A 72089-nucleotide genomic window follows, 5' to 3' on the forward strand; every position below is an offset into this window, starting at 1 on the left:
GAGGGAAGGAGGGATGAGCGGGGTGGGGAACGCGAGCCTCTGCACCCCCAGGCTAGAGGACGGGCATGTTTAAAGTGAGGGACGGATCCTCTCCTCTCTCCCTTTTTCTTTCTATAGTCTAGACTGAGCTGTAGAACTCTGCTTTTTCATATCACACCCTAACCATAAGCCCTAATCTCAACCCCTAACCCTAACCCTAACCAACACCTAAACCCCTAACCCTAACCAACACCTCAACCCCTAAGCCCAACCAACACCTCAACCCCTAACCCCAACCAACACCTCAACCCCTAACCTTAACCAACACCTCAACCCCTAACCTTAACCAACACTTCAACACCTCAAGCCCTAACCTTAACCAACACCTCAACCCCTAACCCCAACCAACACCTCAACCCCTAACCTTAACCAACACCTCATCCCTAACCCCAACCCCAACCAACACCTCAAGCCTTAACCTTAACCAACACCTCAACCCCTAACCTTAACCAACACCTCAACCCCTAACCTTAACCAACACCCCAAGCCCTAACCTTAACCTTAACCAACACCTCAACCCCTAACCTTAACCAACACCTCAACCCCTAACCTTAACCAACACCTCAACCCCTAACCTTAACCAACACCCCAAGCCCTAACCTTAACCTAAACCAACACCTCAACCCCTAACCTTAACCAACACCTCAACCCCTAACCCCAACCAGCACCTCAAAACCCCTAACCTTAAGCAACACCTCAACCCTAACCTTAACCAATACCTCAAGCCCTAACCCCAACCAACACCTCAACCCCTAACCTTAACCAACACCTCAACCCCTAACCTTAACCAACACCTCAAGCCCTAACCTTAACCAACACCTCAACCCCTAACCTTAACCAACACCTCAACCCATAACCTTAACCAACACCTCAAGCCCTAACCCCAACCAACACCTCAACCCCTAACCTTAACCAACACCTCAACCCCTAACCTTAACCAACACCTCAAGCCCTAACCTTAACCAACACCTCAAGCCCTAACCTTAACCAACACCTCAAGCCCTAACCCCAGCCAATAGCTGAAACATCGACACCTAGCTAACTACCATACCGTCGTGTCCATTTCTCTACCCCACACACACATGTATGCACGTGCACACACACACACGAGGCATAGAATTGTGTCTATAGGATGCGAATCCTTTGTTTCCAAATCATATTTGGAATGGAATGGATTACATACTGAGCCTGGAGAATCTCACTATTTAATCCATTGCATGCTTCCCACCCCCCCCACACACACATTTGTACATTACAGTGCCCAGACCTGGCACCCCGAAGGTCGACTCTAGCACCTGATCCCCCATTCTATTACCTCATCAATCAGTCACTCAGGCAGAATACGGTACCAATACAGTACCAATACAGTACCAATACGGTACCAATACTTTACCAATACGGTACCAATATGGTACCAAGCATACACTAACAACACTAAAGTTATCTTCTTCAAAGTGTACAGTATCTACAGAAGTCAACAGGACTGGGCACTTCACTAGGCCACTATGCTGAAGTGCACACTAGGAAACACTAAGTTACACAACACACAACAATAGGACAATGCATTATGAAGAGATTATTATCTGTATGATGTGATGGGATACTTTTATGACACGCTATAGTGATACACAACAGAGCAATATATAGGAGGGTTGTTGATGCCCAGGTGCACTTCACGCCAGAAGTTTACCTCACAGGACAAAGGGGGTTTGAACAGTGTAAAGAAACCCCTGAACCCCTGTCAACCTTGATTCTCCACTACCCTTGTTCTTATGCTCCATTTATAGCTACTTAACATTGAGCTGTTTTTGATCTGATCTGACCTCTTAGATACTAAATCTAAAGTACACCAACGCTCCCCCCACTCAAACACCCTTATACACACACACACACACACACACACACACACACACACACACACACACACACACACACACACACAACACACACACGCACACACACACACACACACACACACACACACACACACACACACACACACACACGCACACACACACACACACACACACACACACACACACACACACACACACGCACACACGCACACACACACACACACACACACACACACACACACACACACTCTCTCTCTCTCTTATGCACACGCACACAATATAGTTTTGTTCTGTTTCTAATCTGTATATATGACCATACTTTTCACTCTTTAGTAATAAGGTACAAGCAATGATTTCCCAGAATGCAATTATCTGTGTCACTGGGCTGTTCCCGTGGGAAACGCTGGTGACTGACTGAGAACGTGTTGCACATTCCTTAAGCTCAGGACTTATGGGTATTGTAGTTTTGTGGATTTGGTGTAAGGTAGTCTTGTTCCCCAGAAGCCAGGAACATGAGGTTAGCTAGGTTACAAGGTAAAGGAAGTGCAGCCTGTTCCCCTTGTAGAGTTTAACATAGGGCAAGCCTGTCTAGGAGGGCCTCTTGGAAAATGGCCCACTACATGCTCTGTGCTCAGACAAGATGTATGGATGACTTTATCATCTACATGTTCAATCAGTCAACAGATCAATCATGGATCTGTCTCCCTCCTCTAGTTAGTCTGGGGGTGGGTTAAAGTGCTGTTTAAAGAGTAACCTCAGAAAAATAATACCTAAACATTCCCTTTACTTCACTCCTCCCTTTAGAAGCTAAAGCATGTCTGTATGGATATATCATGGGATATGTCTCATGTCTGTATGGATATATCATGGGATATGTCTCATGTCTGTATGGATATATCATGGGATATGTCTCATGTCTGTATGGATATATCATGGGATATGTCTCATGTCTGTATGGATATATCATGGGATATGTCTCATGTCTGTATGGATATATCATGGGATATGTCTCATGTCTGTATGGATATATCATGGGATATGTCTCATGTCTGTATGGATATATCATGGGATATGTCTCATGTCTGTATGGATATATCATGGGATATGTCTCATGTCTGTATGGATATATCATGGGATATGTCTCATGTCTGTATGGATATATCATGGGATATGTCTCATGTCTGTATGGATATATCATGGGATATGTCTCATGTCTGTATGGATATATCATGGGATATGTCTCATGTCTGTATGGATATATCATGGGATATGTCTCATGTCTGTATGGATATATCATGGGATATGTCTCATGTCTGTATGGATATATCATGGGATATTTGGATGTCTCATGTTTGTGAAATGGCTGCAGTTTGAGCAGACAGGAAAGGGCTGAGTCACATAGTATTTACTGATCAGTGATTGGGAAAACATAGGAAGTGACCTCATTGACTACCTTCTTGCAACCTATCAGCTACTTTTATCAGTTAGTTTTAACCCCAGTTTTAGAGCATTTACTCTCTGTTGTCTGCTGTGTTGTGAAGGCACCAGATGAACTAAGACCACTGGACCAAAACACACTGAGGCTGGAATTGAACTTAGATTGAATTCCCCCCCGAGGGTCCAAACACGACTGTTTCGTATGCAAGTGGTCAGGTTGTGTACAGGTCAGTGAGTTTGTGAGTGGGAGAGTGTGAGCAGGATGAAGTTGTTCCTATACTCTGATCTAGGGTCAGTACTATGTTATGTCTTTCCCCCCTAATGATTAAAGTCAGGATTTGGAGAGCATAAGCTGATCCTAGATCTGTACCTTAGTGGCAACTTCTACTCAGAGTGTGAGCGTATGTAGCATGTACATAGATGATCCGTCAGTCTGTATATAGGCAGTGTACAGGTTTGATACGGCAGCAGACTCAGTCAGGTAACCTTATTTTGAAAACCAGAGCAATATTTCTGTATTGATAATCGGGCCAAGGCTGTATGATAATATAGTACGTGTATCTATCAGGAGGGAATTAGAGGTCTGCTAAAAAACACAGATCAATGAGTTCCGGAGAGATTCATCCCTTTTTCAGTGATGTAATAAAGTTAGGAGAGTAAATGTTTTCTGTTTAGATTTGAGAGGTTTGATGGAGCATAACGCCAGTATAACTCCCTATCACTGTCTTACTGTGCTTTGGTGACACCTAGTGGTCACACAACATCGTCACAGTTTAACGGGAGTGGAGTGCGTGTGATGTGACGCGAGTGTGTGAGCTTACGAAGAGGTTCGGTGTGTGTGCATCACAGAGCTCGTGCAATGATGGGTGAAATAGTTGTGAACACTAAATAAAAATCCTTAGTTTGATGGAGTGTTTTTCTCATGAAATACTTTAAATATTTTGTCTTCCTTTGAAGCCTTCATGCAGTAAGTGTGTGTGGTTTATTACAACCTCCCAGCCTGTCTTTGTGGAGGAGTACAGGACAGGATCACACTCCTGTACCAATACTACTGACAGCATCACCGTGAAACACAAGGATTTCCAACATCACCCATGGAGTCCAGTGGAGGCTAATGAGAGGAGGACGGCTCATAGTAATGTCTGGAATGGAATCAATGGAATGGCACCAAACACATCAAAGACATGGTTTCTATGTGTTTGTTACCATTCCATTGACTCCATTCCAGCCATATTTATGAGCTGTCCTCCCCTCAGCAGCCTCCACTGATGGAGTCCTTGTTTGATGTAATTCTGCCTGCCAATGTCGCTGAACAGAAGGACATGTGGAGGTCACCAAGGGCCTGCTTCAGACTTGAGATAAAAAAGACTTAACATGGACTTAAGTCAATATATTGTTTTACTTAAGTGCATGTTCATTTAACTTACATTATCTTATAGGGCATTGTAAATGAGCCAGGGATACTTTTTTCAAATACTATTTTCAAATACCCGGGTTAAATGCATGGGAGTATATTTGACTATTGTCAACTACTTTCCAAGTGTATTTCCAAATACATTAAAATATTCAACTACTTGTCTTCTCAAATAAACAATATCTTAATACTTACTTCAAATGTATGTGAGAGTAACTGAGATATTTGAACTGGTATTTGTACCCAGGTCTGCAGGTATCCATGGTGATGCTGAACTGTACTATGTAATGCCTGTTGGACCAGTTACCCCATTCGTGTTTGTTACCCCTTGACACTGATCTAAGGTCAGTTTTGCAGTTTCCCCCAATGTTTAACGTTCTGGGGCTCAGGAAGCTACGCTTGCTGATCCTAGATCTGTGCATAAGGGGATCTGCTAGTCAACGCAATGTGTTACTCTTGACCTTACAGTGAAAAATAAAACCTGTTCTCTGAAGGAGTCTGAGTACTGGGACACTTCCCTGGTCTTTTCTTCTGAGTCTGTATATAAGGCCACAGCACTGGTCTGCCTGGACCAAATACACATCCTCATTCATATCCCATCTATTTTCCTCCATTACTTTACTCATCAACGGTGTCTGGAGCTAGTCCTCTGGACATCAACACCTGGCCACTACATTCGCCTGCACGCTTTGGTCATTGTATGATAGGACTGAATAGATATAAGCAATAGTGGCTTAGATCCTAGCAACAGGCTAAATGAAATCCATTCAGGTCGTCATAGGGTCACACACAGAAGGCTGCTGAGGGGAGAACGGCTCATACTAATGTCCAGAATGGGGTGGCCCAGGGTCAGAGACAAAACATTACATGTGATTCTCTTTTCAAATCAAAGTTTATTTGTCACGTGCGCCGAATACAACAATGAAATGCTTACTTACAGGCTCTAACCAACAGTGCAAAAAAGGTATTAGGTGAACAATGGGTAAGTAAAGAAATAAAAACAACAGTAAAAAGACAGTGAAAAAAACAGTAGCGAGGCTACATACAGGCTATAACAGTAGCGAGGCTATATACAGGCTAAAACAGTAGCGAGGCTATATACAGGCTAAAACAGTAGTGAGGCTACATACAGGCTATAACAGTAGCGAGGCTACATACAGGCTAAAACAGTAGCGAGGCTATATACAGGCTAAAACAGTAGCGAGGGTACATACAGGCTATAACAGTAGCGAGGTTATATACAGGCTATAACAGTAGCGAGGCTATATACAGGCTATAACAGTAGCGAGGCTATATACAGGCTATAACAGTAGCGAGGCTATATACAGGCTATAACAGTAGCGAGGCTATATATAGGCTATAACAGTAGCGAGGCTACATACAGGCTATAACAGTAGCGAGGCTACATACAGGCTATAACAGTAGCGAGGCTATATACAGGCTATAACAGTAGCGAGGCTACATACAGGCTATAACAGTAGCGAGGCTACATACAGGCTATAACAGTAGCGAGGCTATATACAGGCTATAACAGTAGCGAGGCTATATACAGGCTATAACAGTAGCGAGGCTATATACAGGCTATAACAGTAGCGAGGCTATATACAGGCTATAACAGTAGCGAGGCTATATACAGGCTATAACAGTAGCAAGGCTATATACAGGCTATAACAGTAGCGAGGCTATATGCAGGCTATAACAGTAGCAAGGCTATATACAGGCTAAAACAGTAGTGAGGCTACATACAGGCTATAACAGTAGCGAGGCTACATACAGGCTAAAACAGTAGTGAGGCTACATACAGGCTATAACAGTAGCGAGGCTACATACAGGCTATAACAGTAGCGAGGCTACATACAGGCTAAAACAGTAGTGAGGCTACATACAGGCTATAACAGTAGCGAGGCTACATACAGGCTATAACAGTAGCGAGGCTACATACATGCACCGGTTAGTCAGACTGATTGAGGTAGTATGTACATGTAGATATGGTTAAAGTGGCTATGCATATATGATGAACAGAGAGTAGCAGTAGCGTAAAAAGAGGGGTCTTCCTTTCATGTTCTCCTTACATTTGTACATTGCTGATACTAATAAACAAGTCTGAAAATTGATGTCATTCAGTTTGGTCTCCCTCATGTGGATAATTGACAGAACTGTGATGAAATAGAAGTAATGGTTTGTGGTTGATGAAGCTGGAAATGGGGATCATGGTGGTGAGATGTAAAGGAGGATGAAGATGGTGGTGAGATGTAAAGGAGGATGAAGATGGTGGTGAGATGTAAAGGAGGATGAAGATGATGGTGAGATGTAAAGGAGGATGAAGATGATGGTGAGATGTCAAGGAGGATGAAGATGAGGGTGAGATGTAAAGGAGGATGAAGATGATGGTGAGATGTAAAGGAGGATGAAGATGATGGTGAGATGTCAAGGAGGATGAAGATGAGGGTGAGATGTAAAGGAGGATGAAGATGATGGTGAGATGTAAAGGAGGATGAAGATGATGGTGAGATGTCAAGGAGGATGAAGATGGTGGTGAGATGTAAAGGAGGATGAAGATGAGGGTGAGATGTAAAGGAGGATGAAGATGAGGGTGAGATGTAAAGGAGGATGAAGATGATGGTGAGATGTCAAGGAGGATGAAGATGAGGGTGAGATGTAAAGGAGGATGAAGATGAGGGTGAGATGTAAAGGAGGATGAAGATGAGGGTGAGATGTAAAGGAGGATGAAGATGGTGGTGAGATGTAAAGGAGGATGAAGATGAGGGTGAGATGTAAAGGAGGATGAAGATGTAAAGGAGGATGAAGATGATGGTGAGATGTAAAGGAGGATGAAGATGAGGGTGAGATGTAAAGGAGGATGAAGATGATGGTGAGATGTAAAGGAGGATGAAGATGATGGTGAGATGTAAAGGAGGATGAAGATGGTGGTGAGATGTAAAGGAGGATGAAGATGATGGTGAGATGTAAAGGAGGATGAAGATGTAAAGGAGGATGAAGATGAGGGTGAGATGTAAAGGAGGATGAAGATGATGGTGAGATGTAAAGGAGGATGAAGATGATGGTGAGATGTAAAGGAGGATGAAGATGATGGTGAGATGTAAAGGAGGATGAAGATGGTGGTGAGATGTAAAGGAGGATGAAGATGATGGTGAGATGTAAAGGAGGATGAAGATGATGGTGAGATGTAAAGGAGGATGAAGATGATGGTGAGATGTCAAGGAGGATGAAGATGAGGGTGAGATGTAAAGGAGGATGAAGATGTAAAGGAGGATGAAGATGATGGTGAGATGTAAAGGAGGATGAAGATGAGGGTGAGATGTAAAGGAGGATGAAGATGATGGTGAGATGTAAAGGAGGATGAAGATGATGGTGAGATGTAAAGGAGGATGAAGATGATGGTGAGATGTAAAGGAGGATGAAGATGATGGTGAGATGCAAAGGAGGATGAAGATGTAAAGGAGGATGAAGATGATGGTGAGATGTAAAGGAGGATGAAGATGAGGGTGAGATGTAAAGGAGGATGAAGATGATGGTGAGATGTAAAGGAGGATGAAGATGATGGTGAGATGTCAAGGAGGATGAAGATGGTGGTGAGATGTAAAGGAGGATGAAGATGAGGGTGAGATGTAAAGGAGGATGAAGATGGTGGTGAGATGTAAAGGAGGATGAAGATGATGGTGAGATGTCAAGGAGGATGAAGATGATGGTGAGATGTAAAGGAGGATGAAGATGATGGTGAGATGCAAAGGAGGATGAAGATGTAAAGGAGGATGAAGATGATGGTGAGATGTAAAGGAGGATGAAGATGAGGGTGAGATGTAAAGGAGGATGAAGATGGTGGTGAGATGTAAAGGAGGATGAAGATGGTGGTGAGATGCAAAGGAGGATGAAGATGGTGGTGAGATGTAAAGGAGGATGAAGATGGTGGTGAGATGCAAAGGAGGATGAAGATGATGGTGAGATGTAAAGGAGGATGAAGATGGTGGTGAGATGCAAAGGCGGATGAAGATGATGGTGAGATGTAAAGGAGGATGAAGATGGTGGTCAGATGTAAAGGAGGATGAAGATGGTGGTGAGATGTAAAGGAGGATGAAGATGGTGGTGAGATGTAAAGGAGGATGAAGATGGTGGTCAGATGTAAAGGAGGATGAAGATGAGGGTGAGATGTAAAGGAGGATGAAGATGGTGGTGAGATGTAAAGGAGGATGAAGATGGTGGTGAGATGCAAAGGAGGATGAAGATGATGGTGAGATGTAAAGGAGGATGAAGATGGTGGTCAGATGTAAAGGAGGATGAAGATGGTGGTGAGATGTAAAGGAGGATGAAGATGGTGGTGAGATGTAAAGGAGGATGAAGATGGTGGTCAGATGTAAAGGAGGATGAAGATGGTGGTGAGATGTAAAGGAGGATGAAGATGGTGGTGAGATGTAAAGGAGGATGAAGATGGTGGTGAGATGTAAAGGAGGATGAAGATGGTGGTGAGATGCAAAGGAGGATGAAGATGATGGTGAGATGTAAAGGAGGATGAAGATGGTGGTCAGATGTAAAGGAGGATGAAGATGATGGTGAGATGTAAAGGAGGATGAAGATGACGGTGAGATGTCAAGGAGGATGAAGATGGTGGTGAGATGTAAAGGAGGATGAAGATGATGGTGAGATGTAAAGGAGGATGAAGATGTAAAGGAGGATGAAGATGATGGTGAGATGTAAAGGAGGATGAAGATGTCAAGGAGGATGAAGATGATGGTGAGATGTAAAGGAGGATGAAAATGTCAAGGAGGATGAAGATGATGGTGAGATGTAAAGGAGGATGAAGATGAGGGTGAGATGTAAAGGAGGATGAAGATGGTGGTGAGATGTAAAGGAGGATGAAGATGGTGGTGAGATGTCAAGGAGGATGAAGATGAGGGTGAGATGTAAAGGAGGATGAAGATGTAAAGGAGGATGAAGATGATGGTGAGATGTAAAGGAGGATGAAGATGAGGGTGAGATGTAAAGGAGGATGAAGATGTAAAGGAGGATGAAGATGATGGTGAGATGTAAAGGAGGATGAAGATGAGGGTGAGATGTAAAGGAGGATGAAGATGAGAGTGAGATGTAAAGGAGGATGAAGATGAGGGTGAGATGTAAAGGAGGATGAAGATGAGGGTGAGATGTAAAGGAGGATGAAGATGGTGGTGAGATGTAAAGGAGGATGAAGATGGTGGTGAGATGCAAAGGAGGATGAAGATGGTGGTGAGATGTAAAGGAGGATGAAGATGGTGGTGAGATGCAAAGGAGGATGAAGATGATGGTGAGATGTAAAGGAGGATGAAGATGGTGGTGAGATGCAAAGGCGGATGAAGATGATGGTGAGATGTAAAGGAGGATGAAGATGGTGGTCAGATGTAAAGGAGGATGAAGATAGTGGTGAGATGTAAAGGAGGATGAAGATGGTGGTGAGATGTAAAGGAGGATGAAGATGGTGGTCAGATGTAAAGGAGGATGAAGATGAGGGTGAGATGTAAAGGAGGATGAAGATGGTGGTGAGATGTAAAGGAGGATGAAGATGGTGGTGAGATGCAAAGGAGGATGAAGATGATGGTGAGATGTAAAGGAGGATGAAGATGGTGGTGAGATGTAAAGGAGGATGAAGATGGTGGTGAGATGCAAAGGAGGATGAAGATGATGGTGAGATGTAAAGGAGGATGAAGATGGTGGTCAGATGTAAAGGAGGATGAAGATGATGGTGAGATGTAAAGGAGGATGAAGATGAGGGTGAGATGTCAAGGAGGATGAAGATGGTGGTGAGATGTAAAGGAGGATGAAGATGATGGTGAGATGTAAAGGAGGATGAAGATGTAAAGGAGGATGAAGATGATGGTGAGATGTAAAGGAGGATGAAGATGTCAAGGAGGATGAAGATGATGGTGAGATGTAAAGGAGGATGAAGATGTCAAGGAGGATGAAGATGATGGTGAGATGTAAAGGAGGATGAAGATGAGGGTGAGATGTAAAGGAGGATGAAGATGGTGGTGAGATGTAAAGGAGGATGAAGATGGTGGTGAGATGTCAAGGAGGATGAAGATGAGGGTGAGATGTAAAGGAGGATGAAGATGTAAAGGAGGATGAAGATGATGGTGAGATGTAAAGGAGGATGAAGATGAGGGTCAGATGTAAAGGAGGATGAAGATGGTGGTGAGATGTAAAGGAGGATGAAGATGGTGGTGAGATGTAAAGGAGGATGAAGATGGTGGTCAGATGTAAAGGAGGATGAAGATGGTGGTGAGATGTAAAGGAGGATGAAGATGGTGGTGAGATGTAAAGGAGGATGAAGATGTAAAGGAGGATGAAGATGATGGTGAGATGTAAAGGAGGATGAAGATGGTGGTCAGATGTAAAGGAGGATGAAGCTGGTGGTGAGATGTAAAGGAGGATGAAGATGGTGGTGAGATGTAAAGGAGGATGAAGATGGTGGTCAGATGTAAAGGTTGATGAAGATGAGGGTGAGATGTAAAGGAGGATGAAGATGGTGGTGAGATGTAAAGGAGGATGAAGATGGTGGTGAGATGCAAAGGAGGATGAAGATGATGGTGAGATGTAAAGGAGGATGAAGATGGTGGTGAGATGTAAAGGAGGATGAAGATGGTGGTGAGATGCAAAGGAGGATGAAGATGATGGTGAGATGTAAAGGAGGATGAAGATGGTGGTCAGATGTAAAGGAGGATGAAGATGATGGTGAGATGTAAAGGAGGATGAAGATGAGGGTGAGATGTCAAGGAGGATGAAGATGGTGGTGAGATGTAAAGGAGGATGAAGATGATGGTGAGATGTAAAGGAGGATGAAGATGTAAAGGAGGATGAAGATGATGGTGAGATGTAAAGGAGGATGAAGATGTCAAGGAGGATGAAGATGATGGTGAGATGTAAAGGAGGATGAAGATGTCAAGGAGGATGAAGATGATGGTGAGATGTAAAGGAGGATGAAGATGAGGGTGAGATGTAAAGGAGGATGAAGATGGTGGTGAGATGTAAAGGAGGATGAAGATGGTGGTGAGATGTCAAGGAGGATGAAGATGAGGGTGAGATGTAAAGGAGGATGAAGATGTAAAGGAGGATGAAGATGATGGTGAGATGTAAAGGAGGATGAAGATGAGGGTGAGATGTAAAGGAGGATGAAGATGTAAAGGAGGATGAAGATGATGGTGAGATGTAAAGGAGGATGAAGATGAGGGTGAGATGTAAAGGAGGATGAAGATGAGAGTGAGATGTAAAGGAGGATGAAGATGAGGGTGAGATGTCAAGGAGGATGAAGATGATGGTGAGATGTAAAGGAGGATGAAGATGATGGTGAGATGTCAAGGAGGATGAAGATGATGGTGAGATGTAAAGGAGGATGAAGATGATGGTGAGATGTAAAGGAGGATGAAGATGAGGGTGAGATGTAAAGGAGGATGAAGATGTAAAGGAGGATGAAGATGATGGTGAGATGTAAAGGAGGATGAAGATGAGGGTGAGATGTAAAGGAGGATGAAGATGACAGTGAGATGTAAAGGAGGATGAAGATGAGGGTGAGATGTCAAGGAGGATGAAGATGATGGTGAGATGTAAAGGAGGATGAAGATGATGGTGAGATGTAAAGGAGGATGAAGATGTAAAGGAGGATGAAGATGATGGTGAGATGTAAAGGAGGATGAAGATGAGGGTGAGATGTAAAGGAGGATGAAGATGATGGTGAGATGTAAAGGAGGATGAAGATGATGGTGAGATGCAAAGGAGGATGAAGATGATGGTGAGATGTAAAGGAGGATGAAGATGAGGGTGAGATGTAAAGGAGGATGAAGATGTAAAGGAGGATGAAGATGAGGGTGAGATGTAAAGGAGGATGAAGATGAGGGTGAGATGTAAAGGAGGATGAAGATGATGGTGAGATGTAAAGGAGGATGAAGATGTAAAGGAGGATGAAGATGATGGTGAGATGTAAAGGAGGATGAAGATGAGGGTGAGATGTAAAGGAGGATGAAGATGGTGGTGAGATGTAAAGGAGGATGAAGATGATGGTGAGATGTAAAGGAGGATGAAGATGATGGTGAGATGTAAAGGAGGATGAAGATGATGGTGAGATGTAAAGGAGGATGAAGATGATGGTGAGATGTAAAGGAGGATGAAGATGTAAAGGAGGATGAAGATGATGGTGAGATGTAAAGGAGGATGAAGATGGTGGTGAGATGTAAAGGAGGATGTAGATGAGGGTGAGATGTAAAGGAGGATGAAGATGAGGGTGAGATGTAAAGGAGGATGAAGATGATGGTGAGATGTAAAGGAGGATGAAGATGGTGGTGAGATGTAAAGGAGGATGAAGATGGTGGTGAGATGTAAAGGAGGATGAAGATGGTGGTGAGATGTAAAGGAGGATGAAGATGATGGTGAGATGTAAAGGAGGATGAAGATGAGGGTGAGATGTAAAGGAGGATGAAGATGAGGGTGAGATGTAAAGGAGGATGAAGATGATGGTGAGATGTAAAGGAGGATGAAGATGGTGGTGAGATGCAAAGGAGGATGAAGATGATGGTGAGATGTAAAGGAGGATGAAGATGATGGTGAGATGTAAAGGAGGATGAAGATGAGGGTGAGATGTAAAGGAGGATGAAGATGAGGGTGAGATGTAAAGGAGGATGAAGATGGTGGTGAGATGTAAAGGAGGATGAAGATGTAAAGGAGGATGAAGATGTAAAGGAGGATGAAGATGGTGGTGAGATGTAAAGGAGGATGAAGATGTAAAGGAGGATGAAGATGGTGGTGAGATGTAAAGGAGGATGAAGATGAGGGTGAGATGTAAAGGAGGATGAAGATGGTGGTGAGATGTAAAGGAGGATGAAGATGAGGGTGAGATGTCAAGGAGGATGAAGATGGTGGTGAGATGTAAAGGAGGATGAAGATGAGGGTGAGATGTCAAGGAGGATGAAGATGGTGGTGAGATGTAAAGGAGGATGAAGATGGTGGTGAGATGTAAAGGAGGATGAAGATGATGGTGAGATGTAAAGGAGGATGAAGATGAGGGTGAGATGTAAAGGAGGATGAAGATGAGGGTGAGATGTAAAGGAGGATGAAGATGATGGTGAGATGCAAAGGAGGATGAAGATGGTGGTGAGATGTAAAGGAGGATGAAGATGATGGTGAGATGTCAAGGAGGATGAAGATGGTGGTGAGATGTCAAGGAGGATGAAGATGGTGGTGAGATGTAAAGGAGGATGAAGATGGTGGTGAGATGTAAAGGAGGATGAAGATGGTGGTGAGATGTAAAGGAGGATGAAGATGGTGGTGAGATGTAAAGGAGGATGAAGATGGTGGTGAGATGTAAAGGAGGATGAAGATGGTGGTGAGATGTAAAGGAGGATGAAGATGGTGGTGAGATGTAAAGGAGGATGAAGATGATGGTGAGATGTAAAGGAGGATGAAGATGAGGGTGAGATGTAAAGGAGGATGAAGATGATGGTGAGATGTAAAGGAGGATGAAGATGGTGGTGAGATGTAAAGGAGGATGAAGATGGTGGTGAGATGTCAAGGAGGATGAAGATGGTGGTGAGATGTAAAGGAGGATGAACATGGTGGTGAGATGTAAAGGAGGATGAAGATGGTGGTGAGATGTAAAGGAGGATGAAGATGATGGTGAGATGTAAAGGAGGATGAAGATGGTGGTGAGATGTCAAGGAGGATGAAGATGTAAAGGAGGATGAAGATGATGGTGAGATGTAAAGGAGGATGAAGATGGTGGTGAGATGTAAAGGAGGATGAAGATGAGGGTGAGATGTAAAGGAGGATGAAGATGTAAAGGAGGATGAAGATGGTGGTGAGATGTAAAGGAGGATGAAGATGAGGGTGAGATGTAAAGGAGGATGAAGATGGTGGTGAGATGTCAAGGAGGATGAAGATGGTGGTGAGATGTAAAGGAGGATGAAGATGAGGGTGAGATGTCAAGGAGGATGAAGATGGTGGTGAGATGTAAAGGAGGATGAAGATGGTGGTGAGATGTAAAGGAGGATGAAGATGAGGGTGAGATGTAAAGGAGGATGAAGATGAGGGTGAGATGTAAAGGAGGATGAAGATGATGGTGAGATGCAAAGGAGGATGAAGATGTAAAGGAGGATGAAGATGATGGTGAGATGTAAAGGAGGATGAAGATGAGGGTGAGATGTAAAGGAGGATGAAGATGATGGTGAGATGTAAAGGAGGATGAAGATGGTGGTGACTTCTGCTATCTGTCTCACCACGGATCCATCCTGGTTACAGACACTTTCCTCAAGAGAGAGCGCCATCCTAAGCTATAGTGCATCTGTTAATGTTCATATTCAAGCGTTATTTGCACAAGGAATTGTAGGTGAATATTCATGACTAGGGTTGATTTCCAGTAACCTGTACTGTTCTCTTTGAAGTAGAAAGAAGAATCAATAAAAGTTTAAATATTAGACATGTGTAAACTGAATGAAGGCTTAACCCATGTGAGTGTCCAAGCTAGATCCACATCAAATTGACCATTGGACATGTAAAAATCAGAACGTAAACAGAATCTGTGTTGATGAGGCAAGGCAAACCAACAAGACATGTTTGGTCTGGGCCACATCTGATCTTGTGAAGGCTACTGTACACACACATGGGTTAATCATACATAGACAACAATGGTCTAAACTTCAGAAGATCTTTGGACAGGAAAATGAGCTAATCAGTGATAGGCACCAGTGGGAGTATGCATGTCACGCTACCAATAGAATCTATGCCCCAATGTCTGAGCCAATAAGAGAATGGAAACTAAGTAAGACAACATGATTTGTAAAGTGGGATGATGACGTTATGTAAGGGTAAAACTGTATAAAAGCCAAGCAGTAAGAATGAGGAGGCTGTTTTTTTCCACAGAAAGGCTCCACTTCTGTTACTTTTGTAATAAAGTCTAATTGAATTTACAAGCTCCGGTGTCAAAGAAGAATTTGATTTAATATTTTCCACAACAGAAGGAGCTTTTTAGCCAAATCCTCCATTCCAAGGAAAACCGCCATAGATAAAGAAATATTAGACTTTATGGTAGGTTCATTCTAATCCAATGTTCTCGCATTGTTTAACATTAACACCCTTATCATACTTACACACCATTGTAAATACCGGTACAAGCCTTAGTACTCTGACACATGGACATAGGTCCAGATAAACCGTTTTTTGAAGGAAATAAAATACAGACAACTAAATCAAATCAAATGTATTTGTCACATACACATGGTTAGCAGATGTTAATGCGAGTGTAGCGAAAAGCTTGTGCTTCTAGTTCCGACAATGCAGTAATAACCAACCCAACAGTTCCAAAACTACTATCTTATACACACAAATGTAAAGGGATAAAGAATATGTACATAAAGATATATGAATGAGTGATGGTACAGAACGGCATAGGCAGATACAGTAGATGGTATCGAGTACAGTATATACATATGAGATGAGTAATGTAAGGTATGTAAACAAAGTGGCATAGTTTAAAGTGGCTAGTGATACATGTATTACATAAAGATGGCAAGATGCAGTAGATGATATAGAGTACAGTATATACATATACATATGAGATGAGTAATGTAGGGTATGTAAACATTATATTAAGTAGCATTGTTTAATTAAAGTGGCTAGTGATATATTTTACATCAATTTCCATCAATTCCCATTATTAAAGTGGCTGGAGTTGAGTCAGTGTGTTGGCAGCAGCCACTCAATGTTAGTGGTGGCTGTTTAACAGTCTGATGGCCTTGAGATAGAAGCTGTTTTTCAGTCTCTCGGTCCCTGCTTTGATGCACCTGTACTGACCTTGCCTTCTGGATGATAGCGGGGTGAACAGGCAGTGGCTCGGGTGGTTGTTGTCATTTTTATTTCACCTTTATTTAACCAGGTAGGCTAGTTGAGAACAAGTTCTCATTTGCAACTGCGACCTGGCCAAGATAAAGCATAGCAGTGTGAACAGACAACACAGAGTTACACATGGAGTAAACAATTAACAAGCCAATAACACAGTAGAAAAATAAGAGAGTCTATATACATTGTGTGCAAAAGGCATGAGGAGGTAAGCGAATAATTACAATTTTGCAGATTAACACTGGAGTGATAAATGATCAGATGGTCATGTACAGGTAGAGATATTGGTGTGCAAAAGAGCAGAAAAGTAAATAAATATAAACAGTATGGGGATGAGGTAAGTAAAATTGGGTGGGCTTTTTACCGATAGACTATATACAGCTGCAGCGATCGGTTAGCTTCTCAGATAGCAGATGTTTGAAGTTGGTGAGGGAGATAAAAGTTTCCAACTTCAGCGATTTTTGCAATTCGTTCCAGTCACAGGCAGCAGAGAACTGGAACGAATGTCGGCCAAATGAGGTGTTGGCTTTAGGGATGATCAGTGAGATACACCTGCTGGAGCGCGTGCTACGGGTGGGTGTTGCCATCGTGACCAGTAAACTGAGATAAGGCGGAGCTTTACCTAGCATGGACATGTAGATGACCTGGAGCCAGTGGGTCTGGCGACGAATATGTAGCGAGGGCCAGCCGAATAGAGCATACAGGTCGCAGTGGTGGGTGGTATAAGGCGCTTTAGTAACAAAACGGATGGCACTGTGATAAACTGCATCCAGTTTGCTGAGTAGAGTGTTGGAAGCTATTTTGTAGATGACATCGCCGAAGTCGAGGATCGGTAGGATAGTCAGTTTTACTATGGTAAGTTTGGCGGCGTGAGTGAAGGAGGCTTTGTTGTGGAATAGAAAGCCGACTCTAGATTTGATTGTAGATTGGAGATGTTTGATATGAGTCTGGAAGGAGAGTTTACAGTCTAGCCAGACACCTACAGTAGGTACTTCTAGATGTCCACATATTCTAGGTCGGAACCATCCAGGGTGATGATGCTAGTCGGGCGTGCGGGTGCTGGCAGCGAACGGTTGAAAAGCATGCATTGGGTTTTACAAGCGTTTAAGAGCAGTTAGAGGCCACGGAAGGATTGTTGTATGGCATTGAAGCTCGTTTGGAGGTTAGATAGCACAGTGTCCAAGGACGGGCTGGAAGTATACAGAATGGTGTCGTCTGCGTAGAGGTGGATCAGGGAATCGCCCGCAGCAAGAGCAACATCATTGACATATACAGAGAAAAGAGTCGGCCCGAGAATTGAACCCTGTGGCACCCCCCATAGAGACTGCCAGAGGACCGGACATCATGCCCTCCGATTTGACACACTGAACTCTGTCTGCAAAGTAGTTGGTGAACCAGGCATGGCAGTCATCAGAAAAACCGAGGCTACTGAGTCTGCCAATAAGAATATGGTGATCGACAGAGTTGAAAGCCTTGGCAAGGTTGATCAAATCAAATCAAATCAAATGTATTTATATAGCCCTTCGTACATCAGCTGATATCTCAAAGTGCTGTACAGAAACCCAGCCTAAAACCCCAAACAGCAAGCAATGCAGGTGTAGAAGCACGGTGGCTAGGAAAAACTCCCTAGAAAGGCCAAAACCTAGGAAGAAACCTAGAGAGGAACCAGGCTATGTGGGCTGGCCAGTCCTCTTCTGGCTGTGCCGGGTGGAGATTATAACAGAACATGGCCAAGATGTTCAAATGTTCATAAATGACCAGCATGGTCGAATAATAATAAGGCAGAACAGTTGAAACTGGAGCAGCAGCACGGTCAGGTGGACTGGGGACAGCAAGGAGTCATCATGTCAGGTAGTCCTGGGGCATGGTCCTAGGGCTCAGGTCAGTTGAAACTGGAGCAGCAGTATGGCCAGGTGGACTGGGGACAGCAAGGAGTCATCATGTCAGGTAGTCCTGGGGCATGATCCTAGGGCTCAGGTCCTCCGAGAGAGAGAAAGAAAGAGAGAAGGAGAGAATTAGAGAACGCACACTTAGATTCACACAGGACACCGAATAGGGCAGGAGAAGTACTCCAGATTTAACAAACTGACCCTAGCCCCCGACACATAAACTACTGCAGCATAAATACTGGAGGCTGAGACAGGAGGGGTCAGGAGACTCTGTGGCCCCATCCGAGGACACCCCCGGACAGGGCCAAACAGGAAGGATATAACCCCACCCACTTTGCCAAAGCACAGCCCCCACACCACTAGAGGGATATCTTCAACCACCAACTTACCATCCTGAGACAAGGCTGAGTATAGCCCACAAAGACCTCCGCCACGGCACAACCCAAGGGGGGGGGGGGGGGGGGGGGCAACCCAGACAGGATGACCACATCAGTGAATCAACCCACTCAGGTGACGCACCCCCTCCAGGGACGGCATGAGAGAGCCCCAGTAAGTCAGTGACTCAGCCCCCGTAATAGGGTTAGAGGCAGAGAATCCCAGTGGAAAGAGGGGAACCGGCCAGGCAGAGACAGCAAGGGCGGTTTGTTGCTACAGAGCCTTTCCGTTCACCTTCCCACTCCTGGGCCAGACTACACTCAATCATATGACCCACTGAAGAGATGAGTCTTCAGTAAAGGCTTAAAGGTTGAGACCGAGTTTGCATCTCTGACATGGGTAGGCAGACCGTTCTATAAAAATGGAGCTCTATAGGAGAAAGCCCTGCCTCCAGCTGTTTGCTTAGAAATTCTAGGGACAATTAGGAGGCCTGCGTCTTGTGACCGTAGCGTACGTGAAGGTATGTACGGCAGGACCAAATCAGAGAGATAGGTAGGAGCAAGCCCATGTGATGCTTTGTAGGTTATCAGTAAAACCTTGAAATCAGCCCTTGCTTTGACAGAAAGTCAGTGTATAGAGGCTAGCACTGGAGTAATATGATACATTTTTTTGGTTCTAGTCAGGATTCTAGCAGCCTTATTTAGCACTAACTGAAGTTTATTTAGTGCTTTATCCGGGTAGCCGGAAAGTAGAGCATTGCAGTAGTCGATGGATTAATTTTTCTGCATCATTTTTGGACAGAAAGTTTCTGATTTTTGCAATGTTACGTAGATGGAAAAAAGCTGTCCTTGAAATGGTCTTGATATGTTCTTCAAAAGAGAGATCAGGGTCCAGAGTAACGCAGAGGTCCTTCACAGTTTTATTTGAGACGACTGTACAACCACTAAGATTAATTGTCAGATTCAACAGAAGATCTCTTTGTTTCTTGGGACCTAGAACAAGCATCTCTGTTTTGTCCGAGTTTAAAAGTAGAAAGTTTGCAGCCATCCACTTCCTTATGTCTGAAACACATGCTTCTAGCAAGGGCAATTTTGGGGCTTCACCATGTTTCATTGAAATGTACAGCTGTGTGTCATCCGCATAGCAGTGAAAGTTAACATTATGTTTTCGAATAACATCCCCAAGAGGTAAAATAGGACAAATCATTCACAGAGACAAACTGATATGATGAAGACGGCTGCACAGTACTGTCTTTTATCGATAGCAGTTATGATATCGCTTAGTACCTTGAGCGTGGCTGAGGTGCACCCGTGACCGGCTCGGAAACCAGATTGCACAGCGGAGAAGGTACGGTGAGATTCGAGAATGGTCAGTGACCTGTTTGTTGACTTGGATTTCGAAGACCTTAGATAGGCAGGGCAGGATAGATATAGGTCTGTAACAGTTTGGGTCCAGGGTGTCTCCCCCTTTGAAGAGGGGGATGACTGCGGCAGCTTTCCAATCCTTGGGGATCTCAGACGATATGAAAGAGAGTTTGAACAGGCTGGTAGTAGGGGTTGCGACAATGGCGGCGGATAGTTTCAGAAATAGAGGGTCCAGATTGTCAAGCCCAGCTGATTTGTACGGGTCCAGGTTTTGCAGCTCTTTCAGAACATCTGCTATCTGGATTTGCTTAAAGGAGAACCTGGAGAGTCTTGGGCGAGTAGCTGCGGGGGGGGCGGAGCTGTTGGCCGAGGTTGGAGTAGCCAGGAGGAAGGCATGGTCAGCTGTTGAGAAATGCTTGTTGAAGTTTTCGATAATCATGGATTTATCGGTGGTGACCATGTTACCTAGCCTCAGTGCAGTGGGCAGCTGGGAGGAGATGCTCTTGTTCTCCATGGACTTCACAGTGTCCCAGAACATTTTGGAGTTACAGGATGCAAATTTCTGCCTGAAGAAGCTGGCCTTTGCTTTCCTGACTGACTGCGTGTATTGGTTCCTGACTTCCCTGAACAGTTGCATATCGCGGGGACTATTCGATGCTATTGCAGTCCGCCACAGGATGTTTTTGTGCTGGTCGAGGGCAGTCAGGTCTGGAGTGAACCAAGGGCTATATCTGTTCTTAGTTCTTCATTTTTTGAACGGAGCATGCTTATCTAAAATGGTGAGGAAGTTACTTTTAAAGAATGACCAGGCATCCTCAACTGACGGGATGAGGTCAATGTCCTTCCAGGATACCCGGGCCAGGTCGATTAGAAAGGCCTGCTCACAGAAGTGTTTTAGGGAGCGTTTGACAGTGATGAGGGGTGGTCGTTTGACTGCGGATCCGTAGCGGATACAGGCAATGAGGCAGTGATCGCTGAGATCCTGGTTGAAGACAGCGGAGGTGTAATTGGAGGGCCAGTTGGTCAGGATGACGCCTACGAGGGTGCCCTTGTTTACAGATTTAGGGTTGTACCTGGTGGGTTCCTTGATGATTTGTGTGAGATTGAGGTCATCTAGCTTAGATTGTAGGACTGCTGGGGTGTTAAGCATATCCCAGTTTAGGTCACCTAACAAAACAAACTCTGAAGCTAGATGGGGGGCGATCAATTCACAAATGGTGTCCAGGGCACAGCTGGGAGCTGAGGGGGGTCGGTTGCAGGCGGCAACAGTGAGAGTCTTATTTCTGGAGAGAGTCATTTTTAAAATTAGCAGTTCGAACTGTTGGGGTATGGACCTGGAAAGTATGACATTACTTTGCATGCTCTCTCTGCAGTAGACTGCAACTCCTCCCCCTTTGGCAGTTCTATCTTGACGGAAAATGTTATAGTTGGGTATGGAAATCTCAGAATTTTTGGTGGCCTTCCTGAGCCAGGATTCAGACACGGCAAGGAAATCAGGGTTAGCAGAGTGTGCTAAAGCAGTGAGTAAAACAACCTTAGGGAGGAGGCTTCTGATGTTGACATGCATGAAACCAAGGCTTTTTCGATCACAGAAGTCAACAAATGAGGGTGCCTGGGGACATGCAGGGCCTGGGTTTACCTCCACATCACCCGCGGAACAGAGGAGGAGTAGTATGAGGGTGCGGCTAAAGGCTATCAAAACTGGTTGCCTAGAGCGTTGGGGACAAAGAATAAAAGGAGCAGATTTCTGGGCATGGTAGAATATATTCAGGGCATAATGCGCAGAAAGGGGTATGGTGGGGTGCGGGTACAGCGGAGGTAAGCCCAGGCACTGGGTGATGATAAGAGAGGTTGTATCTCTGGACATTCTGGTTGTAATGGGTGAGGTCACCGCATGTGTGGGAGGTGGGACAAAGGAGGTATCAGGGGTATGAAGAGTGGAACTAGGGGCTCCATTGTAAACTAAAACAATGATAACTAACCTGAACAACAGTATACAAGGCATATTGACATTTGAGAGATTCCGATTCCGTATCATATTGGGTGAGGCAGGTTACCGGAAGGTATAATCGAATAAAAAATCGAAAAGAGATTGAAAGTAAATATGGGTCCAGTGAGTGGATGGCCTGGCTGGGGACGCAGCGATTCAGACAGTTAGCAGGCCTGTGATAACAAGCTAACAGTTAGTAGGCCGGGGCTAAACAAGCTAGCAGTTAGCAGGCCAAATTAGCAAGCAAGCAGATAGCAAGGGCTAGAAAGTTAGCCTTTGGGGGACGTCGCGATGGGGGTTAAGTCTGTTTATGCCTCTTCATGCGGTGACATCGATAGACCGGTCGTGGGTCCGGATATTGTAGCCCAGGAGTATGCTTCGGTGGTAGCACAGGAGCTCTGGCCGGGCTAGCTTCAAGCTAAGTGGATGGAAACGCTAGCCAGGAGTAGTCATCCGGGGTTGAGTTTAGCTAGTTAGCTAGTTGTGAAGATCCAGATGAAAAAGTTCCGTTTGCAGTTCCTGTACCAGGCGGTGAGACAGCCCAACAGGATGCTCTCGATTGTGCATCTGTAGAAATTGATGAATGTTTTTGGTGACAAGCCAAATTTCTTCAGCCTCCTGAGGTTGAAGAGGCGCTGCTGCGCCTTCTCCACAACGCTGAGTGTGTGGGTGGACCAATTCAGTTTTTCCGTGATGTGTACGCCGAGGAACTTAAAACTTACTACCCTCTCCACTACTGTTCCATCGATGAGGATAGGGGGGTGCTCCCTCTGCCGTTTCCTGAAGTCCACAATCATCTCCTTTGTTTTGTTGACGTTGAGTGTGAGGTTATTTTCCTGACACCACACTCCGAGGTCCCTCACCTCCTCCCTGTAGGCCATTTTGTCGTTGTTGGTAATCAAGTCTACCACTGTAGTGTCGTCCGCAAACTTGATGATTGAGTTGGAGGCGTGCATGGCCACGTAGTCGTGGGTGAACAGGGAGTACAGGAGAGGGCTCAGAACGCACCCTTGTGGGGCCCCAGTGTTGAGGATCAGCGGGGTGGAGATGTTGTTACCTACCCTCACCACCTGGGGGCGGCCCGTCAGGAAGTCCAGTACCCAGGTGCACAGGGCGGGGTCGAGACCCAGGGTCTCGAGCTTGATGACGAGTTTGGAGGGTACTATGGTGTTAAATGCTGAGCTGTAGTTGATGAACAGCATTCTCACATAGGTATTCCTCTTGTCCAGATGGGTTAGTGCAGTGTGGTTGCGATTGCGTCGTCTGTGGACCTATTTGGGCGGTTAGCAAATTGGAGTGGGTTTAGGGTGTCAGGTAGGGTGGAGGTGATATGGTCCTTGACTAGTCTCTCAAAGCACTTCATGATGACGAAAGTGAGTGCTACGGGGCGGTAGTCGTTTAGCTTGAAGCATGTGGGAACAGCAGACTGTAAGGATTGATTGAATATGTCCGTAAACCCACCAGCCATCTGGTCTGCGCATGCTCTGAGGACGCGGCTGGGGATGCCGTCTGGGCCTGGAGCCTTGCGAGGGTTAACACGTTTAAATGTTTTACTCACGTCAGCTGCAGTGAAGGAGAGTCCGCAGGTTTGGTTGCGGGCCGTGTCAGTGGCACTGTATTGTCCTCAAAGCGGGCAAAAAAGCAATTTAGTCTGTCTGGGATCAAGACATCCTGGTCCGCGACGGGGCTCTTTTTCTTTTTGTAATCCGTGATTGACTGTAGACCCTGCCACATACCTCTTGTGTCTGAGTCGTTGAATTGCGACTCTACTTTGTCTCTATACTGGCTTAGCTTGTTTGATTGCTTTGCGGGGGGAATAGCTACACTGTCTGTATTCGGTCGCCTTACCCTGGTTAAAAGCAGTGGTTCGCTTTCATTTTCACGTGAATGCTGCCATCAATCCACGGTTTTTGGTTTGGGAATGTTTTAATCGTTGCTATGGGTACGACATCGTCAATGCACTTTTTAATGAACTCGCTCACCGAATCAGCGTATTCGTCAATGTTGTTGTTGGAAGGCATGTGGAACATATCCCAATCCACGTGATCGAAGCAGTCTTGAAGAGTGGAATCAGATTGGTCGGACCAGCGTTGAACAGACCTGAGCGCGGGAGCTTCTTATTTTAGTTTCTGTCTGTAGGCAGGGAGCAACAAAATGGAGTCGTGGTCAGCTTTTCCAAAAGGAGGGCCGGGGAGGGCCTTATATGCGTCGCGGAAGTTAGAATATCAAATCCAGGGTTTTACCAGCCCTGGTTGCGCAATCGATATGCTCATACAATCTAGGGAGTCTTGTTTTCAGATTAGCCTTGTTAAAATCCCCAGCTACAATGAATGCAGCCTCAGGATATGTGGTTTCCAGTTTGCATAGAGTCAAATAAAATTTGTTCAGGGCCATCGATGTGTCTGCTTGGGGGGGAATATATACGGCTGTGATTATAATCGAAGAGAATTCTCTTGGTAGATAATGCGGTCGACATTCGATTGTGAGGAATTCTAAGTCAGGTGAACAGAAGGACTTGAGTTCCTGTATGTTGTTATGATCACACCACGTCTCGTTAATCATAAGGCATACACCCCCGCCCCTCTTCTTACCAGAAAGATGCTTGTTTCTGTCGGCGCGATGCGTGAAGAAACCAGCTGGCTGCCCCGACTCCGTTAGCGTCTCTCGAGTGAGCCATGTTTCCGTGACGCAAAGAACGTTACAGTATCTGATGTCTCTCTGGAATGCTACCCTTTCTCGGATTTCATCAACCTTGTTGTCAAGAGACTGGACATTGGCGAGTAGTATGCTAGGGAGTGGTGCACGATGTGCCCGTCTCCGGAGCATGACCAGAAGACCGCTTCGTTTGCCTCTTTTACGACATCGTTGTTTTGGGTTGCCGGCTGGGATCCGATCTGTTGTCCTGGGTGGAAGGCAGAACACAGGATTCGCTTTGCGAAAGTCATATTCCTGGTCGTAATGATGGCGAGTTGACGTTGCTCTTATATTCAGTAGTTCCTCCCGCCTGTATGTAATGAAACCTAAGATGACCTGGGGTACCAATGTAAGAAATAACACGTAAAAAAAAAAATACAGCATAGTTTCCTAGGAACGTGAAGCGAGGCGGCCATCTCTGTCGGCGCCGGAAGATCTAAAAACCGATCTAAAAAGCTGGCTGATATCAGACCAAGTGGCACAACGGGAGCAGAGTGAGAGGGGCCAAAGATAAGATGTAGCTTCAGGATGCTCTGGACATACGATATATTGTAAGCTGGGTGGTTCCAGCCCAGAATGCTGATTGGCTGACCGACGTGGTATATCAGACCTTATACCATGAGTATGACAAAACATTTATGTTTACTGCTCAAATTACTTTGGTAATCAGTTTATAATAGCAATAAGGCCCGAGGGGGTGTGGTATATAGCCAATGCAAGGGCAGTTGTCTGGTACTCCGCATTGCGTTATGCTAAGAACAGCACTTAGATGTGGTGTATTGGCCATATACCACACCCCCTCGGGCCTTACTGATTAATTATACCCTGTAGTTCTCAGTATCAACTCTCTAATGCCTGACGTAATGAGACGTGGTGAGACAAGAAGTAGCATGCATAGTCACAGGGTGTGTCCCAATAATATCTCCTTCCTCCTGAAGTGTCCACTCGTTCACTTACTTACTTAGGCCTTTGTATTCTTTGAGGTAAACAGGCCATCGATGAATCGCCTCCATCCCTTTTGGTCTTGTGCTTTCTGCTCCAGGCGTTGCCATGTCAGACCCTTTGCCTTCATCACCTGCCCTGTGCTGTCTCCAGGTGGGTCTTCCTCTTTGTGTTTGCCATGTGGGTTCCATGTTAGGGCCTGCTTTGTGACTGATTTATTGTTTGTTCTGAGTGTGTGATCTGTATGTGTCGTTCACTACTTCCAACAAAATGCAAACACAGTGGATTGGAGTAAGTATGGAATAGAGTTGTGTTTCCATGTTTCTTATAACAGTAATTTTATGTTAAGTCAGTGAAGGGAAGTGAACTAGTGCACGCTTTGGGAGGAAGGAGAGATAATTGGGATGTGGCCACAGTCTTGATACCTGAGAACTAGAGGCAGTTGTGTCACCTTGTAGCTAGATTCTCAGTCCAATGCAATGTGGCGGACTGACAACAAGACTGAATATCATTGACTGCATGATACTATATTTACAAATCAATAGAAGATAAAAATTAAACAATCATTTACCGAAGTTTTCCTGTATTTGAACAGTTGATAAGATTTTCGGGAAATGAGGTTGAAGTTTGCTCTTGCAGATACTTATGTGTTATTTGGCCCAGGCCCAACAAATGTGTTTGTACAGAGGGCAGGAATAGTCCCAGTTAAAATGTATTTCTAATTTCCACACTCAACATGTAATTCCTAATAAGTCCTTTACTTTGGTCACATGACCTCACCCTTTATAAACAAGTCCTTGGAACTACCCAACTCCACAGACTCTTGCAGGTCCAGATGAAGACAATGATGAAGAAGACAAAGAAGACGATGCTTCCTCTCCAGCTGATTGTGATCGTTTGTCTGTCTTATGGACAGGCAGATGATTCCACCAACAAGCAATCCATCTCTGATTACAGCCGTGACCCTTTCATTACCCTTTTCTCTGGCCTGTCTGCCGAGGTGGGGAACCTGAGGAGGGAGGTTGAGGACTTGAGAAAGTCATGCAACTGTAAGTCTCTTGGATTTTTATATATTGTTTTCTTAATATAATAGTAACTAGATGCACCAGATATAAATTATATACATGCACAGAAAATGAACAATGACAGAACAATGGCCAATAATTCATTATCTGATATGACTGAATAAGTTGATTTGAATTTAAAGGGGAAGATAGATATTTAAAAAAATCATGTTAAATGGTTACTCAACTTGAAAGTTGTCTATCAATGGGCCAAGATAAACCTTGATACGGTTAGGTTAGGGTTAGGGTTAGGTTTAGAATAAGGGTAAAGGTTAAGTTTAGAGTTAGGGTTAGGTTTAGAATAAGAGTAAAGGTTAAGTTTAGGGTTAGGGTTAGGTTTAGAATAAGGGTAAAGGTTAAGTTTAGGGTTATGTTTAGAATAAGGGTAAAGGTTAAGTTTAGGGTTAGGGTTAGAATAGGGGTAAAGGTTAGGGTTAGGGTAGGGGTTAAGGTTAGAGCTAGGGTTAGGGTTAGCAGATAGTTTGTTGAAATGCTACTGATAGTTCTGTAAAGCATGGACTATCCAAATAAAGTGTAACTCTTTAGCCACTGCTAGTTCAACATGTCTGTGGGTGATGGACGCAAAAAAATGTAAATGTCAAATCTACTGAAATCAACTCATTTATTTGTTTTGTTATACTCAGCTGTAGATGTGGCCTTCTCAGCTGCCCTGCGACCTAGTATCCAGGACAATGAGGGCTACGGCAACACCGGGCCCTTCCAGGCAGACACCAACCTGGTCCACAGTCACATCATCACCAACGTTGGCAACGCGTTCAGCCCCCGGACAGGTCAGCCATTGAAATATTATTACGATTTACATAGACAACTCCCACTGCATCCAAATTTTTCCATATAATTCTTGCTTTGTCTGGCTGAAACATTCCCAGATAACATATTGGCTTTATAAGAACTACATATCAATGGGTAACAAATCATGTATAACTGTATTTCATGCTCTATAAGGATTCATAAAGATACACTACTAATAAAGCGGGACCTTTAGAGTAGGATAACTTGCCGTTATAAATAGTTTAATAATGCTTTATAAATCAGAAATTCTCATGAAGTTCCTTGTCGACACATACAGGAGCATTCACAGCACCAGTACATGGAGTCTACTACTTCACTTTCACCTCCTATACCTGGAAAAATGAGGCCAACATCGGTGTGGCCCTTTACAAGAACCAAGAGCAGGTAGCTCTGGTCTATGAGTATCAGGACAAAGGGGACAATGAAGACTTTGCGTCCAATGGGGCCACCCTGCAGCTGGCCAAAGGAGACATCGTTTACCTGGTCCTACCGTCTGGTTTCCAGGTGACCAGTAATGCTTTCAAAAACCTTAGCACCTTCAATGGCTTCCTTCTCTTCCAGGTTGAAGGAGAAAACGTCTGAGAGACTGAGGGGGTCAGGGTGTAGGTTGGGAGGGTTCTCCACTTAACTTCCACACATTATAATCTCTTTTGCTGTCATTTACATGTGTGTGAGGCAATAAAAGCAATGTTAAAAACAGCAATCGTTTCTTTCGTGAATTAATGGTTTGCAGCAATTACTTTTGTATTGCTCCCTTTGATCATGTTATCAATTTAGATGAATTTAATTTAGATTAGATTAAACCGGGATATGGCAGCAGGTGATTTAAATATATTTGTAGTAAATCAGATTAAGATTAGGAACCCGGATCCACCTTAAGCCCTTGTGACACAATACACTTGGAGATGTCTCTGTCCATATATCATGGACTATACTTTTATTAGTATTCTTGAAACAGTTACAACCAAATATTGCACATCAAACTATATTTTATAACAGCAACTTTACATTGTACAAAAAAATAGAAAGTTGCTGTCATTGGGGTGAGACTCGTGGGTTCTTGCTGACGGAGGACAGGGCGGTATCAGCTTCAGAGCCCACTGGTTCTGAGGCCCAGGGGTTCAGACCACACAGCAAGAAAGGAACAGCACAGTCACGGAACTGGAGAGAGACAGATACACAACACACTCATGGACGCAGAGATGGAAAAAGTACCGTATTGTCATACTTGAGTAAAAGTAAAAAATACCTTAATAGAAAATGACTCAAGTAAAAGTGAAAGTCACCCAGTAAAAAAATATTTGGTTTTGAATATACTTAAGTATCAAAAGTAAAGTATAAATAATTTTAAATTCTTATATTAAGCAAACCAGGCGCCACTATTTACTTGCTTTTATAATTATTTTTACAAATGGAGCATGTGTGTTTAGTAAATCCACCAGATCAGAGGCAGTAGGGATGACCAGGGATGTTCTCTTAATAAATGCATTAATTGGACCATTTTCCTGTCCTGCTAAGCATTCAAAATGTAACGAGTACTTTTGGGTGTCATGGAAAATGTATGGAGTAAAAAGTACCTTTTGTTCTTCAGGAATGTAGTGAAGTAAAAGTAAAAGTATTCAAAAATGTAAAAAAAATAGTAAAATAAAGTACAGATACCCCAAAAACCTACTTAAGTAGTACTTTAAAGTATTTTTACTTAAGTACTTTACACCACTGAATGTACTACACTAGCTATATAATACTCTCAGAAAACACAGTAACAACATGTACTACACTAGCTAGATAATACTCAGAAAAAACATTAACAACATGGACTACACCAGCTAGATAACACTCTCAGAAAACACAGTCACAACATGGACTCCACCAGCTAGATAATACTCATTATTAAACAGTACATAACAAAATGCATATTCCATCTTTCAAATTATGATTCTATGATGTATCTCAGATTTTTTATAGAGTACACAATCATACCTATACTCATGAATATGAAGACCACAGTGTTGTGTTTGTATGTACAGTTGAAGTCGGAAGTTTACATTAGCCAAATACATTTAAACTCAGTTTTTCAGTTTTGACATTTAATCCTAGTAAAAATTCTCTGTCTTAGGTCAGTTAGTGTTACGCTCGTTGATGGAAGGATCGGACCAAGGTGCAGGGTGGTAGGCGTACATTTTAATTTATTAAATGAACACCGAAAAAACAACAAATATGAAACGTAACGTCTAGTAGGGCTAAACAGCACAGTACCAAAACAAGATCCCACAAACAACAGTTGGAAAAAGGCTGCCTAAGTATGATCCCCAATCAGAGACAACGATAGACAGCTGCCTCAGATTGGGAACTATACCCGTCCAACAAAGAAATAGAAAACATAGATTGCCCACCCTAGTCATACCCTGACCTAACCAAATAGATCATTAAAAGGATCTCTAAGGTCAGGGCACCGTCGCTGGAGGATCCGGACTGGGAACCATCGCTGGAGGATCCGGACTGGGAACCGTCGCTGTAGGATTCGGACTGGGAACCGTCGCTGGAGGCTCTGGACTGCAGACCGTTGCTGGAGGCTCGGGGCCATGGATCATCACTGAAGGCTCTGGGCCATGGATCATCACAGGAGGCTCCGGGCCATGGATCATCACTGGAGGCTTTGGGCCATGGATCATCACTGGAGGCTTCGTGCGTGGAGCAGGCACAGCACGTACCAGGCTGGAGACACGCACTGGAGGCCGGGTGCATGGAGCTGGCACAAGATATACTGGACTGTGGAGGTGCACTGGAGGTCTGGAGCGAAGAGCTGGCACAACGCGTCCTGGACAAAAGACCACCTTCACACGGCATGTGCGGGAAGCTGGCACAGGACGCACTGGGCTGTGAAGGCGCACCGGATATACAGCGTGTAGAGCCGGCGCAGGATATCCTGGACCAAGGAAGTGCACTGGAGACCAGGAACGCTGAGCCGGCACCACCCGTCCTGGACAGATGCCCACTTTCGCACGGCAAGTGCGGGGAGCTGGCACAGCATGCACTGGGCTGTGGATGAGCACTGGAGACACAGTGCGTATCGCCGTAAAACATGGTGCCTGCCCAGTCACACGCTCCCCACGGTGAGTACAGGGAGTTGGCTCTGGTTTAAACCCTGGCTCCGCCAACCACCCCGTGTGCTACCCCCCATTTTTTGGGGCAGCCCCCAAAACCATACCCGGCCAACAAAGAAATAGAAAACATAGATTGCCCACCCGAGTCACACCCTGACCTAACCAAATAGAGAATTAAAATGATCTCTAAGGTCATACACCTTAGCCAAATACATTTAAACTCAGTTTTTCACAATTCCTGACGTTTAATCGTAGTAAAAATTCCCTGTCTTAGGTCAGTTAGGATCACCACTTTATTTCAAGTATGTGAAATGTCAGAATAATAGTACAGAGAATGATTTATTTCAGCTTTTATTTCTTTCATCACATTCACAGTGGGTCAGAAGTTTACATACACTCAATTAGTATTTGGTAGCATTGCCTTTAAATTGTTTAACTTGGGTCCAACATTTCAGGTAGCCTTCCACAAGCTTCCCACAATAAGTTGGGTGAATTGTGGCCCATTTCTCCTGATGGAGCTGGTGTAACTGAGTCAGGTTTGTAGGCCTCCTCGCTCGCACATGCTTTTTCAGTTCTTTCCACACATGTTCTATGGGATTGAGGTCAGGGCTTTGTGATGGCCACTCAAATACCTTGACTTTGTTGTCCTTAAGCCATTTTGCCACAACTTTGGAAGTATGCTTGGGGTCATTGTCCATTTGGGAGACCCATTTGCAACCAAGCTTTAACTTCCTGACTGATGTCTTGAGATGTTCAATATATCCACATCACTTTGTGAAGTGCACCAGTCCCTCCTTCAGCAATGCACCCCCGCAACATGATGCTGCCACCCCGGTGTCTCACGGTTGGGATGGTATTCTTCGACTTGCAAGCCTCCCCCTTATTCCTCCAAACATAACGATGGTAATTGTGGCCAAACAGTTCTATTTTTGTTTCATCAGACCGGAGGACATTTCTCCAAAAAGTACGATCTTTGTTCTCATGTGCAGTTGCAAACCGTAGTCTGGCATTTTTTAAGGAGGTTTTGGAGCAGTGGCTTCCTCCTTGCTGAGCGGCCTTTCCTGTCGATATAGGACTCATTTAACTGTGGATATAGATAATTTTGTACCTGTTTCCTCCAGCATCTTCACAAGGTATTTTGCTGTTATTCTGGGATTGATTTGCACTTTTCGCACCAAAGTAGGTTCATCTCTAGGAGACAGAATGCGTCTCCTTCCTGAGTGGTATGACGACTGCGTGGTCCCATGGTGTTTATACTTGCGTACTATTGTTTGTATAGATGAACGTGGTACCTTCAGGCGTTTTGAAATTGCTCCCAAGGATGAACCAGACTTGTGGAGGTCTACAATTTTTTTTCTGGGGTCTTGGCTGATTTCTTTAGATTTTCCCATGATGTCAAGCAAAGAGGCACTGAGTTTGAAGGTAGACATTGAAATACATCCACAGGTACACCTTCAATGGACTCAGATGATGTCAATTAGCCTATCAGAAGCTTCTAAAGCCATGACATAATTTTCTGGATTTTTCCAAGCTATTTAAAGGCACAGTCAACTTAGTGTATGTAAACTTCTGACCCACTGGAATTGTGATACAGTGAATTATAAGTGAAATAATCTGTCGGTAAACAATTGCTGGATAAATGACTTGTGTCATGCACAAAGTAGATGTCCTAACCGACTTGCTAAACTATAGTTTGTTAACAAGAAATTTGTGGAGTGGTTGAAAAACGAGTTTTAATTACTCCAACCTAAGTGTATGTAAACTTCCGACTTCAACTCTATGTGTGTCTGTGCTTGTTATACACAACTCTCAGCTTAGCGGTTACGAGTGTTGGGCCTGTAACCAAGAGGTTGCTGGTTCAAATCCCAGAGCCGGTAAGGTGGGCAAAACATTTTTTTGCCCTTGAACAAGCCAATGAAACAACAACTGCTCCCTGGGCGCTGAGATGGATGTCCATAGGCAGCCTCCCTGATTCAGAGGGGTTGGTTTAAATACGAAAGACACTTTTCGGTTGAATCCATTCAGTTGTGCAACTGACTAGGTCTCCTCTTTCCTTGTGTACTGTATGTGTTGTCCCTCACCTGTCTGTTCATGAACACGTATATGATGGGGTTGTAGACAGTACTGCTCTTGGCCAGGTACATGGGAACCGTGGCAATGAGAGGGTTGATGTGGAGGCTGGGGTCAAGGATCACAGAGAGGGCGAAGGCCGCGTAGGGCAACCAGCTGAGCAGGAAGGCCATCACCATGACTACCACCATACGCACAACCTGTATCTCCACGCGGGTGGTGCTGTTGCCCTCCAACACCTTCAGCTTGGACACCTGGGACAAACACACACATGAGTACACACACACACACACACACACACACGTATAAACACCCACACACACACATCCCATGCCCACCTGGTGCAGTGTGAAGAGGATGCGAGCGTAGGAGACCATGATGATGGAGAAAGGAATGGCAAAGCAGAGCAGGAAGTAAATAATGATGTAAGACATGTTTCCTGGTTCCCTGCTGTACCAGTTTGGGGAGCAGGAGGTCCTAACCCCCTCCAGTTCAAAGCTGCCCCAGCCAAACAGAGGTGGGGTGTTCCATAAAAACGACCACACCCAGGACAGGACCACCCCTCCGACTGCGTGCCTATGTTACAGTACGAATACATTACAGTTAACTTCATTACACATGTATCCTTACTTCTACACAACTGCTATCTTTCCCTCTGTACATGCACAGTTACGAGAGTTAAATGGAATACTTGACCTGGTCTGGAACATGACCGCCCCCATTGGTCGACACACCACCACATAACGGTCCACAGCTATCACGGCCACTGAACACAGACCTGCAATTCCTGGGAAGGACAACATCAAACATGTACACTACATGTACATGCAATAACCCAGGAAACACATCTATTCAACTGACATCAATAGGCCTAGTAGATTTGACAAATCTAACTCTCTCTGCATAGTCAGACACATCCATTTACTACCCCTAAACTGTTGTATTGAATTTAATTGAATTTATTTGGGTGAAAACATATACAACTAGATGCACAATGTATTCCCAGAGGATAGGATTTAAAAGTATTTATTAAAACACTTGTTTCCAAAGTGGTCCTCGATGGTAACTCACCAAAGAAAGCCACAGCGAAACCCTCCAGCACGCAGCCTAGCCGCCCCATGCTGAAGTAGCCCATAGCGTTGGTGACCATCGTGGGCAGTCCCCCGAACAGAGCACAGCCCAGGTCAGCCACTGCCAGGTTGACTAGGGCGTAGTTCAAAGGCTGGCGCAGCTTTCGGTGTCTCATCGTCACCATGATGACCAGGACGTTCATACAGACTCCGGACACCGAGAACACACCAATGATCACCGCCAGGATGGTGAAGCCCGTCCTGGAGAGCAGCGCTTCACTGACCGAGCCCGGGGAGGAGGAGATGTTTCCATGGAGATTGGGGAGAAGCTGTTGGTGGTCCATTCTGTTCTTTTTGGGGCAGTGGAGTTGAGTGGTGAGCACTACCCACCTGGCCAGACACCTGTGTTATAATATATAAGAAACACACTGGAAGGGCGTATCGTCGGCTTTTAGTCCGATGGTATTCCTAATCTATAAAAGCACAAAAGCAGTCCAATAGCAGATCTATAATAGATAAAACAGTCCAATAGCAGATCTATAATAGATAAAGCAGTCTAGTAGCAGATCTATAATAGATAAAGCAGTCCAATAGCAGATCTATAATAGATAAAGCAGTCCAATAGCAGATCTATAATAGATAAAGCAGTCCAATAGCAGATCTATAATAGATAAAACAGTCCAATAGCAGATCTATAATAGATAAAGCAGTCCAATAGCAGATCTATAATAGATAAAGCAGTCCAATAGCAGATCTATAATAGATAAAGCAGTCTAGTAGCTGATCTATAATAGATAAAGCAGTCCAATAGCAGATCTATAATAGATAAAGCAGTCCAGTATCTGATCTATAGTAGATAAAGCAGTCCAATAGCTGATCTATAATAGATAAAACAGTCCAATAGCAGATCTATAATAGATAAAGCAGTCCAGTATCTGATCTATAGTAGATAAAGCAGTCCAATAGCAGATCTATAATAGATAAAGCAGTCCAATAGCAGATCTATAATAGATAAAGCAGTCCAGTATCTGATCTATAGTAGATAAAGCAGTCCAGTATCAGATCTATAATAGATAAAGCAGTCCAGTATCAGATCTATAATAGATAAAGCAGTCCAATAGCAGATCTATAATAGATAAAGCAGTCCAGTATCTGATCTATAGTAGATAAAGCAGTCCAATAGCTGATCTATAATAGATAAAACAGTCCAATAGCAGATCTATAATAGATAAAGCAGTCCAGTATCTGATCTATAGTAGATAAAGCAGTCCAATAGCAGATCTATAATAGATAAAGCAGTCCAATAGCAGATCTATAATAGATAAAGCAGTCCAATAGCAGATCTATAATAGATAAAGCAGTCCAGTATCTGATCTATAGTAGATAAAGCAGTCCAGTATCTGATCTATAGTAGATAAAGCAGTCCAGTATCTGATCTATAATAGATAAATAGCAGATCTATAATAGATAAAGCAGTCCAGTATCTGATCTATAATAGATAAAGCAGTCCAGTATCTGATCTATAATAGATAAATAGCAGATCTATAATAGATAAAGCAGTCCAGTATCTGATCTATAATAGATAAATAGCAGATCTATAATAGATAAAACAGTCTAGTATCTGATCTATAATAGATAAAGCAGTCCAGTATCTGATCTATAATAGATAAATAGCAGATCTATAATAGATAAAACAGTCCAGTATCTGATCTATAATAGATAAAGCAGTCCAATAGCAGATCTATAATAGATAAAGCAGTCTAGTAGCAGATCTATAATATATAAAACAGTCCAATAGCAGATCTATAATAGATAAAGCAGTCCAATAGCTGATCTATAATAGATAAAGCAGTCCAGTAGCTGATCTATAATAGATAAAGCAGTCCAGTATCTGATCTATAATAGATAAAGCAGTCCAGTATCTGATCTATAATAGATAAATAGCAGATCTATAATAGATAAAGCAGTCCAGTATCTGATCTATAATAGATAAATAGCAGATCTATAATAGATAAAACAGTCCAGTATAAAGCAGTCCAGTATCAGATCTATAATAGATAAAGCAGTCCAGTATCAGATCTATAATAGATTAAGCAGTCCAATAGCAGATCTATAATAGATAAAACAGTCCAATAGCTGATCTATAATAGATAAAACAGTCCAATAGCTGATCTATAATAGATAAATAGCAGATCTATAATAGATAAAACAGTCCAGTGTCTGATCTATAATAGATAAAGCAGTCCAGTAGCAGATCTATAATAGATAAAGCAGTCCAATAGCAGATCAATAATAGATCCAGCAGTCTAATCGAGGCCCTATGTAGTGTAGTAGCCTGGTAATGGCTCTACAGATTCAGAGACTCAGAATCTGGACCACTCTGTCCTTATAAAGCTACTCAGTAGAGAGAGGCTGTAGATTATAAGAGATAAAACCAACTAAATCCCTAGATCCGGATTGAGGGGTCAATAATTCAGGGGGGCTCAATTCCTGAGGGATCTTTGATTGCACTTTCCTTGATAGCTTTGCTGCATGATCCACTGCTAACTAGAGGAGTTGGAGAGGGTCTGCTGTTCCCAGGGACCACCTGTCAGTCAAACTGGCTTTGTGTAACACACTGTCCTTATGTGACATAAGAGGAAATTTAGATAACAATGGGACGTTGGGATTGACTAGATATCCTGGGGTAATCTACAGTCCGTTCTACTGACTGAACAATGTTATGTCATGGGTGAGTGAGGTTTTATCAAGGGCTTTATGATGTCACAGTAACTGAAACAATGATAGATTATAGACTTTTCCTAATGTTAACCTGTGGTTCCCAGAAAGAGGCAAAAGGGTTGTAGGAATTGAGTCTGTCTGTCTGTCTGTCTGTCTGTCTGTCTGTCTGTCTGCCTGCCTGCCTGCCTGTCTGTCTGTTGTCGTGGAAATTTCCTCTATTTACCAAATCATGAGAGCAAACCACAACACAAGTCAGAGTTAGTTATCAAAGTCCATCTTTAATTATATGAGCTCTATCACAACCCTGTGACTCTCAGATCAATTCAGTGTCTATCAATGAATTCTCTGAGAGCCCCCTCTACATTGCAACTGAGATCCTTTAATAGCAAAGATCCACCCCCCCCTAGACGACATGACAAACCACAGGTCTTAGGAACTTACACAAAGAAAATACTTTACTTCAGAGAGGAGTATCCCCTAGCCAGACAGAGTTGGCTATAAATTATCGTTCAGTTTGGTCTCCTAAACAAAGCTCTTATTTCGTCCTTGGTACAAAATGGTACCAAGACATTACCCCCACCCTATGATATATATCAAATTGTCATTTAGATACAACCAATTCTAAATACAACCAATCCTGGACAAACTCACGGAGAGGAGAGTGAGGCTATAGGTCAACAAAAGAGGGAGCATAGAATGATTCCAGACACTGCCATCCTCCTCTCCCCGATGGGAAAAGTAGGGAGTGACCGGCACACAGACACAGTGGAGCAAAAGATATGTTTACACATGATGACACCTTGACCTCTCCCCTCTCTGCGGCCCAAACAACTTAGTCCTGACCACTATAGTACAACAAAATACATTCTTATGAGAAATAACTCATAAGCATATGATGAATATAAAACATCTTACCTATGTTACCAACCAATTATGATTATTCCCCAACACTGTCTGTCTGTCTGTCTGTCTGTCTGTCTGTCTGTCTGTCTGTCTGTGTCTGTGTACAGCTGACCTTTAACCCCATAATCCTAACACAGATGGAAGCAGCTCCAGGTAATTCAAACATGTTTATTGGTTGAAAATGTGTTGCACTCTACAGACATACATTAACGGTGTCATTGTCTACAAGCTAGCTAACAGAGGCATGGTCCAAGGCCACAACACTATACGCCAAATGCCATTCAAGCAGCCCAAGTTTATTGGGATACATACTGCAGGGGTTAAAACAACCAGACAAAATGTGAATGTGGTAAAAAATAAAACCAACAAAGAACAGATTACATATTCATTCTATATTAGTAACAGGTGAGTCAGACAATGATAATCTCCATCACAGTGTGTCCTCCCTCTGTGAGAATCTTAATGAAGGACATCAAGGGGTGTTACTGACTCATTTACATCTTGTTAGTCCCTGATTCAGACAGAGACAGTATCCACTGATCCAGACACCTTCCCTGGTAACACTCTCAGAGGGTGGAGAAAACAGAGATTCCTGATGTATGGAAAGACTCTCTCAGTGAAAGTGTGTGTGAATGTGTGTAGATGTGTGTTATTGACAAGGTCAGAGAATGACAGCTTTCCTCCTTCCCAGTCTAGCTGCACTCTGATCCTCTGGGGATTCTGTCTCACTATGAGGGGAGTGAGTGGCATATTTGGTACATGTGTGTTATAATCACCACCACCAAACAACACACCCCAGGATCTATGCCAATAACCATTGTATCCCTTCCTCTGGACAGACTCTGTGATCACACCCAGGTCCCAGCCTTTATTCTTCCTAACATCAATGTCCCAGCTGTGTGTTCCTGAGTTAAAACCTTTAGAGCCCAGGACCATTCTATGGCTATCAAACCTCTCTGGGTTGTCAGGAAGCTGCTGTTTCTCATCACTGTATCTCACACTGGTCAGATCATCAGACAGGATGAGATCTGGGTGGGCAGTGTTGAGTTCCAGAGTAACTGGAGCTGTAGAGAGAGAACACATACACACTGGATTAATTCAAATGTAGGGGGAATATATTACTGCATATGATATATAATGCTATGTGTTGTATGTTTTGTGTTACATACACCACCATTCAGAAGATCGGGGTAATTTAGAAATGTCCTTGTTTTTGTAAAGAAAAGCACATTTCTTTTACCATTAAAATAAAATATATTGATCAGAAATACAGTGTAGACATTGTTAATGTTGTAAATGACTATTGTAGCAAGAAACAGCTGATTTCTAATGGAAGATCTACATAGGCGTACAGAGACCCATTGTCAGCAACCATCACTCCTGTGTTCCAATGGTTTATCATTTTTAAAGGCTAATTGATCATTTGAAAACCCTTTTGCAATTATATTAGCACAGATGAAAAGTGTGGTGCTGATTAAAGAAAAGCCGTATCTCAGACTGGCCAATGAAAAGAAAAGATTAAGATGGGCAAAAGAACACAGACACTGACTGGACAGAGATACAGCTTTTTCTTTGCAACTCTGCCTAGAAGGCCAGCATCCCGGAGTCGCCTCTTCACTGTTGATGTTGTTTCTCAAACTAGACACTCTAATGTACTTGTCCTCTTGCTCAGTTGTGCACCGAGGTCTCCCACTCCTCTTTCTATTCTGGTTAGAGACAGTTGGCGCCAGAAGAAATGGCAGCAGTTTTACGGGGGTCCAATCAATTGTGATATTATGTGTTTTTTTGTTGCGTTATTTGTAACTTATTTTGTACGTAATGTTTCTGCCACCATATTTTACAGCAAAAAGGAGCTTCTGGATATCAGGACAGCGATCACTCACCTCGGATCAGACAAAGATTTTTTCTACAACAAAGACGACGTACAAGACATTCTCCAAACCCCCCACAGGACCGACATCCCCGTTATTTGCAAGAGTAAGCGACGCAGGTACATAAGACAAAGAGCCGGATGCCTGGTCAGGCCCTGGCGAAGGCGACTGGGAAAGCTGCCGTTACCGTCAATACTACTCGCCAAAGTGCAATCATTGGACAATAAATTAGACGAAGTACGATCACGAATATCCTACCAACGGAACATCAAAAACTGTAATATCCTGTGTTTCATGGAATCGTGGCTGAATGACGACATGGATATTCAGCTAGCGGGATATACGCTGCACCGGCAAGATAGAACAGCACACTCCGGTAAGCCGGGGTGGGGGTGAGAATATTTGTAAACAACAGCTGGTGCACAAAATCTAAGGAAGTCTCTAGATTTTGCTCGCCTGAAGTAGAGTATATTGTGATAAATTGCAGGCCACACTACTTGCCTAGAGAGTTTTCAGCTATACTTTTCGTGGCTGTTTATTTACCACCACAGACAGATGCTGGAACTAAGACCACACTCAGTCAGCTGTATATAGGAAATAAGCAAACAGGAAACCACTCACCCAGAGGTGGCGCTCCTAGTGGCCGAAGACCTTAACCTCTCTCGGGTAGGGGGCAGTATTTTCACGTCCGGATGAAAAGCGTGCCCAAAGTAAACTGCCTGTTACTCAGGCCCAAGCTAGGATATGCATATAATTGGTAGATTTGGATAGAAAACACTCTAAAGTTCCTAAAACTGTTAAAATTAGGTCTGTGAGTATAACAGAACTGATATGGAAGAAGAAACCCCGAGGACAAACCATCCCAAAAAAACAATATTTCAGTCTACCACTGTTTTCAATGGCTGTCACTTTTATTATAAGGCGAAATCCTCCCAGATTGCAGTTCCTATGTCTTCCAATAGATGTCAGTCTTTAGAAAGAGTTTCATGCTGGTTTTTGGAAAAATGAGCCAGAAATGGAAGTTTTTCTAGGTGGCTCCCATTTTGGCTGTAGTGTTTCCAAACGCATGGAAGAGAGCGTGTTCTTTTGTATTTTTCTACGGTAAAGACAATAACGATTCTCCGTCTTAAATTTGATCGTTTATTTACGTATTTTGGGTATCTAAGGTTTGATTATAAACGTTGTTTAACTTGTTTGGAAAAGTTTATTAGTAACGTTTGGGATTCATTTTGTATGCATTTTGATGGAGGGAAACTGGGTGGATTATTGACTGAAGCGCGCCAGCTAAACTGAGTTTTTATGGATATAAAGAAGGACATTATCGAACAAAAGGACTATTTGTGATGTATCTGGGACCTTTTGGAGTGCCAACAGAAGAACATCAAAGGTAAGGCATTTATTAAATCGCTATTTCTGACTTTCTGCCTGGTTGAAATATGTTTTTAATGCTTTTGTATGCGGGGCGCTGTCCTCAGATAATCGCATGGTGTGCTTTCGCCGTAAAGCCTTTTTGAAGTCTGACACAGCGGCTGGATTAACAAGAAGTTAAGCTCTATTTTGATGTATTACACTTATGATATTATGAAAGTTAAATATTTATAATTCTGTAGTTTGAAATTCGGACACATTTCACTGGATAAGTGAAATAAGAAGTTAATGCAGGGAAACTTAAATCAGTTCTACCAAATCTCTATCAACATGTTAAACCAGAGGGAAAACATTTCTAGATCACCTGTACTCCACACACAGAGACGCGTACAAAGCTCTCCCTCCATTTGGTAAATCCGACCCCAACTCTGTCCTCCTGATTCCTGCTTACAAGCTAAAATTAAAGCAGGAAGCACCAGTGACTCGGTCTATAAAAAAGTGGTCAGATGAAGCAGATGCTAAACTACAGGACTGTTTTGCTATCACAGACTGGAACATGTTCCGGGATTCTTCCGATGGCATTGAGAAGTACACCACATCAGTCACTGGCTTTATCAATAAGTGCATCAAGGATGTCGTCCCCACAGTGACAGTACGTACATACCCCAACCAGAAGCCATGAATTACAGGCAACATTCGCACTGAGCTAAAGGGCAGAGCTGCCGCTTTCAAGGTGCGGGACTCTAATCCGGACACTTACAAGAAATCCAGCTATGCCCTGCGACGAACCATCAAACAGGCAAAGCAATACAGGGCTAAGATTGAATCATACTACACCGGCTCCGATGCTCGTCTCATGTGGCCGTGCTTGCAAACTATTACAGACTACAAAGGGAAGCACAGCTGCCAGCTGCCCAGTGACACAAGCCTACCAGAATAGCTAAATCACTTCGAGGCAAGCAACACTGAGGCATGCATGAGAGCATCAGCTGTTCCGGACGACTGTGTGATCACGCTCTCCGTAGCCGATGTGAGTAAGACCTTTAAACAGGTCAACATACACAAGGCTGCGGGGCCAGATGGATTACCAGGACGTGTGATCCGGCCATGTGCTGACCAACTGACAGGTGTCTTCACTGACATTTTCAACATGTCCCTGATTGAGCCTGTAATACCAACATGTTTCAAGCAGACCACCATAGTCCCTGTGCCCAAGAACACTAAGGCAACCTGCCTAAATCACTACAGACCTGTAGCACTCACGTCCGTAGCCATGAAGTGCTTTGAAAGGTTGGTAATGGCTCACATCAACACCATTATCCCAGAAACCCTAGACTCACTCCAATTTGCATACCACCCAAACAGATCCACAGATGATGCAATCTCTATTGCACTCCACACTGCCCTTTTCCACCTGGACAAAAGGAACACTTATGTGAGAATGCTATTCATTGACTACAGCTCAGCGTTCAACACCATAGTGCCCACGAAGCTCACCACTAAGGATCCTGGGACAAAACACCTCCCTCTGCACCTTGATCCTGGACTTCCTGACGGGCCGCCCCCAGGTGGTAAGGGTAGGTAGCAACACATCTGCCACGCTGATCCTCAACACTGGAGCTCCTCAGGGGTGCATGCTCAGCCTGTACTCCCTGTTCACCCTCGACTGCATGGCTAGGCACGACTCCAACACCATCATTAAGTTTGCAGATGACACAACAGTGGTAGGCCTGTTCACAGACAACGACAAGACAGCCTATAGGGAGGAGGTCAGAGACCTGGCCGGGTGGTACCAGAATAACAACCTATCCCTCAACGTAGCCAAGACTAAGGAGATGATTGTGGACTACAGGAAAAGGAGGACCGAGCATGCCCCCATTCAGGTTGAGAGCTTCAAGTTCCTCGGTGTCCACATCAACAACAAACTAGAATGGTCCAAACACACCAAGACAGTCGTGAAGAGGGCACAACAAAGCCTATCCCCCTCAGGAAACTAAAAAGATTTGGCATAGGTCCTGAGATCCTCAAAAGGTTCTACAGCTGCACCATCAAGAGCATCCTGACTGGTTGCATCACTGCCTGGTATGGCAATTGCTCGGCCGCAAGGCACTACAGAGGGTAGTGCGTATGGCCCAGTACATCACTGGGGCTAAGCTGCCTGCCATCCAGGACTTCTACACTTGGCGGTGTCAGAGGAAGGCCCTAAAAATTGTCAAAGACCCCAGCCACCCCAGTCATTGACTATTCTCTCTACTACCGCATGGCAAGCGGTACCGGAGTGCCAAGTCTAGGACAAAAAGGCTTCTCAACAGTTTCTACCCCCAAGCCATAAGACTCCTGAACAGGTAATCAAATGGCTACCCAGACTATTTGCATTGTGTGCCACCCCCCAACCCCCGCCAACCCCTCTTTTACGCTACTGCTACTCTCTGTTCATCATATATGCATAGTCACTTTAACCATATCTACATGTACATACTACCTCAATCAGCCTGACTAACCGGTGTCTGTATGTAGCCTCGCTACTTTTATAGTCTCGCTACTGTATACAGCCTGTCTTTTTACTGTTGTTTTATTTCTTTACTTACCTATTGTTCACCTAACACCTTTTTTGCTCTATTTGTTAGAGCCTGTAAGTAAGCACTGTAAGGTATACACTTGTTGTATTCGGTGCCCCTGACAAAAACTTTGATTTGATTTGAGTAGTACACACTATTGTACGAGATCTTCAGTTTCTTGGCAATTTCTCGCATGGCATAGCCTTAATTTCTCAGAACAAGAATAGACTTACGAGTTTCAGAATTAAGTTCTTTGTTTCTGGCCATTTTGAGCCTTTAATCGAACCCACAAATGCTGATGCTCCAGATACTCAACTAGTCTAAAGAAGGACAACTTTATTGCTTCTTTAGCGCAATAGTTTTCAGCTGTGCTAACATGTTTGCAGAATGGTTTTCTAATGATCAGTTAGCCTTTTAAAATGATAAACTTGGAATAGCTAACACAACGTGCCATTGGAACACAGGAGTGATGGTTGCTGATAATGGGCCTCAGTACGACTATGTAGATATTCCATTAAAAGTCTGCCGTTTCCAGCTACAATAGTATTTTACAACATTAACAATGTCTACACTGTATTTCTGATCAATTTGATGTTATTTTAATGGGCAAAATATTTTGCTTATCTTTCAAAAACAAGTACATTTCTAAGTGACCCCAAACTTTTGAACGGTAGTGCATGTGCACATGATAAACATTTCACTAGAGTCGCAATAACATCCGCTAACCATGTGTATGTGACCAATAACATTTGATTTGATTACTTATTGGAAGATCCTCTGTAAACGTACAAAATAAATGTACAGTATGTAAGTAATTCTAAATATCATTCACTGTCTATTTTTTCAGTATTGGAGAGTAATAGTGGTGGTCCAATATACAGTGTGTACAAAACATTAATAACACCTTCCTAATATTTTCTGCAATAAGAACAGGCTCAATTCTTCAGGAAAGGACTGAAGCATTCCACAGGGATACTAGCCCATCCAATCCAATCCTGACTCCAATGCTTCAAACAGTTCTTTCAAGATGGCTGGATGTCCCTTGGGTGGTGGCTCATACTTGATACTCACAGGAAACGGTTGAGCATGAAATCCCCATCCGTGTTGCAGCAGATCTTGACAAAAACCGGTGTGCCTGGCACCAACTACCACACCAAGTTCAAAGGCAATTCAATCTTTTGTCTTGCCTATTCACCCTCTGAATGGCACAAAATGTTTCAACTGTCTCAAGGATTTAAAATCTTTCTTAAACCTGTCTCCTCCCCTTTACCTACACTGATTGAAGTGGATTTAACAAGTGACATCAATAACGAATCATGGCTTCACCAAGTCAGTCTAAATCATTGAAAGAGCTGGTGTTCTTAATGTTTTGTACACTCAGTGTTTAATACCCATTATATCTCAAAGACCTACTCACTGTAGTGAACTACTCCCTGCATCTTCTCCCAGACTCTGAACTGCAGGTTTCCCAGGTGCTTTGCCACATCGATCAGCGCTCCTGAAACCCTCTCTGGATCTGGCAGTGTACACTGGGCTCTGGAAGAACATTCAGGAGTCAGTGTTGCTGTGGGGTTTGATACAGAACCATAGAGAAGAGAGAGACAAAATAAAGTCCCATTACCTTTTCACTGTATCCTTGTAGTTCTGTTGGGAAACAAAATAACACGTTAATAGGTGTATTGATCTTAGAAAATCAATTACTACAATATTTATTTCATAATTGATACGGCAGTTGATTTATCAGAGGTAGATTAGTCCTTACCTGCAGGAATGAGATGTCCTCAGCTCCCAGCTCTTCTTCTATGGTTCTGATTGTGTCTGAAAGTGATGATATCTCTCTGCTCATCTTCTCAATCTTCTTCTTCATCATCTGACTCTTCTGCTCCTCTTCCTCCTTCAGTTCAGCTATCCTGGCTCTCTCTTCATGATATAGAAACTGATGAAACTTCTTAAACTCCATCTTAATCAGCCTCTCTGTGTGCTGGGCCTGGCTCTGGAGACAGTAGAGAGGAATGTCAAAGAAATCATCAATATCCATAATTCCACAGGGTTATGGTAAATCTTCACAGTATCATTGTATCTCAGCTTCACTCTGTATTCTTACCATGATGTGGTTGGCTGTTTGATCACAGCTCAGTTTAACTTCTCTGAAGACCTTCATCTTCTCCTGTAAGGGCTCCAGTGCAGTCTTGAGTTCCTCCTGGAATGAAACAGCATTATAAAGAGGTGCTGTGTGTAAAAGGAGTGGATTGGCACACAGATCTTAATTCACAATGACTGTATGCACATACAAAAACACAATTAGGTGGGAGCTTATATTCTAACATATACAAGTGTGTATTAATACACATGTGAATTGGCACCCTTGGAGAGGATGATTAAGGTCTGCTATTATCAACAGCGACCCGTGGTACCTGCAACCCACATACTGTAAGTCAAATCAAATCCAACTTTCTTTGCACCAAATACAACAAGTGTAGACTTAGCATGAAATGCTAACTTAACTGACAAGCCCTTAACCAACAGTGCCGTTCAAGAAGAGTTAAGAAAATATTTACCAAGTAGACTAAAATAAAAAGTAATAATAAAAGTAACACAATAAGGATAACAATAACGAGGCTATATACAGGGGGCACCGGTACGAAGTCAGTGTGGAAGCTATATACAGGGGGCACCGGTACCGAGTCAATGTGGAGGCTATATACAGGGGGCACCGGTACGAAGTCAGTGTGGAAGCTATATACAGGGGGCACCGGTACCGAGTCAGTGTGGAAGCTATATACAGGGGGCACCGGTACGAAGTCAGTGTGGAAGCTATATACAGGGGGCACCGGGACCGAGTCAGTGTGGAAGCTATATACAGGGGGCACCGGTACCGAGTCAGTGTGGAAGCTATATACAGGGAGCACCGGTACCGAGTCAATGTGGAAGCTATATACAGGGGGCACCGGTACCGAGTCAATGTGGAAGCTATATACAGGGGGCACCGGTACCGAGTCAATGTGGAAGCTATATACAGGGAGCACCGGTACCAACTTTGTTAATTGTAGTGATTAATACATCTCCTACCTTATGATCCAGTACAGCTTCATCTATTGGGCAGCAGTCATGGCTTTTATGCTTTTTGGAAGTTTGACACACAAAACAGATGGGCTGTTTATCCTCCAGACAGAACAGCTTGAGTTTCTCACTGTGCAGACTGCAAAGCACCTCAGGCCCTGCTGAAGCTCTCTGACTTCTATCGTGTAAGTAGGCCTCACACAGGTTCTTTAAAACCAGGTTACAGGGGGGGAATTCCATTGATGATTTCTTTCTGCAGACTGGACATTCCCAAGATGTCTTCTGTTTCCAGTATTCCTCCAGACAGGCTTTACAGAAGCTGTGGCTACACAACAGGACCACAGGATCCTTGAAGATGTCACAGCATACTGGACAGGAGAAATCAACCTCGGAGAGAGAAGCTTTAGAGGCCATTTCTCACTGCTTATCTCTCTGTTATGAAGGTTTACTTTCACTTCTGACTTCTGAACTCTTTTGACTAAGGTTCACTTTTGAAAACTCATCTGAACTTAGAAATCTCTGTTTTCCTGACGGTGTTCCTTAGTCTTCAATTGTTGTTTTGATTCTTGGTTGTTTACAAAGAATTCTAAATAGCTCAATGTTACAGCGCTGTTCTGTTGTGAGCTTTCCTCCTTCCTGTTAAGCAGGAGTAGGGTGGAGCTCTCTGCTGAGTTGTCTTTATATCAGTTTGAGTCTGTGCAGGACACTTCCACTAGATGTCAGTGTTTGGTTAAATATAACTGGATTTTATTGCTTCAAAAGGCCAGGTTTATGAAATTTACCAAATAAACTGATCTAAGGTTTCTCCTCATCTGACTTGACTGTTAGCTGAATTCTGACTATCTATGTCTCTGGTCAATTCAGCACCATAGACAGCAACTGTATGGAAGTGCAAAGCAGTCAACTTCAGCAGCTGAAACTCCTACATTGGACTGGAGTTTACATTCAGTCTGCCAAGAGCAAGATGGTGACTCCACACAACAAACCAACTCCCCAAACAAGAGCCTGGAGTTGTGTTTGTGAATGTGTGCTTGTGTATGTACGTGTGTGTGCATGTATGTGTACACAGTATTTGTGTGCAGCTGATCTTAATTTAACCCCATTATCCAAACACAGATGGAAGACCCTCAATAATTCATCATGTTTATTGGGTGAAAATGTGTTACTTTCCATAGACATATGTTACATGTGTTGGTGTAACAGGCTAGTTATCTGAGTCACGGTCCAAGAACACAACTCTGTACAGCAAATGTTTTTCAGGGAGCCCAAGTTGACTGGGATACATGCCAGTGTTAACATAACCAGTGACAACATTTACATGTGGTAAAAAGAAAACCCAACAACCAACAGGTGACATTTATGTTCTATAACAGTGATGACTACCACTGTTTGACCAATCTCTGTTAACACACAACTAAAATGTTGGGAAACTTGGTCAGATGTTAGAGATTACTGTATGACAGGTGAAAGTGTTAGATAAATAGTATTAATATGGATTATTGTATAGTAACAGTGATTATTGTAATATTAATAGTGATTATTGTAATAGTAATAGTGGTTATTGTAATATTAGTAGCAGTTATTGTAATATTATTAGTGGTTATTGTGACAACAGGAGTGTTCTTAATGGACGAAGGTCCCCTCTACTACATCAGTGTGTCCTCCCTCTGTGAGAATCTTAATGATGGACATCAAGGGGTGTTACTGACTCATTTACATCCTGTTAGTCCCTGATTCAGACAGAGACAGTATCCACCGATACAGTCACCTTACCTGGTAAAACCCTCAGAGGTGTAAAAGTACAGAATAATGGAAAGACTCTCTCAGTGAAAGTGTGTGTGAATGTGTGTAGATGTGTGTTATTGACAGGGTCAGAGAATGACAGCTTTCTTCCTTCCCAGTCTAGCTGCACTCTGATCCTCTGGGGATTCTGTCTCACTGTGAGGGGAGAGAATGGCTTATTTGGATCATGTGTTTTATAATCACCACTATAAAACAACATACCCCAGAACTCATCCCAATAACTACTGTCTCCCTTCCTCTGGACAGACTCTGTGATCACACCCAGGTACCAGAATGTATTCTCCCCAACATCAATGTCCCAGCTGTGTGTTCCTGAGTTAAAACCCTCAGAGCCCAGGACTACTCCAACCTCATCAAACCTCTCTGGGTTGTCAGGAAGCTGCTGTTTATTGTTACTGTATCTCACACTGGTCAGATCATCAGACAGGGTGAGTTGTGGTTTGGCAATGTTGGGGTCCACAGTCACTGGAGCTGGACAGAGAGAACACAAACACACTAGATTAATTCAAATGAAGGGGGAAGACATTACTGTATATGATATATAATGCTATGTGTTGTACTTTTTGTGTTCTATATGTGAACATTACTTATTGGGAAATCCTCTTAAAACTTCACATCTTCACAAATGTACCATCTGCTTTTTGATAAATACACTGAAACGGATTTGATGTTGTAAAGAAAATGGATGTTATTTATTTTAAAGACACTCTTCAGCTAGTCTTGTACTTTTCCTGTTAAAAAACAATGTATCATGAAAAATACAGTAATGTTACCAGACTTAAAGGGGAAGAAATATTGTTTTTTAGACACAACTGCAAACTTCAAGGAGTTGACCATTCAATGAGTTGGTCTGGTGGGTGCACTGTGATATCATCGGCCTCCCCCTTGCTTGAGGAACAATAGAGGAGTATTAGAGGACATAATAGGAAAGCCCCTCCCCCCACCAACACTTGTTCCATGTCATGAGGATACCTGGACCACCTATTGAGATGAGCCTTTGTTCAGTAAATCAGGTGATAAATGAGGCGAAAAGGAGACTGGAGTGCCACTTTTAAATATAATTCACTGTCTCTTTTTCTGTATTGGAGAGTCATAGTGATCCAACATTGATGAATACGCTGATTCGGTGAGCGAGTTTATTAGCAAGTGCATCGGCGATGTCGTACCCACAGCAACTATTAAAACATTCCCAAACCAGAAACGGTGGATTGATGGCAGCATTCGAGCGAAACTGAAAGAGCAAACTACTGCTTTTAACCAGGGCAAGGTGACCGGAAACATGACGGAATACAAACAGTGTAGCTATTCCCTCCGCAAGGCAATCAAACAAGCTAAGCGTCAGTATAGAGACAAAGTAGAGTCACAATTCAATGGCTCAGACACAAGAGGTATGTAGCAGGGTCTACAGTCAATCACGGACTATAAAAGGTAAACCAGCCCCGTCGCGGACCAGGATGTCTTGCTCCCAGACAGACTAAACAACTTCTTTGCTCGCTTTGAGGACAATACAGTGCCACTTACACGGCCCGCAACCAAACCTGCAGGCTCTCCTTCACTGCAGCTGATGTGAGTAAAACATTTAAACGTGTTAACCCTTGCAAGGCTGCAGGCCCAGACGGCATCCACAGCCGCGTCCAAGGAGCATGCGCAGGCCAGCTGGCTGGTGTATTTATGGACATATTCAATCTCTCTGTCACGTTAGTCGTACGGAGGTGACCAAGGCGCAGCGTGAATTGAATACATGTTATATTTTAATGAAGACGGACACTAAACAAACTACAAAACAACAAAACCAACGTGACGCTATGCTACAAATGTGCAGACACAGGCAACTAGACATAGATAATAACCAACAAAATACCCAAAGAGGATGACTGCCTAAATATGGTTGCCAATCAGAGACAACGATAAACACCTGCCTCTAATTGAGAACCAATCTAGGCTACTATAGACCTACATAAACACCTAGATGGTAAACAACCCCATAAATCTACAAAACCCCTAGACAGTACAAAACCCCTAGATGAGACAAAAACACACATACCACCCTAGTCACACCCTGACCTAACCAAAATATATAAAGAAAACAAAGAATACTCAGGTCAGGGCGTGACACACTCCCTATCCCAGTCTGCTGTTCCCACGTGCTTCAAGAGGGCCACCATTGTTCCTGTTCCCAAGAAAGCTAAGGTAACTGAGCTAAACAACTACCGCCGCGTAGCACTCACTTCCGTCATCATGAAGTGCTTTGAGAGACTAGTCAAGGACCATATCACCTCCACCCTACCCGACACCCTAGACCCACTCCAATTTGCTTACCGCCCCAATAGGTCCACAGACGAGGCAATCGCAACCACACTGCACACTCCCCTAACCCATCTGGACAACAAGAATACCTATGTGAGAATGCTGTTCATCGACTACAGCTCAACATTTAACACCATAGTACCCTACAAACTCGTCATCAAGCTCGAGACCCTGGGTTTCGACCCCGCCCTGTGCAACTGGGTACTGGACTTCCTGACGGGCCGCCCCCAGGTGGTGAGGGTAGGTAACAACATCTTCACCCCGCTGATCCTCAACACTGGGGCCCCACAAGGGTGCATTCTGAGCCCTCTCCTGTACTCCCTGTTCACTCACGACTGCGTGGCCATGCACGCCTCCAACTCAATCATCAAGTTTGTAGACGACTCTACAGTGGTAGGCTTGATTACCAACAACAATGAGACGGCCTACAGGGAGGAGGTGAGGGCCCTCGGAGTGTGGTGCCAGGAAAATAACCTCACACTCAACGTCAACAAAACAAAGGAGATGATCGTGGACTTCCGGAAACAGCAGAGGGAGCACCCCTCTATCCACATCGATGGGACAGTAGTGGAGAGGGTAGTAATTTTTAAATTCCTCTGCGTCCACATGACGGACAAACTGAATTGGTCCACCCACACAGACAGCGTGGTGAAGAAGGCGCGGCAGCGCCTCTTCAACCTCAGGAGGCTGAAGAAATTCAGCTTGTCACCAAAAGCACTCAAACACTTTTACAGATGCACAATCGAGAGCGTCCTGTCGGGCTGTATCACCGCCTGGTACGGCACCTGCTCCACCCATAACCGTAAGGCTCTCCAGAGGGTAGTGAGGTCTGCACAACACATCACCGGGGGCAAACTACCTGCCCTCCAGGACACCTACACCACCCGATGTCACAGGAAGGCCAGAAAGATCATCTAGGACAACAACCACCCGAGCCACTGCCTGTTCACCCCGTTATCATCCAGAAGGCGAGGTCAGTACAGGGGCATCAAAGCAGGGACCGAGAGACTGAAAAACAACTTCTATCTCAAGGCTACCAGACTGTTAACATTGAGTGGCTGCTGCCAACATACTGACTCAACTCCAGCCACTTTAATATTGGAAAAATGTATGTAATAAATGTATCACTAGCCACTTTAAACAATGCCCCTTAATATAATGTTTACATACCCTATATTACTCATCTCATATGTATATACTGTACTCGATACCATCTACTGCATTTTGCCTATGCCGTTCTGTACCATCACTCATTCATATACTGTATCTTCATATACATATTCTTCATCCCTTTACACTTGTGTGTATAAGGTAGTTGTTGTGAAATTGTTAGGATAGATTACTCGTTGGTTATTACTGCATTGTCGGAATTAGAAGCACAAGCATTTCGCTACACTCGCATTAACATGTGCTAACCATGTGTATGTGACAAATAACATTTGATTTGATGTCACGGTCTACAGTATATAATACCTTGTTATACCCCTTAAATACTTACTGTAGTGAACTATTTCCTGCATCTTCTCCCAGACTCTGAACTGCAGGTTTCCCAGGTGCTTTGCCACATCGATCAGCGCTCCTGAAACACTGTCTGGATCTGGCAGTGTACACTGGGCTCTGGAAGAACATTCAGGAGTCAGTGTTGCTGTGGGGTTTGATACAGAACCACAGAGAAGAGAGAGACAAAATAAAGTCCCATTACCTTTTCACTGTATCCTTGTAGTTCTGTAGGGAAACAAAATAACACATATAAAGATGCATTGAGCATAGCAAATCAATCTAAAACATATCAATTGATTACTACAATATTTATTTCATAATTGGTACGGCTATTGATTTATCAGAGGTCGATTAGACCTTACCTGCAGGAATGAGATGTCCTCAGCTCCCAGCTCTTCTTCTATGGTTCTGATTGTGTCTGAGAGTGATGATATCTCTCTGCTCATCTTCTCAATCTTCTTCTTCATCATCTGACTCTTCTGCTTCTCTTCCTTCTTCAGTTCAGCTATCCTGGCTCTCTCTTCATGATATAGAAACTTCTTAAACCCCATCTTAATCAGCCCCTCTGTGTGCTGGGCCTGGCTCTGGAGACAGTAGAGAGGAATGTCAAAGAAATCATCAATATCAATATTCCACAGGGTTATGATAAATCTTCACAGTATCATTGTATCTCAGCTTCACTCTGTATTCTTATCTTGATGTGGTTGGCTGTTTGATCACAGCTCAGTTTAACTTCTCTAAAGACCTCCAGCTTCTCCTGTAAGGGCTCCAGTGAAGTCTTGAGTTCTTCCTGATATGAACCAACATTATTAAGATATACTGTGTGTTAAAGGAGTGGATTGGCACACAGATCTTTATTTACGTGACTATATGTACATGCTGTAGGTCAAGTAGTGTTAAATACATCTCCTACCTTATGATCCAGTACAGCTTCATCTATTGGGCAGCAGTCATGACTTTTATGCTTTTTTGAAGTTTGACACACAAAACAGATGGGCTGTTTATCCTCCAGACAGAAGAGCTTGAGTTTCTCACTGTGTTGACTGCAGAGCACCTCAGACCCTGCTGAAGCTCTCTGGCTTCTATCGTGTAAGTAGGCCTCACACAGGTTCTTTAAAACCAGGTTACAGGGGGGGAATTCCATTGATGATTTCTTTCTGCAGACTGGACATTCCCAAGATGTCTTCTGTTTCCAGTATTCCTCCAGACAGGCTTTACAGAAGCTGTGGCTACACAACAGGACCACAGGATCGTTGAAGATGTCACAGCATACTGGACAGGAGAAATCAACCTCGGAGAGAGAAACTTTAGAGGCCATGTCTCACTGCTTATCTTTCTGTTATGGCTTTGGAAGTCTTTTGATGAAGGTTTACTTTAAAAAAGTCTAAATCTATATTTTGGATGATGTTAAGGGAATTTTTATCAATGATGACTAATTATGTATACATTTCAATCAGGACTGACTAATCAGAATACTATTATGTTACTGTATATGTACTAATCCGAATACTATTATGTTACTGTATATGTACTAATCAGAATACTATTATGTTGCTGTATATGTATGAGTTTTCTTTCTTGCTCCCAGTGCTGAATATAATGTGTGTAAATGTGGTCAAGAGTTAGAACAATGACTGTCTGTTCCTTGGTAGAAATGAATGAACGATATCTTCAGACTGGCTAGAATGCTTATCTACACAAGAAGACCTTGGCTCATAAATTATATTAAATTGGTAGGGAGGCGATGTGGGAAGGCTTGAGATACTGCCTTTGTACCAGGGTGGGAGAAGAGACGGGTTGGTACTGGAACTAATGACGTCATTTTCAGTTTATAACCTGTGGTAACCTGTATCGTGTTCAGTACTCTCGTGAATAAACTCTGCTGATTGACTTTAAGACTGGGCTCTGTCCATTATTATAGAATAAGGGTCTTACAAATCCTTATGAATTGACAGAGTATTTAATTGTAATTGGGTGTTAAAACATAGAGCAATTTAATTCCTTTAATAGATGACGGTGTTCCTTAGCCGTTAATTGTTGTTTTGATTCTTGTTTGTTTACAAAGTTTTTTGGTCATCCTATAAGACAGTTCACTGAATATTTAATTGCTACATGTTACAGCGCTGTTCTGTTGTGAGCTTTTCTCCTTCCTGTTAAGCAGGAGTAGGGTGGAGCTCTCTGCTGAGTTGTCTTTATATCAGTTTGAGTCTGTGCAGGACACTTCCACTAGATGTCAGTGTTTGGTTAAATATAACTGGATTTTATTGCTTCAAAATGCCAGGTGTATGAAAATGACCAAATAAACTGATCTAACATTTCTCCTCATCTGACTTGACTGTTAGCTGAATTCTGACTATCTATGTCTCTGGTTAATTCAGCACCATGGACAGCAACTGTATGGAAGTGCCAAGCAGTCAACTTCAGCAGCTGAAACTCCTACATTGGATTCACTTTTACATTCAGTCTGCCAAGAGCAAGATGGTGACTCCACACAACAAACCAACTCCCCGACCAAGGGCCAGGTATTCTGCTACAGAACATGTGAAAGTAAGTCAGAGACATTCACGAGTATAAACTTTCCTATGTAACACTATCCTCCAGCTTTTCCCCCCTCCCTCACCCATCCCGCCGTCAGTCAGGCAGGAGGATAGGAGCCGTGTTTGGTGGTGTTAATCTGTCTCTCCTCAGAACTCCGGAGTGAGGATCCTCAGAGTGCTCAAAGCTGGGATTCGGACTTTGTGGCCGCAGCCTGCGAGGAGACAGATAGGCCTGCCTGTTTTATATGTAAAGCTGCCAGCCATAAAGCACAGGCCCGCCGGGTATTTCACACAATTCTTTTGTCCCAGCCAAACTGTGGTGGGGTCCCAGCGTCTAAGAGGCTTTGCATTCTGGGAGCAAAGGAGAGGGACGGACGCTGAGGATTGTGGGTAAATTTGGACGGGCATCAGCCAAGCATTTGGCAGTCTTGCCTTTCTCCCACAGCGTTTGCTCTGATGTTGCTCATCCATATATTTATATATTCTTAATTACATTCTTTACTTAGATTTGTGTGTATTAATCAAATTAAAATCAAATCAGATTTTATTGGTCACATACACATGATTAGCAGATGTTAATGTGAGTGTTGCGAAATGCTTGTTCTTCAAATTCCGACAATGCAGTAATATCTAACAAGTAATCTAACAAATTCACAACAACTACTTTATACACACAAATGTAAAGGGATGAATAAGAATATGTACATGTAAATATATGGATGAGCGATGGCCGTACGGCATAGGCAAGATGCCGTGGATGGTTTAGAATACAGAATATACATATGAGAAAAGTAATGTAGGATATGTAAACATTATTAAAGTGGCGTTACTTAAAGTGACTAGTGATACCTTTATTAAGTCAATTTATTAAAGTAGCCAGAGATTTGAGTCTGTATGTTGGCAGCAGCCTCTCTATGTTAGTGATGGCTGTTTAACAGTCTGATGACCTTGAGATAGAAGCTGTTTTTCAGTCTCTCGGTCCCAGCCTTGATGCACCTGTACTGACCTCGCCTTCTAGATGATAGTGGGGTGTACAGGCAGTGGCTCGGGTGGTTGTTGTCCTTGATTATCTTTTTCTCCTTCCTGTGACATCGGGTATTGGAGGGGAGGTGTTTGCCCCCGGTGACGCGTGGTGCAGTCCGCACTACCCTCTGGAGAGCCTTGCATTTGAGGGCGGTGCAGTAGCAGTACCAGGCGGTGGATACAGCCTGAAAGGACGCTCTCGATTGTGCATCTGTAAAAGTTTGTGAGGTATTATTGTTAGGTTTGTTGTGAAATGTTATGGAATGACTTACAGTTGAAGTCGGTAGTTTACATACACTTAGGTTGGAGTCATTAAAACTCATTTTTCAACTAATCCACACATTTCTAAACTATAGTTTTGGCAAGTCGGTTAGGACATCTACTTTGTGCATGACACAAGTAATTTTTCCAACAATTGTTTACAGACAGATTATTTCACTTACATTTCACTTTTTCACAATTCCAGAGGGTCAGAAGTTTACATACACTAAGTTGACTGTGCCTTGAACCAACTTGGAAAATTCCAGAAAATTATGTCATGGCTTTAGAAGCTTCTGATAGGCTAATTGACATCATTTGAGTCAATTGGAGGTGTACCTGTGGATGTATTTCAAGGCCTACCTTCAAACTCAGTGCCTCTTTGCTGGAAATCATGGGAAAATCAAAAGAAATCAGCCAAGACCTCAGAAAAAAAATTGTAGACCTCCACAAGTCTGGTTCATCCTTGGGAAAAATTGCCAAACGCCTGAAGGTACCACGTTCATCTGAACAAACAATAGTACTCAAATATAAACACCATGGGACCACGCAGCCGTCATACCTCTCAGGAAGGAGACGCGTTCTGTCTCCTAGAGATGAATGTACTTTGTTGCGAAAAGTGCAAATCAATCTCAGAACAACAGCAAAGGACCTTGTGAAGATGCTGGAGGAAACAGGTACAAAAGTATCTATATCCACAGTAAAACGAGTCCTATATCGACATAACCTAAAAGGACACTCAGCAAGGAGGAAGCCACTGCTCCAAAACCGCCATAAAAAAGCCAGACTATGGTTGGCAACTGCACATGGGGACAAAGATTGTACTTTTTGGAGAAATTACCTCTGGTCTGATGGAAAAAAAAATAGAACTGTTTGGCCATAATGACCATCATTATGTTTGGAGGAAAAAAGGGGGAGGCTTGCAAGCCGAGGAACACCATCGTGACGCACGGGGGTGGCAGCAGCATCTTGTGGGGGTGCTTTGCTGCAGGAGGGACTGGTGCACATCACAAAATAGATGGCATCATGAGGTAGGAAAATTATATGGATATATTGACGCAACATCTCAAGACATCAGTCAGGAAGTTAAAGCTTGGTCGCAAATGGGTCTTCCAAATGGACAATGACCCCAAGCATACTTCCAAAGTTGTGGCAAAATGGCTTAAGGACAACAAAGTCAAGGCAATGGAGTGGCCATCACAAAGCCCTGACCTCAATCCTTTAGAACATTTGTGGGCAGAACTGAAAAAGCGTGTGCAAGCATGGAGGCCTATACAAACCTGACTCAGTTACACCAGCTCTGTCAGGAGGAATGGGCCAAAATTCACCTAAGTTATTGTGGGAAGCTTGTGGAAGGCTACCCAAAACGTTTGACCCAAGTTAAGCAATTTCAAGGCAATGCTAACAAGTACTACTTGAGTGTATGTAAACTTCTGACCACTGGGAATGTGATGAAAGAATATAAGCTGAAGTAAATCATTCTCTGATTATTCTGATATTTCACATTCTTAAATTAAAGTGGTGATCCTAATTGACCTAAGACAGGGGATTTTTACTAGGATTAAATGTCAGGAATTGTGAAAAACGGAGTTTAAATGTATTTGGCAGTGTATATAAAATTCCGACTTCAACTGTATATTGCTACACTGTCGGAACTAGAAGCACAGGCATTTCACAACGCCCACAATAACATCTGCTAAACACGTGTATGTGACCAACAAAATTAAATGAAATTTGATATGATTTAACCTTTTAGGCCTTGGCGTCCTGCTAGTGTGACAACTTCCAGTGAAACTGGAGGGCGCGCAAATCAAATAAATAATCATAGAAATTATGGATATTAAACATTTAGGTACACAGGTCTTATATCGGTTGAAAGCTTAAATTCTTGTTAATCTATCTGCACTGTCCAATTTACAATCGCTATTACAGCAAAATCATGCCATGCGATTGTTTGAGGACGGCGCCCCACATCAAAATATTTTTACACCGGGACAGGTTTCATAAATTCATAAATAGCAATGAAATATTCACTTACTTTTTGAAAATCTTCCTCTGATTTGTAATCCAAAGGGTCCCAGCTATAACATTTAATGTTGTTTTGTTAGATAAAATCCTTCTTTATATCCCAAAAAGTCAGTTTAGTTGGCACCATCGATTTGAGTAATCCACTCGTACAACATGCAGAGAAAGGAATCCGAAAGTCTACCCCTAAACTCTTCATGGTGCATGCAAACACACATTTCTTATTTGTTTTTGAAGTTACAAGCCTGAAACCTTGAACATATACTGCTGACACCCGGTGGAAGCAATAGGAATTGCATCCAGGGAGCTAATTTTCAATATGACCGTGGTCTCTCCAAAAGAAGGATGGTCTCTCCAAAAGAAAAAAGTCTGGTTGGTTTTTCTTTGGATTTTCTCCTACCATCTATATTGTGTTATTCTCCTACATTGTTTTAACATTTCCACAAACTTCAACGTGTTTCCTTTCCAATGGTACCAATTATGTTCATATCCTGGCTTCAGGGCCTGAGCAACAGGCAGTTTACTTTGGGTACGTCATTCAGGCGGAAATTGAGAAAAAGGGGCCTAGCCCTGCTTCTTGCTGCTGCGTCCTGCACTTTATTGATAGAAAGGCAGAGGAGAGGACTGTTCTCTCTCTCCATCCCTCTTTCATTCTCTCTATCCCCCTTTATAAGAAGGTCATGGTTACTTAGTGAGCAGGGATATGGCCGGTAGGAGACAATGTGCGGGGTTATCACCCATTGTCAATTATTGGTTTGATCCAATAGGAGCTTTTTGGTGTGCAGGTTAAAGAGCCTGCGTTGGGTTTGATAAATCAGTGGTTAATTAAACATTGCAGCCTGGGCCAATCACGTTGTGGGTGGCAGGTAGCCGAGCGGTTAGCGCTTTGGGCCAGTAACTGAATGGTCACTAGTTTGAATCCCTGAGCCAACAAGGTGAAAACAAATCTGTTGCTGTGCCTTCTGCAAGGCACTTTAACACTAATTGCTCCAGAGTTGCCAGTGTGACCACACTCTCTGAGGGTGTCTCAGTGGCTGCTGGGATATGAAAAAACATATTTCCAATTCATACATATAATACACACTTGTACATGTGTTAAATAGGACAAATGTAGAGAACAACAAAATGATTAGTCAATCAGCCAGAAGCCAATGTTTTGCAGTTGAACAGTTTAATGAAACAAGCAGTGGACAACTCTATGATTCACATACTCTCTAAGGATGGTGATTGTGAATGTTTTCAAAGAGATACAGTACCATCCCCAACCCTATCTTCACAATTTACCCAAGGTAGCTGTTGTCAACACAATATGTTCCAACACACCTGCACAAAGTCCTATGTTTTTATTCCATCCAGGCCTCAGTAAACTGTTAGAGATGGAGTCAGAGATATCTCTGCCGTGTTTTGTCACCCAGGAGATACACGGCCGCCTCGCGTCACCACACTGATGCGCCGAATGCAGAATGCAACGGCAAAGACGGGATATCTCGTTTCACTCAGCCTTCTTTTAATTTCCTGTTACACGGAGCATTGGTTTGGCTCTCCGGGCTAACAGTTCCCCTTTGAAGAATGATTTGAAAATATACATTTTAATAAGGAGCACCGAGGCACAGTCAATGAGAGAGCAGAAGGAGCTAAAAGGAGATTGCATATCTGAAATTAGCTGATGGAGGGAAGGTGGGAGAATGAAAGAAAGAAGCAAAAATAATGGATTGATTTGTAACAGCAAGGTGGTTTTTGTTTAATTGAAGTGGCCGGAAAAAAATAAAGAGGAATGTGATGCTTTGGGCAAAACAATTCAGTGTGTCCTCTGAATATAGAGCAGTCCAGGTTCTGTTTTAATCTTCTCACTATAATGCAACTCTCAGAAAACCTTGCTGTTTGATGCTTGTTATTTTTTTTCCCACATAATGAATCAGAGACAGACATGTTGCTGCCTCAGTAATTTCACAGAGTACGTTTTAAGAAGAAAAAGTTACACATATGCTTGGAATGAGTTCTCTTATGATAATAAGATCAGCAACGGGGTTCTCATGGTTTCTAACATGAACCAAGGCATAAATTAATGTGTGTGTGTGTGTGTGTGTGTGTGTGTGTGTGTGTGTGTGTGTGTGTGTGTGTGTGTGTGTGTGTGTGTGTGTGTGTGTGAGTCTGTCTGCTCAAGGATTACTTACTATTCAAACATGAGAACTCAGCCTGTCTCTTGAAGTTACTGTGTATAATCTTAACATGGTTTACCAGCGCCAGTCTCTCTTCCTTAATCGCTGTGGAAGGAAGAATAAGCTTGGGAAGAGAGGAAAGGAAAAAAAATGTTTTTTCGTTCTGAAGATTGCCAGGAAAATGTAAAACGGCAACAGCATTGGGTAGGCTTACACGGAAACTTCCAGGACCATTTTCTGTCCAACTAAACCCAGTAGCCTCTTCTATAGCATTACCAGGCAGGATCCCTCTTTCTCTCTAATCTATCTTTCTCCCCCCCATCCCTCTATCTAGATCCCTCTTTCTCTCTTTCTCTCATCCCTGTCTCTCATCCATCTTCCTCCCCTTTCTGTCCTCAGTACCATACTATAGGCTTCTATTACAGTTCCACTGTAGTGTTTTAAGACAGAGGACTCGTAGTCTATTGAGTTGGTGTGGAGCAGTAAAAGAGTTGAGTATTTACAAAATGTCCACATGGCAAAATGTTATAAAAATAGTTGACAAAAATATATACCGTTATCTTGAAAAACAATAAACTTACTCAATAGTATTACATTTGATTAATTTACCAGAGGCTCTTATTCAGAGTGAGTTACAGTTAGTGTATTCATCCTAGCTAGGTTAGATAACCACATATCACAGTCATAGTTCCACAGTCTTTGTCATGTTCCGGTCTGCTTAAGGGGATAGCTCTCTCACAGGTACCAGTGGAGGCTGGTGGTGGGAGCTGTAAGAGGACAGGCTCATTGTAATAGCTGGAATTGAATACATGGAACAGTATAAAACACATCAAACATGGAAACTACATGTTTGACTGCGTTCCAAACGTCCATTCCAGCCATAATAATGAGCCCATCCTCCTAAAGCTCCTCCCACCAGCTTCCACTGACAGGCACCAACGTGATAGCAGCTGGGTCTGGTCTGCTTAGTTCATTGACTGTATATGAACCGAAAAAATGTGGGAGTGGGATGTCTCGCTTCCTCTTCCATCTCTGATAGTACCTACATTTTCCCCCAATAAAGTAGCTAGTGCCCTGCAACAACACAGCTGAATATAACCTGGTAGTGCCCTAACAACAACATAGTGAACCTCTCCTATCTGAATATAATCTGGTAGTGCCCTAACAACAACATAGTGAACCTCTCCTATCTGAATATAATCTGGTAGTGCCCTAACAACAACATAGTGAACCTCTCCTATCTGAATATAATCTGGTAGTGCCCTAACAACAACATAGTGAACCTCTCCTATCTGAATATAATCTGGTAGTGCCCTAACAACAACATAGTGAACCTCTCCTATCTGAATATAATCTGGTAGTGCCCTAACAACAACATAGTGAACCTCTCCTATCTGAATATAATCTGGTAGTGCCCTAACAACAACATAGTGAACCTCTCAGATCTGAATATAATCTGGTAGTGATCTGCAACAACATATTGAACCTCTCCTATCTGAATATAATCTGGTAGTGATCTGCAACAACATAGTGAACCTCTCCTATCTGAATATAATCTGGTAGTGCCCTAACAACATAGCTGAATATAACCTGGTAGTGCCCTGCAACAACATAGCTGAATATAACCTGGTAGTGATCTGCAACAACATAGTGGACCTCTCCTAGCTGAATATAATCTGGTAGTGCCCTAACAACATATCTGAATATAACCTGGTAGTGATCTGCAACAAAATAGTGAACCTCTCCTAGCTGAATATAACCTGGTAGTGCCCTAACAACAACATAGTGAACCTCTCCTATCTGAATATAATCTGGTAGTGCCCTAACAACAACATAGTGAACCTCTCTTATCTGAATATAATCTGGTAGTGCCCTAACAACAACATAGCTGAATATAATCTGGTAGTGCCCTAACAACAACATAGCTGAATATAATCTGGTAGTGCCCTAACAACAACATAGCTGAATATAATCTGGTAGTGCCCTAACAACAACATAGCTGAATATAACCTGGTAGCGCCCTGCAACAACATAGCTGAATATAACCTGGTAGTGATCTGCAACAACAGAGCTGAATATAACCTGGTAGTGATCTGCAACAACAGAGCTGAATATAACCTGGTAGTGCCCTAACAACAGCATAGTGAACCTCTCCTATCTGAATATAACCTGGTAGTGCCCTAACAACAACATAGCTGAATATAATCTGGTAGTGCCCTGCAACAACATAGCTGAATATAACCTGGTAGTGATCTGCAACAACAGAGCTGAATATAACCTGGTAGTGATCTGCAACAACATAGAGAACCTCTCCTATCTGAATATAACCTGGTAGTGCCCTAACAACATAGCTGAATATAACCTGGTAGTGATCTGCAACAACAGAGCTGAATATAACCTGGTAGTGATCTGCAACAACATAGTGAACCTCTCCTATCTGAATATAACCTGGTAGTGCCCTAACAACAACAGAGCTGAATATAACCTGGTAGTGCCCTAACAACAACATAGTGAACCTATCCTATCTGAATATAATCTGGTAGTGCCCTAACAACAACATAGTGAACCTCTCTTATCTGAATATAATCTGGTAGTGCCCTAACAACAACATAGCTGAATATAACCTGGTAGTGCCCTAACAACAACATAGCTGAATATAACCTGGTAGTGATCTGCAACAACATAGCTGAATATAACCTGGTAGTGATCTGCAACAACATAGTGAACCTCTCCTAGCTGAATATAGTCTGGTAGTGCCCTAACAACATATCTGAATATAACCTGGTAGTGATCTGCAACAACAGAGCTGAATATAACCTGGTTGTGCCCTAACAACAACATAGTGAACCTCTCCTATCTGAATATAATCTGGTAGTGCCCTAACAACAACATAGCTGAATATAATCTGGTAATGCCCTAACAACAACATAGCTGAATATAATCTGGTAGTGCCCTAACAACAACATAGTGAACCTCTCCAATCTGAATATAATCTGGTAGTGACCTGCAACAACATAGTGAACCTCTCCTATCTGAATATAACCTGGTAGTGCCCTAACAACAACATAGTGAACCTCTCCTATCTGAATATAATCTGGTAGTGCCCTAACAACAACATTGCTGAATATAATCTGGTAGTGCCCTAACAACAACATAGCTGAATATAACCTGGTAGTGCCCTAACAACAACATAGCTGAATATAACCTGGTAGTGATCTGCAACAACATAGCTGAATATAACCTGGTAGTGATCTGCAACAACATAGTGAACCTCTCCTAGCTGAATATAATCTGGTAGTGCCCTAGCAACAACAGAGCTGAATATAACCTGGTAGTGCCCTAACAACAACATAGTGAACCTCTCCTATCTGAATATAATCTGGTAGTGCCATAACAACAACATAGCTGAATATAACCTGGTAGTGCCCTAACAACAACAGAGCTGAATATAATCTGGTAGTGCCCTAACAACAACATAGCTGAATATAATCTGGTAGTGCCCTAACAACAACATAGCTGAATATAACCTGGTAGTGATCTGCAACAACAGAGCTGAATATAACCTGGTAGTGATCTGCAACAACATAGTGAACCTCTCCTATCTGATTATAATCTGGTAGTGCCCTAACAACAACATAGCTGAATATAACCTGGTAGTGCCCTAACAACAACATAGCTGAATATAATCTGGTAGTGCCCTAACAACAACATAGTGAACCTCTCCAATCTGAATATAATCTGGTAGTGCCCTGCAACAACATAGTGAACCTCTCCTATCTGAATATAACCTGGTAGTGCCCTAACAACAACATAGTGAACCTCTTCTATCTGAATATAATCTGGTAGTTCCCTAACAACAACATAGTGAACCTCTCCTATCTGATTATAATCTGGCAGTGCCCTAACAACAACATAGCTGAATATAATCTGGTAATTCCCTAACAACAACATAGCTGAATATAATCTGGTAGTGCCCTAACAACAACATAGTGAACCTCTCCAATCTGAATATAATCTGGTAGTGCCCTGCAACAACATAGTGAACCTCTCCTATCTGAATATAACCTGGTAGTGCCCTAACAACAACATAGTGAACCTCTTCTATCTGAATATAATCTGGTAGTGCCCTGCAACAACATAGTGAACCTCTCCTATCTGAATATAACCTGGTAGTGCCCTAACAACAACATAGTGAACCTCTCCTATCTGAATATAATCTGGTAGTGCCCTAACAACAACATAGTGAACCTCTACTATCTGAATATAATCTGGTAGCGCCATAACAACAACATAGCTGAATATAATCTGGTAGTGCCCTAACAACAACACAGTGAATCTCTCCTATCTGAATATAATCTGGTAGTGCCCTAACAACACCATAGTGAACCTCTCTTATCTGAATATAATCTGGTAGTGCCCTAACAACAACATAGCTGAATATAATCTGGTAGTGCCCTAACAACAACATAGCTGAATATAACCTGGTAGTGCCCTAACAACAACAGAGCTGAATATAACCTGGTAGTGCCCTAACAACAACATAGTGAACCTATCCTATCTGAATATAATCTGGTAGTGCCCTAACAACAACATAGTGAACCTCTCTTATCTGAATATAATCTGGTAGTGCCCTAACAACAACATAGCTGAATATAATCTGGTAGTGCCCTAACAACAACATAGCTGAATATAACCTGGTAGTGCACTAACAACAACATAGCTGAATATAACCTGGTAGTGATCTGCAACAACATAGCTGAATATAACCTGGTAGTGATCTGCAACAACATAGTGAACCTCTCCTAGCTGAATATAATCTGGTAGTGCCCTAGCAACAACAGAGCTGAATATAGCCTGGTAGTGCCCTAACAACAACATAGTGAACCTCTCCTATCTGAATATAATCTGCTAGTGCCCTAACAACAACGTAGTGAACCTCTCTTATCTGAATATAATCTGGTAGTGCCCTAACAACAACATAGCTGAATATAACCTGGTAGTGCCCTAACAACAACATAGCTGAAAATAACCTGGTAGTGATCTGCAACAACATAGCTGACTATAACCTGGTAGTGATCTGCAACAACATAGTGAACCTCTCCTAGCTGAATATAATCTGGTAGTGCCCTAACAACATATCTGAATATAACCTGGTAGTGATCTGCAACAACATAGCTGAATATAAACTGGTAGTGATATGCAACAACAGAGCTGAATATAACCTGGTTGTGCCCTAACAACAACATAGTGAACCTCTCCTATCTGAATATAATCTGGTAGTGCCCTAACAACAACATAGCTGAATATAATCTGGTAATGCCCTAACAACAACATAGCTGAATATAATCTGGTAGTGCCCTAACAACAACATAGTGAACCTCTCCAATCTGAATATAATCTGGTAGTGCCCTGCAACAACATAGTGAACCTCTCCTATCTGAATATAACCTGGTAGTGCCCTAACAACAACATAGTGAACCTCTCCTATCTGAATATAATCTGGTAGTGCCCTAACAACAACATAGTGAACCTATCCTATCTGAATATAATCTGGTAGTGCCCTAACAACAACATAGCTGAATATAATCTGGTAGTGCCCTAACAACAACAGAGCTGAATATAATCTGGTAGTGCCCTAACAACAACATAGTGAACCTCCCATATCTGAATATAATCTGGTAGTGCCCTGCAACAACATAGTGAACCTCTCCTATCTGAATATAATCTGGTAGTGCCCTAACAACAACATAGCTGAATATAATCTGGTAGTGCCCTAACAACAACATAGTGAACCTCTCGTATCTGAATATAATCTGGTAGTGCCCTAACAACAACATAGTGAACCTCTCCTATCTGAATATAATCTGGTAGTGCCCTAACAACAACATAGCTGAATATAACCTGGTAGTGCCCTAACAACAACAGAGCTGAATATAACCTGGTAGTGCCCTAACAACAACATAGTGAACCTATCCTATCTGAATATAATCTGGTAGTGCCCTAACAACAACATAGTGAACCTCTCTTATCTGAATATAATCTGGTAGTGCCCTAACAACAACATAGCTGAATATAATCTGGTAGTGCCCTAACAACAACATAGCTGAATATAACCTGGTAGTGCCCTAACAACAACATAGCTGAAAATAACCTGGTAGTGATCTGCAACAACATAGCTGAATATAACCTGGTAGTGATCTGCAACAACATAGTGAACCTCTCCTAGCTGAATATAATCTGGTAGTGCCCTAGCAACAACAGAGCTGAATATAACCTGGTAGTGCCCTAACAACAACATAGTGAACCTCTCTTATCTGAATATAATCTGGTAGTGCCCTAACAACAACATAGCTGAATATAACCTGGTAGTGCCCTAACAACAACATAGCTGAATATAACCTGGTAGTGATCTGCAACAACATAGCTGAATATAACCTGGTAGTGATCTGCAACAACATAGTGAACCTCTCCTAGCTGAATATAATCTGGTAGTGCCCTAGCAACAACAGAGCTGAATATAACCTGGTAGTGCCCTAACAACAACATAGTGAACCTCTCTTATCTGAATATAATCTGGTAGTGCCCTAACAACAACATAGCTGAATATAACCTGGTAGTGCCCTAACAACAACATACCTGAAAATAACCTGGTAGTGATCTGCAACAACATAGCTGAATATAACCTGGTAGTGATCTGCAACAACATAGTGAACCTCTCCTAGCTGAATATAATCTGGTAGTGCCCTAACAACATATCTGAATATAACCTGGTAGTGATCTGCAACAACATAGCTGAATATAACCTGGTAGTGATCTGCAACAACAGAGCTGAATATAACCTGGTTGTGCCCTAACAACAACATAGTGAACCTCTCCTATCTGAATATAATCTGGTAGTGCCCTAACAACAACATAGCTGAAAATAATCTGGTAATGCCCTAACAACAACATAGCTGAATATAATCTGGTAGTGCCCTAACAACAACATAGTGAACCTCTCCAATCTGAATATAATCTGGTAGTGCCCTGCAACAACATAGTGAACCTCTCCTATCTGAATATAACCTGGTAGTGCCCTAACAACAACATAGTGAACCTCTCCTATCTGAATATAATCTGGTAGTGCCCTAACAACAACATAGTGAACCTATCCTATCTGAATATAATCTGGTAGTGCCCTAACAACAACATAGCTGAATATAATCTGGTAGTGCCCTAACAACAACAGAGCTGAATATAATCTGGTAGTGCCCTAACAACAACATAGTGAACCTCTCATATCTGAATATAATCTGGTAGTGCCCTGCAACAACATAGTGAACCTCTCCTATCTGAATATAATCTGGTAGTGCCCTAACAACAACATAGCTGAATATATTCTGGTAGTGCCCTAACAACAACATAGTGAACCTCTCCTATCTGAATATAATCTGGTAGTGCCCTAACAACAACATAGTGAACCTCTCCTATCTGAATATAATCTGGTAGTGCCCTAATGACAACATAGCTGAATATAACCTGGTAGTGCCCTAACAACATATCTGAATATAACCTGGTAGTGATCTGCAACAACATATCTGAATATAATTTGGTAGTGCCCTAACAACATAGCTGAATATAACCTGCAACAACATAGCTGCATATAACCTGGTAGTGATCTGCAACAACATAGCTGAAAATAACCTGGTAATGATCTGCAACAACATAGCTGAATATAACCTGGTAGTGATCTGCAACAACATGGCTGAATATAACCTGGTAGTGATCTGCAACAACATAGCTGAATATAATCTGGTAGTGATCTGCAACAACATGGCTGAATATAACCTGGTAGTGATCTGCAACAACATAGCTGAATATAACCTGGTAGTGATCTGCAACAACATAGCTGAATATAACCTGGTAGTGATCTGCAACAACATAGCTGAATATAACCTGGTAGTGATTTGCAACAACATAGCTGAATATAATCTGGTAGTGATCTGCAACAACATAGTGAACCTCTCCTAGCTGAATATAATCGGGTAGTGCCCTAACAACATAGCTGAATATAACCTGGTAGTGATTTGCAACAACATAGCTGAATATAATCTGGTAGTGATCTGCAACAACATAGTGAACCTCTCCTAGCTGAATATAATATGGTAGTGATCTGCAACAACATAGTGAACCTCTCCTAGCTGAATATAATCTGGTAGTGCCCTAACAACATAGCTGAATATAACCGGTTAGTGATCTGCAACAACATAGCTGAATATAACCTGGTAGTGATCTGCAACAACATAGTGGACCTCTCCTAGCTGAATATAATCTGGCAGTGCCCTAACAACAACATAGTGAACCTCTCCTATCTGAATATAATCTGGTAGTGACCTAACAACATAGCTGAATATAATCTGGTAGTGCCCTAACAACATAGCTGAATATAACCTGGTAGTGATCTGCAACAACATAGCTGAATATAATCTGGTAGTGCCCTAACAACATAGCTGAATATAACCTGGTAGTGATCTGCAACAACATAGCTGAATATAATCTGGTAGTGCCCTAACAACATAGCTGAGTATAACCTGGTAGTGCCCTAACAACAACATAGCTGAATATAATCTGGTAGTGCCCTAACAACAACATAGCTGAATATAATCTGTTAGAGCCCTAACAACAACATAGCTGAATATAACCTGGTAGTGCCCTAACAACAACATAGCTGAATATAATCTGGTAGTGATCTGCAACAACATAGCTGAATATAACCTGGTAGTGCCCTAACAACAACATAGCTGAATATAATCTGGTAGTGATCTGCAACAACATAGCTGAATATAATCTGGTAGTGCCCTAACAACAACATAGCTGAATATAATCTGGTAGTGCCCTAACAACATAGCTAAATATAACCTGGTAGTGCCCTAACAACATAGCTGAATATAACCTGGTAGTGATCTGCAACAACATAGCTGAATATAATCTGGTAGTGATCTGCAACAACATAGCTGAATATAACCTGGTAGTGCCCTAACAACAACATAGCTGAATATAATCTGGTAGTGATCTGCAACAACATAGCTGAATATAATCTGGTAGTGCCCTAACAACAACATAGCTGAATATAATCTGGTAGTGCCCTAACAACATAGCTAAATATAACCTGGTAGTGCCCTAACAACATAGCTGAATATAACCTGGTAGTGATCTGCAACAACATAGCTGAATATAATCTAGTAGTGATCTGCAACAACATAGCTGAATATAATCTGGTAGTGCTATGCAACAACATAGCTGAATATAATCTGGTAGTGCTCTGCAACAACATAGTGAACCTCTCCTAGAATGATGAGCACAGGCATCCTAAAAGGAATTACCCTAATTTAGCATAAACCATTCAAACCAGTAAACAGGTATATTCACTATATGAACATTTTTCAGACCAATCATCTCGCAGGCCCATCATCTTTCAGACCCATCATCTTTCAGGCCCATCATCTCTCAAGCCCATCATCACTCAGCCCAATCATCTTTCAGCCAATCATCTTTCAGGTCCATCATCTCTCAGACCCATCATCTTTCAGACCCATCATCACTCAGACCCATCATCACTCAGCCCAACCATCTTTCAGCCCATCATCTCTCAGGCCCATCATCTCTCAGACCCATCATCTTTCAGACCCATCATCACTCAGACCCATCATCACTCAGCCCAACCATCTTTCAGCCCATCATCTCTCAGGCCCATCATCTCTCAGGCTCATCATCTCTCAGACCCATCATCACTCAGACCCATCATCTCTCAGACCCATCATCTCTCAGACCCATCATCTCTCAGACCAATCATCTCTCAAGCCCATCATCTTTCAGGCTCATCATCTCTCAGACCCATCATCACTCAGACCCATCATCTCTCAGACCCATCATCTCTCAGACCAATCATCTCTCAGGCCCATCATCTTTCAGACCATCATCTCTCAGGCCCATCATCTCTCAGGCCCATCATCTCTCAGACCCATCATCTCTCAGGCCCATCATCTCTCAGACCCATCATCTCTCAGGCCCATCATCTCTCAGGCCCATCATCTCTCAGGCCCATCATCTCTCAGGCCCATCATCTCTCAGACCCATCATCTCTCAGGCCCATCATCTCTCAGACCCATCATCTCTCAGGCCCATCATCTCTCAGACACCCCAGTCGTCACTTCCGGGCCTGACACATGACGTGGAAGATTTTTTTCCATTTACCTCAGAGAGGACAGCATCCAAACGACTGAAAACACACTTTAGGTCTAAACTAATGAACGTATGAACGGTACACAGTGTCCTTTGCCCCCGTCCGATGAGCACTGTTTTCTCGCAGTTCTGTTAATGTTACATCTGCTATCCAATGCATCAAGAGATTACACATCGATTTTAAGCTAACAAATTGCACATGATTTACAATACAATTTTAGCATAGCCTAAATTAAATACTTTTATTTCCATTTTGACCCACATTTTAATTTCATATGCAATCAGGGAAAAACAGAAAAGCATTAAGATCCATACATCACAGCGTACAAGCTGTAATACTATGCTAACATTAATTCAGCCATTTTCATTCAACACCAAAAACTCATCCCACCAGTAGGTGGCAGTCATATTATTGAGGGGTCCTGGCGTTGGAGAAGGGGACCTGAGACATGAAGGCCCTGAGAGATGATGGCTGCAGTTAGACTATTGAAACAAAGTGAAACAATGCTAAACATGTGTAAATACAGGGCATTCGGAAAGTATTTAGACCCCTTGACTTGTCTTCACATTGTGTTACAGTATGTTACAGCCTTATTCTAAAATGTATTCAATTGTTTTTTCCCCCTCATCAACACAATAATAACAAAGAAAAAAAAAGTTTTTACAATTTTTTATTACAAATAAAACACAGAAATACCTTATTTACATAAGTATTCAGACCCTTTACTTTGAGACTCGAAATTGAGCTCAGCTGCATCCTGTTTCCATTGACCATCCTTGAGATGCAGGTTTCATGCAGGTTTCATGCAAGTCAAACTATATAACCCTCTCAGACTTACCCTGGCACTGAGAGAGTCTGGATGTGCAGTTCTCTGCAAGAAGATGCAGGGCTGCGTTCAGTATACAAAAACAGAATAGAATGTTACAAAAACAGAATAGAATGTTACAAAAACAGAATAGAATGTTACAAAAACAGAATAGAATGTTACAAAAAGAGAATAGAATGTTACAAAAACAGAATAGAATGTTACAAAAACAGAATAGAATGTTACAAAAACAGAATATAATGTTACAAAAACAGAATAGAATGTTACAGAAACAGAATAGAATGTTGAATTGAACGGAAACGCTACTGTACTGAACGACTAGTTGAAAAACGGGGATTGGTTGGGTTGTGGGTTGAAAATGCACTGCTGCCTTTTAAATAAGTCACTCATTGCTTCAAGCCACACCCCAGCACACCCACCGAATAGAACGTCTGCATCCAACTCACACGCTCAAACACCTAGATCCCCTGAACGCAGCTCACTCTCCAGATCCCAATCATGTCATTATCACACACTATTTAGTTCAGTTCTTTGCACCCCATAACTGTGAGGTATAGTTTGTTTTGTAACACATGGCTTTCAGAGCTCTGTTTTTCCCGTGATTGACTCTTCCCTTGTATAATGGTTTTGCCTGCCTCACTAACCATGACTATTCCCTGCCTGTACTTTAGCCTATTGGCTTTCCTGTTATCTACCTATTGCCTGATCTCCCGGACTACTACTAGCGTTTTCCCTGCCTGTACTGTTGCCCTTTTGGACCCCTGTGTATGACCTTCTGCCTGCCCCTGGACCCAGCTACCTGCCTCCTCCTGTGGTCCTTTACATATAAACACCTGCTGCATCCTGCCCTTGAAACGAGCTCTCTGTCTCCCCTCGTGCTCATTACAGTCTGTTCAAGAGCGAACAAGAATGTTTTGGGAAAATGTGTTGTTCAGTACAAACCGTTCCGCAAAGTATTT

At 42.8% G+C, this 72089-nt stretch overlaps 4 protein-coding genes across 4 annotated transcripts; 1 reads left to right on the forward strand and 3 right to left on the reverse strand.

The window, feature by feature from the left end:
- The first annotated feature begins 26580 nt into the window (after positions 1–26580).
- On the forward strand, positions 26581–28444 carry LOC139368891 (complement C1q tumor necrosis factor-related protein 3-like). The gene is made up of 3 exons (XM_071108366.1): positions 26581–26917; positions 27577–27723; positions 28023–28444. The coding sequence occupies exons 1-3, from the start codon at positions 26704–26706 to the stop codon at positions 28325–28327; spliced, it is 666 nt and encodes a 221-aa protein (XP_070964467.1). The 5' UTR covers positions 26581–26703; the 3' UTR covers positions 28328–28444.
- A 336-nt stretch (positions 28445–28780) lies between these two features.
- LOC139368890 (parapinopsin a) lies at positions 28781–34333 on the reverse strand. The gene is made up of 5 exons (XM_071108365.1): positions 33991–34333; positions 33616–33706; positions 33258–33495; positions 32931–33173; positions 28781–28906 (listed from the first exon to the last, which is right to left on the reverse strand). The coding sequence occupies exons 1-5, from the start codon at positions 34331–34333 to the stop codon at positions 28781–28783; spliced, it is 1041 nt and encodes a 346-aa protein (XP_070964466.1).
- A 2638-nt stretch (positions 34334–36971) lies between these two features.
- On the reverse strand, positions 36972–47136 carry LOC139368892 (zinc-binding protein A33-like). The gene is made up of 6 exons (XM_071108367.1): positions 46480–47136; positions 45515–45610; positions 45173–45403; positions 45032–45054; positions 44828–44946; positions 36972–38677 (listed from the first exon to the last, which is right to left on the reverse strand). The coding sequence occupies exons 1-6, from the start codon at positions 46882–46884 to the stop codon at positions 38130–38132; spliced, it is 1422 nt and encodes a 473-aa protein (XP_070964468.1). The 5' UTR covers positions 46885–47136; the 3' UTR covers positions 36972–38129.
- Positions 47137–48180: 1044 nt separating this feature from the next.
- LOC139367740 (E3 ubiquitin-protein ligase TRIM39-like) lies at positions 48181–53398 on the reverse strand. Its single transcript, XM_071106059.1, has 6 exons — positions 52994–53398; positions 52757–52870; positions 52443–52652; positions 52283–52305; positions 52079–52197; positions 48181–48744 (listed from the first exon to the last, which is right to left on the reverse strand). Exons 1-6 carry the CDS (start codon positions 53396–53398, stop codon positions 48206–48208), a joined length of 1410 nt encoding a protein of 469 aa, XP_070962160.1. The 3' UTR covers positions 48181–48205.
- Positions 53399–72089: the final 18691 nt, after the last annotated feature.

Source organism: Oncorhynchus clarkii, chromosome 16, assembly GCF_045791955.1.
Source record: "Oncorhynchus clarkii lewisi isolate Uvic-CL-2024 chromosome 16, UVic_Ocla_1.0, whole genome shotgun sequence".
Classification (NCBI taxonomy): Eukaryota; Metazoa; Chordata; class Actinopteri; order Salmoniformes; family Salmonidae; genus Oncorhynchus; species Oncorhynchus clarkii.

Excerpts from the sequence above, each read along its gene's own strand:
- LOC139368890 (XM_071108365.1), bottom strand. The coding sequence starts at position 34,333 with ATGGACCACCAACAGCTTCTCCCCAATCTCCATGGAAACATCTCCTCC. Across the intron at positions 33,496-33,615 it reads GCGGTCATGTTCCAGACCAG|GCACGCAGTCGGAGGGGTGG; the intron begins GTCAAGTATTCC and ends ACTGTAACATAG. Across the intron at positions 33,174-33,257 it reads TCCTCTTCACACTGCACCAG|GTGTCCAAGCTGAAGGTGTT; the intron begins GTGGGCATGGGA and ends TGTTTGTCCCAG.
- LOC139368892 (XM_071108367.1), bottom strand. The coding sequence starts at position 46,884 with ATGGCCTCTAAAGCTTCTCTCTCCGAGGTTGATTTCTCCTGTCCAGTA. Across the intron at positions 45,611-46,479 it reads AAGCTGTACTGGATCATAAG|GAGGAACTCAAGACTGCACT; the intron begins GTAGGAGATGTA and ends GTTTCATTCCAG. Across the intron at positions 38,678-44,827 it reads GCAGGGAGTAGTTCACTACA|CTCCAGTTACTCTGGAACTC; the intron begins GTGAGTAGGTCT and ends CTCTCTCTACAG.
- LOC139368891 (XM_071108366.1), top strand. The coding sequence starts at position 26,704 with ATGAAGACAATGATGAAGAAGACAAAGAAGACGATGCTTCCTCTCCAG. Across the intron at positions 26,918-27,576 it reads CTTGAGAAAGTCATGCAACT|CTGTAGATGTGGCCTTCTCA; the intron begins GTAAGTCTCTTG and ends TGTTATACTCAG. Across the intron at positions 27,724-28,022 it reads CGCGTTCAGCCCCCGGACAG|GAGCATTCACAGCACCAGTA; the intron begins GTCAGCCATTGA and ends CGACACATACAG.
- LOC139367740 (XM_071106059.1), bottom strand. The coding sequence starts at position 53,398 with ATGGCCTCTAAAGTTTCTCTCTCCGAGGTTGATTTCTCCTGTCCAGTA. Across the intron at positions 52,306-52,442 it reads AGGACATCTCATTCCTGCAG|AACTACAAGGATACAGTGAA; the intron begins GTAAGGTCTAAT and ends GTTTCCCTACAG. Across the intron at positions 48,745-52,078 it reads GCAGGAAATAGTTCACTACA|CTCCAGTGACTGTGGACCCC; the intron begins GTAAGTATTTAA and ends CTCTCTGTCCAG.